We start from the raw sequence: 72,089 nt of genomic DNA, 5'->3' as shown, positions 1-72,089 counted from the left end.
TAGATGACAATACAACATGCAAGTTTGATAGGTTGCGATATCTTGTCAATTTTATAGGCTTCTTCTTTAGCAGAGAATAGTATAATGCTTGCACCTTCATCCCCTACTTTTATATTATGCCTATATCTCCCTACCACATATCATCCATATCAATTACGCGATCATTTATTATCCTACACCATCTGATAGGATATTGCTCTATTGAAGCATACCTCAAATAGTGTTGTCAGCACCTTAAGGGTAGTGACATTCTTATTTGTATTATTTCTTCATGGCTAAATCAACTAGCTTCACATTTAGATGCATCTTTGACATAGCATCTTAGCATCTCCCAGAGACTTGTGATATGTTCACTATTTGACATGTTAACTTTGACATATAGATGTAGTCACTCAAGTAGTCATCATTTGATTGACAATCTTTGATCAAGGTTGAATTCATTTTCCTTTTTAGCCTAACTTTTATTCTCAAAGAGGAATGATGAATTCCAAATTAAGAAGGGAAAATACAGTTGTCTATAGGGTCATTTAAGTTGTACTCATTGTATAGACTTTCATTACATAGTCACTGTGCTCACTCAGTGCCGCATACTACTCTGATTAGTTTAGTCTTTCTTTTTTAGTTTTGGTTGCAACTTGTTCTCATATGCACCAAATGAATCCAATAAAGATCTTGTACATGCAGCCTCTACTTACCTGGTGCATTTTATGAGAAGGTGATAAACATGGTGTAAATTGTAGCATACCATAAGGGCATAGGGTCAAACTGTAACCTTAACCCTAACCCTAAGGGGTTCATATATATGTTATCTTCAATACAAGATAGTGTACTGTGCATAGTGTGCATTTATGTAGCTTGTGCCCTCCATTCTCTCCTCCCGATCTTCCAACCTTCTTTATACTAGTGAGTCCACCCCATTAATGAGAGGAGACCTAAAACACCACAGTGGCTCTGCCTCCACATCTTCTTGGAGAACTTCTACATGTTGTCACGATGCCCACTTCACCTAAATATCATCGATTCAATGTACATTAAGTTCAGCCAATTGCATCAACAAAGCACTTCTTAATCAGTGAAAGAATATTAAAGCAAGTTGATTCCTCTTCACAAATCCCTCATTGTTCCATGTGACCCTCCAAGATTGACACTCTCCTCTAAATAGCACGGCCTAAGAGACACCCACCAAAAAATCCATCCCAGGAAGATAGTAGAGGGAAGTAATGGAGCATTGCAAAAATTTTGGACTCAAAAAGGGGCCATGTAAGGGAGCCCTTGGGCTAGTGACATGGACGAGGTGAAAAAAACTAAGGAAAATATTGGATAGTAGAGGGAAACAGAATATTGGAAATGGCTCGAGTTTTCTAAGGGAGCCCTTGGGCTAGTGACATGGACGAGGTGAAAAAAACTAAGGAAAATATTGGATAGTAGAGGGAAACAGAATATTGGAAATGGCTCGAGTTTTCTATTTTTTTATTCAATGACCCAAAGTTTGATGTAGGCCTCCCATTGGCTGCCTCCACTCTCTCATCACGTTTTTGAACAATAACCAAGCTAAAAGTCCTAGTTTCTCAACCAAACTTGCACCATTTGTCTTGAAATCAAATCCTCCCATCTAACTACCACACTCCTCTCATTATCTCTTATTTCTCTTCCTTCTCGCTCATTTTTTAGTGCCATTTTGAGTTTCTCTTTCTTCAAACCCATTTACAAACTTTTTCCTTTCTTTTGAGTGGGAAGCTTCTCTCCGCTTTCTCCCTATCATGGGATGGATTCTCACATCAAAATCTCATCATTTTCCTTCTCTACCTAAGTTTCCCTCCCATTTTGCATTCACTTGTTCAAAACTTTCAAGATTTATTGAACGAGATTAAACCAGAGTTCTTCTTGCTCTAATTTGGGCACTTCTTGCCCTACTTCTTCTCTCATCAATAATATCTTCTGATCGCAAATCATTTTTAGTTAAAAAGTCAAGCCAATCAATATTCAAGATGAACCATGAATGATGCAAGGTGTTGTTGGCATGAAACTTCATGATGTGGTTTCCTTCACAAAATTTTTAGAAGCATTTGATATCATGTTTTCCTATTTATAATTATGGCTAGCCGACTCAACGTGATTGGACCATGCAATGACTTGTATGGCGATTGGTTCTCTAGAGTAACAACCATGCTATGTGGAAGCTTTTCACATATCAACAAAACCTCTCAATGGTGTGCTTCATGTAGATGGGGGATGGTAATGTCTTCCTTCTTTTCAAGCTGTGCGCAGTCCTAGTAGTGTGGTGAAGACATTTTTTGCTTTGTCTATGTGTCGCCTTTTAGAGACATGTAGTCCTAAAAGATTTTGTTAGTACCCCTATGGGATCTTTAGGCTGACTGAAAAACTTTAGTTAGATAGGTTTGAGCATTGTAATGAGCAAAAAGCTCGATCGGGATGAGCTCCTTTTCTTAGATGAATAACATTGTGTAAGTTTGCTCTTGGTTCATAAACTGATCTTCCAATAGCTTTCGAGAGAGTAAAATAATTTTGGAAGCTTGTTATTTAATGTGTTGTCAGGCAATAGATCAATGCATTGTAGTTGCTTTTATTTCATGTGGAAAGTGGATACGAGAGGAGAGAGAGTGCAATAAAATTGTGATTGAAGCTCTTAATTCCAATTAGAGCCAAATTTTGGTCATGAGGTTAGCATAAGGTGTCAAGCTAGGTTCGAAAGATTTCAATCCATTGTCTTCCCATGTGGACAAATTACTATTGTTAGAGTTTGAGAGTGTAGTGATCTTGAGAGCTTGTGAGATTTAAGCATTGTCGACATCATGACCCGATAGGTTTGTTGATTTTTTAGAAATGGATTTCATGAAGAAAGAAAAGTTTGAAGCCACTCTAGTAAAGTTCAACAATCAAAACTTTTCAAGCTGGTAGTTTTCAACCCAGCTATTGTTCATGCATAAAAATCTATGGAGTGTGGTATTAGGGACCTAAAAGCAGTGGTCACATTAGGAAAAAAGGGAGCTCATTCTATGGCCTTTTGGCCAAAATGAAAAATAGCTCTCAACGAATGGCCATAGAGCCAATGTAACGTGGGGAAATTATAAAAAAATTGAATTGTATCTGGATTTCAGAGCAAGAAAGAATATTTTATTCATGTACAACTATCAATAACAAATAAAACATTTGGTCGAGTTATTGACATGATTCTACTATTTGACAATGTCTCATTCAAAATACATCACCAACTGAAATGTGCTTTCCCCCCAAACTACTCTCCCCTCCCAAATTACTCTTCCCGCTCTCTCTCTCTCTCTCTCTCTCTCTCTCTCTCTCTCTCTCTCTCTCTCTCCCTCTCCCTCTCCCTCCCTCTCTCTCTCTCTCTCTCTCTCTCTCTCTCTCTCTCTCTCTCTCTCCCCTTCTCGGTTGCCTCCTCGTATACATTCCTTCAACCTGTAGATTGGATTTCCTTCTGCAAGTTTTGGGTGGCGATGGCAAACCAAAACTCAAAGTACCTCTAGGAGCAAGGTACAAGAGCAAGCTCTTTTCTTTATCAATCTCTCTCTTTGAATCTAATCTATTCTTGTGCAAAACTGTGTGTTTATCAAAATGTTGTAAACTAGAATATAACTTTTGCAAGTTTTTCAAGGGTACAGGAAACCATTGATAGGACCTCGCTCTTTGAGAAGCTTTCTTTATCAAAATATCGAGGAGCAAGGTACAACAACGAGCTCTTTGTTTTTTCAATCTCTCTTTTTGAGATTTAAGATGTGAAAGTGTTAAGTTGGATAATATTCTTTCAGTTTTTGGTGAACAAGAGTGTATTTATAAAGATGCTGCAGAATGGAAAATAACTTTTGAAAGTTTTTCATGGGGACGACAACACAATGGCTAGTTTTAGTTTTTCAGGAAGCTTTGTTGATCATAATATTGAAGCGCAAGGTACGAGAACGATGCCATTGCTTTATCAATCTCTCTCTTTGATAATATTCTTATAGTTTTGAATAAGAAGATCATACATATACAAGACTAGAGTATAACATGTGCTCTTTGATATGTCCATTGAGTTTTCAGGGGTTTGAGTATAAGTTTGGATACTAGTCTTAATGGCATGCATCGATAATTAGAACCGTTCTTGTGCCAAACGTCGTGTTGATCAGACTATCGAGGATGAAGCTATAGATGTGAGCTCCCTCACTCATCGACCTCTTTCCTCTATATCTTCCATCGATGTTGCTAACAAGGTTACTATGGATGGCTCCTGGCAAAGAATGACTGTATCAAAAGGAAGTTAGGTGCTCATGCAACCAAACAGAAGGAAGAAGCCACGTTCAAGTAATCTCTTTTTGGCATCTTGGAAGGGTAGGGTGAAAGGTTTTAGAACCAAGGAGGGATGAAATCAATAAAGGAAATATTGGTTCAACATGTATACATGCATAGAGAGCTTGTGTTGTGAGAGAATTATCCAACTTATCTTCCACAACATAGGCCAAATTGTAAGTGACTTCATTGAAAATTTATATTTCATAATCAGAGAATTTCCTGAAACTCAATGTCTTTATTTTTATTTTCAGATATATATCCTTCATCTTATGAGTAGTGGCAGCCTACTGAATGCATTTTAGGATTCATGGATGTGTTACATGGGTCCATAGGAGAGTTGCAATATCAAGGTAGATAAGCAGCACAGTTAGCTCAATCAGGAATAGCTCTCCCAGCATGGAATACCATTGATTTGCCAATTCCTTATGGTACTATAATAGAGTCATATAGAGCCACATTGTTTTTAGAAGTACAATGATCCTTATAGCCAGGGATTGAAGTAGAATCAACAAAATAACTATTTGCATGCCAATAACAGTCTTTGTAGATCTATTCAATAAATTTTCTATTAAGATTTGCAAGACGATGCTCACTTATAATGCAAATGGTGTTGAAAGAATTCCTCACTTCTTGGATTATGGTTGGGACATGATAACATCCAACCAAGTATACTGTGAGGTTGTGCACAACTCCATTAAACTTAAGTACATGATTGCCACTCAAAATTTCATATTAACATTTTACTATAAACAGAGTAGAATGATTGGGAACCAATTGGTTCCAATGGATCAAGATTTGAGCTCTTTTGGTCCTGAGAATGAAGCCTTGGATATCACCATTAACGAGAATGACAATTTATTGGGAATTATACCACTCAGACAAAGCTGCACACTCACTCAATTATGGTAGGATATTTAGGTGGAGACAAAGGGTAGTGTTGCAGAAAGATTCTCATTCATTCTAAATAGCAAGAAGGTAAACAAAGAGTCGAATATGACTCAATGTTTTTTATTTATTCTTGAACAAATCATTGATTAACACTACATGTTGACAGGTATTGCAATGAAGGGAAAGGAGAATTCTATCTAGAGATATCCCAAATGGAATTATTGAGATAATTCAAAATTCATGATTACAGGTACAAAATGATTATTTACATAGTATAGAATTATGAGGTAATGGATAAAAATTATACATTATATTGTCAAACAAACTGATGATTCTCAGACAATCAGTGCCATTCAAGCGATGGTGGGTCCTATGATTCTCAAACAATCACTGCTATTCAGGTGATAGTGGATGTACCTATGAAGAAGGTTGACCAAAAAGCTTTTGTTGTGCCTTTTCCTCATCCACCACATTCTCTTCCATGTTCTGATCTCGCCTTCGCTCTAGTAGTTGAACCTTTCTAGGCTCATATTGTTGGAATCTGAGAAGCTCTACAATAGTTTTAGCTCTAAAGTACAACCATAATCAGCATTGTCACTATATTTTTTATCATTTACAAACAACAATGGAGAATCACTTTCTTTGGTATTGTAACAATTTTTCATTAAAAGTTTGTAATAGATACATCCATATTCATGAGTCAACTCTCTCTCTCTCTCTCTCTCTCTCTGGATTACAAACTAGAGTCTCATATATAGATGAATTTCATTAAACGTCATTATGCATTACAAACTTCCAAGAGTACAATGTGACTCAACTCAACTATGAGGCTTTGAAGTTTGTAAAGGATTCTTTAGTCCAAGCTCAGTAAATGGATGAGGAAGGGGCTCACGATCATTAGGTCTAGAATCAGTAAATGGATGGGGAAGGGTCTCACAATCCTCAGGTCTAGGATCAGTAGTTTGAGGGGCTAGATGAGGGGCCTCATGTCCAAGTTCAGTGGATTGTGGAGGCATCTGAGGTTGGGCCTTACGGTCCTTTAGTCCTGTCAAAGGGTCCTCATCCTACTCTAGAGTGAGGTCCTCCATCAATTTTGAGCTCTGTCCCTCATCTAATTTCTTAGAGCTTTCCTCCTCCCTGCTTTTCTCTTGTGGTAATGAGGAGGCATATTGAAGGATATCTACAATCATTCTAGCTCTGAAGTTTAACACAAATTGTGTTAGATATCAATGCTCCACTCTCGTGTAACTACGCGGGAACTAGCTAACTCTACTTGTAAGCCCTCCATATGAGGAGAAGGCATTTGAGTAGCTCGGTTATCTGGTAGGTCCTAGTTTGGACACCAGATGGGGGCCATGTGTAGCCTGATGACTGGATGGCTTTAGATAGAGTTGGCACATTGCCAACTCGGCTACATGTAAGTGCAGAAAGGCATCCCATGACTGACCACACTGAGGGTAGACAAAGCATTTCCTAGGGCATCCCACTCTCAGGTTCCAGGGCCCGTTTGGAGCCCCAGATGATCCCGGATGGCTCGGCTCATGGCAAAAGGATTCGCACACGTACATGGTTTTGATTATCAGGATACTTTTGCTCCCACAGCTCGACTAACCACAATTCGTAGTGTTTTGGCTTTAGCAGCATAGGAAAGTTGGCCTGTGTTTCAGATGGATGTAAAATCCACCTTTTTGAATGGAGATCCCAAGGAGGAGGTATACCTAGAACAACCACCAGGTTTTGTGATCCCCGATTCAGAAGGTAAAGTCTGTAAACTGAAGAAGGCACTTTACGAGCTGAAACAGGCCCCACGAGCATGGTACTAGTGGATTGATGCCTACTTTCTGTAAAACAGGTTCAGGAGGAGCCCATCTGATGCAAATTTGTATATCTACAGAGAAGGAGGTAGTTGTATGATCATGGTCCTTTATGTGAACGACCTTGTCATAACAAGGAAAGAGAAGATCTCACAGACAAAGCATTTGCTAGGAAGAGAGTTTGAAATGACAGACCTCGGACTAATGCATTTCTATTTGGGGATTGAAGTTTGGCAAGAGCCAAAATAGATCTTCATCTCACAGCTAAAGTATGCTGGAGAGATACTGAAGGCATTTGGCATGGCTGAGTGCAAGACAGTTGGCACCCCTATGGAGGTTGATGTGAAGCTCTCAAATGAGGATTCATCACCACTGGTGGATGAAGCGAAGTACAGAAGGCTTGTGGGCAGTTTGATTTACTTGTGCAACATGCAGCCGGACATCAGCTTTGCGACTGGTGTATTAAGCAGGTTTTCCAATAAGCCCCGAGAGAACCATTGGAGGGTAGGGATGCAGGTGTTGAAATACATCAAAGGCACACTTGATTATGGCATCACCTATACCAAGGGCAACATCTTGATCAGATTCTGTGACTCGAATTGGGCAAGAGATGTGGATAGCAGGAGATCAGTGACAGGTTACTGTTTCTCACTTGGATTTGGAGCTGTGTCATGGGTCAGCAAGAAGCAACCTACAGTTGCTCTTTCTTCTACCGAGGCTGAGTACAATCAACATGTTTTGCTTCTTGTGAGGCAGTGTGGTTGAGGAGGATTTTAAGGGACATGGGTGCAGTGCAGAACAAGCCTACACAGTTATCATGTTACAATCAGAGTTGCATGGCAATTGCAAAGAACCCTGTGTTCCACGCTCGCACAAAATACATTGAGATTGAATATCACTTTGTATGCGAGCTCATCATGGATGGAGAGGTCAACCTGGTCTACTGTCCAACTACAGAGAATGCTGCGGACATCTTCATTAAGGCTCTTGGAAGAGACTTGCTGGAGAGGCATCTTCATCGACTTGGCATTGGGCCGAAAAAGTAAGTTCACTTGTAGGTGGACATTGAGGGGGGGTGTTAGATATCAATGCTCCACTCTTGTGTAACTACGCGGGAACTAGCTAACTCTACTTGTAAGCCCCCCATATGAGGAGAAGGCATTTGAGTAGCTTGGTTATCTGGTAGGTCCTAGCTTAGACACCAGATGGGGGCCATGTGTGGCCTGATGGCTAGATGGCTTCAGATAGAGTTGGCACACTGCCAACTAGGCTACATGCAAGTGTGGGAAGGCATCCCATGACTAACTGCACTGAGGGTAGATAGAGCATTTCCTAGGGCAGCCCACTCTTGGGTTGCGGGGCCTGTTTAGAGCCCCAGATAATCCCGGATGGCTCTGGGCCGAACGGACACCATAGGTGAGTTGCTCTATTCTACGCCACGGTTCTAATGTGTGGTCAGTGGCCTATTTCGAGACCGACCTCCAGTCGGCCGTTTTGGGCCGACTAGGTCAGTCTCCCAATCGGGTCTAACCGACTACAACTGGTGGCTATATAAGAGCAAGCCTGTGAAGCCCATATTCATCACTGGCTACAGTAACCCTGATTCCTTAGCAGTCAGCCTCCGTCCTCTTCTATTTCTAGCACGCCATCAAAGCTTCTCACACAGGAGCACACGATTGGGAGGCAGCACCATCTATTGGATCAGTTTTACATTAATCAAATTTTTTATTCTCCATACTATCTGCTTTTCTCTCTCGCATACGAGATCCTGTTATCTGTTGAGCACAAACGTTGTATTGTTTTCTTACAAATTGATCATCATAGCTTTCTTCTGTCATTTGCAGAAACGCAAACAAAACTTTAGTTTCAAGTTCAATGTTAAAATTAATGTTATCTATAAATTTTAAATGCATCAATAATGCTACTTATGGGACCCGGTGTATCCTCTGACAAATAATCCTCCAAAATGTACTTGGTGTTTATAAGGACCCTCCATCCACAAGAGTGGGCATCGCATTATTGTGGTGTCTATGAACCATCCAGTCACTTGTAAGCCTAAAACTATTTTAATTAATTTTAAAAAATTATTGAGAGGGAAAAGGATTTTATGTCTTACGTCCAAGTGTAGTGGTTCAATTGCACCCAACTTGGATGAATTTTTTTCACAGAATGATTGCAAAAGACAGTCTCTTCAAACCACTGCAAGTTGCATATGTGAGTGTGAACAACTTTCTACAAAATAAATAATTTGTCATTTTAAAAAATTACGATACTTATTTCATGCATTGCAAATTCACTTACAGATTGATCTCTTGATGAGTATGTGTAACTGAATTGAAGCAGAAGCATCCTTTTGATGGCATATGTATTATAGCTAAACTCCAATGTCAACTTCATTTGACAAATGCTGTAAAGATTAGCATTTGTGGATTGAAAATAACAATCTAGCTCCTTATGCAATGTTCTTACTAATCACTTACTCTGAATGGTAAGGGATGACAATTAGGGTCATAGATTCGAAATTGCAATATGTGAACCACTTCAGAAGTTGGTCCATCGGCTCCTTGGGATCCCTCATTTTGAAGGAGATAGCTGGGTCCATGATATGTACCATACCTTGAATCTCCTCATGTAACTTTTTTTTGAGTAAGCTGCAAATCAATAAAGGAATTCAAAATAGTGTTCAAAATATAAATCGATATATAAAAAGAAAAACCTACTTGAGTCTTGCAAGGATAATAGTATGGGTAACTTATCTTGCTATGTCTGTGATTACTTTGAGACAAATCTTCTATTAGGGTAAATTCTTTCATTGACTCTACATTTGCAAAACTTATCCTTATAGCAGGTCCCAGTGTATTAAGACAATCAAGAACATGTAGCTCTAGCTTTGCAATATCTAGATTAGTGGACGAGGTACGAAGACGCTTTGTGTCCTTCTGTTTTATCCTTCGCACCTCCTCGAAGGCTATTTTTGCTCTTGTTTTTATTCCATGAGTCACTTGAGTCACTTCCTCTATAGTCACCTCATCTTGTTTTGACATTCGAGCAGGTGGTATAAGCAATTTGTCTCTCATCTTCATGTCTGTCATATCTATAGCCTTCAGGAGTTTGTCATATCTCCATCTAACCATCTTTAAAATGGTGATATCTTTTGCCATGATTGTCACCCTATGGCTGTGGGCTACAAGAAGAAATCTATCTTGAAAAAACTCTATGAAAAAGTCCTCGGAAGGTGGAATGCCCAAATAGCTGTTCTTTGCCACCGGTACCCAAGGCCCACAAAGTTCATATCATCACACACTTGCCTAACAAGCCTTTGAAAAGGAGCCTTGGGAATACACAGTCCCATGGCTTTTTGGGCCTCCATTAAAAAACTGACCTTTTGTGCAAATCTTCTCTTTTTTGCTTGTTTTGAGAAGATGCATTGGCTACACTGACCTTCTATGTAAATCTTCTCTTTTTTGCTTGTTTGAGAAGATGCATTGGCTTTCCTTTTCTTAGATGTGAATCCCGTCATCTAGATGTTGCCAATTTTGCTATGGGTGGACCCCTATCCATCTTCCTAGTAGTAGCCTTTGTCATTGCCATTGTAATTGATGCTAAAATACACTTGAGATCATAATTCCTAAGAGGGATGTTATGTAGTTGAGCAAGATCCAAAATTTTTGTCACGCAGCTAATGCATGTGTGCTCGCTATATTCTAGTGAGGCATGTATGCTCCTACATGGCTAGATATCCTACTATGGCTATGAGTGTGTGGCATTATGTACACTTTTGCGAGGATGGTATGTGTAGCATGTGTGCACCATCCTTGCAATTTTATGTATGTGTGGCATGTGTACCATCTATGGAATGTGTCGCATGTGTGCACCATCCATTAATGATTTATCAATTTGTGTTGCTAAAATACTAGTAAAAGGCATGACAGAACACAATGCAAGCATGGACAGAACACAGTTCTTTATCAAGTTTTATGCAGCCTTCTATCCCCTCTATCCTTTGATGCAACTATTGATGGATAGCATGAGGATAGCATGGAGTAAACTCTACAATCAGTCTAGCATTATTAATTTATCAAAGTCAACATGCTTGGGCCAAATTATGTGCATAATGTGGATTAAGCGGATTATGTGAATCATGTAGATTAAGCGAATTATGTGGATTAAGATGGATTAAGCAGATTAAGTGGATTAAGCGGATTAAGATGGATTAAGTAGGCTAATTGGTTTAAGTGGATTGAGGATAGTGACCGTTGTTCCACGAATCGATCCTTGGACGCAATGTACTTGAGTGGCCAGGGAAGGTTTGAGTGGATTATGTGGATTAAGTGGATTAAGTGGTTTTAAGTGGATTAAGTGTATTAAGCAGTTTAAGTGGATTAAGTGGATTAAGCAGATTAAGTGGATTAAGTAGTTTAAGTGGTTTAAGTGGATTACGTGGACTTTGTCAAGTTAATGTTAAATTGTTGAAATATATTAAGTGGATTAGTGCACATGATAGCTAGATCAACCCTTGCAACTTGAAAATATAAACTTCGATTGCGCATATGTGATTGTTCTTCCCTTTTTCTCGATGTTGCCTTGAAAGTATTTGCAAGTCACAAGGTTGGCTCTAGCTATTATGTGTACCAAATCATCCACAAACTAAATAATTACAACATAACAACATAACTCATAGCCCATAAGCCATTAGCTTGCAAGTACAAAATGAGATGAGATGGATATGAGCATATGCTCTTTTCCATCACTTAACATATTCTCTTATCCATCCCCTCACATGCAAAATACAAACCTACATATGTAGAGCTTCATCCCTGCACTTTCAAGTACAAAATGAGACAAGATGGATACAAGCATATGCACTCTTCCATCGCTTAACATATTCTCCTATCCATCCCCTCACGAGCAACATACCAACCTATATATTTAGAGCTTCATCCCTTCTCTTTCAAGTCCAAAATGAGATGAGATGGATAATAGCATATCGCTCTTCCATCACCTAACATATTCTCCTATCCAGCCCCTCATGTGTAACATACAAAACTCTATATTGCATTTAACATAGGTACGATATCGTCTATCTCTTTAGTTTCATTCTTGTCACTGAGTAGCTCAAGCTCATTTTCTTCTTTGCTGAATTCACCCTCGGCAACTATTTATATGGTCAATCGTTGCCCAACAATTCTCATTACATTGGCTTTGCTTACTGTCCTAACCGCAACATTGAACCCTTTCAAGAATCGTAGATTCCCAAAGCAAAAACCAAATTTGCAGCTCTTGATGGCTTTAAATGATTGCGTCTCTTCGAATGAATAAAATCGTATGCACTCCAATTTCACTCACATGCACCTGATGATGCAGCAACAGAGAGCACACATGTTGCAACATGTTGCAACTCCAATGTCTCTCCACCATATTCCATCCACCAAGTAGGTGCAATCGCCATCTTAATAGCATCAAGATTGCAGCGATCTCCAAAAGAGCCTTCATAATTTGTATACCTCACTAGTTGTTGGTAGGCTAATTTGCGTAGATCTCCCAGAAGCAAGTTCTTACAAACCTCTCGAAAGTTACTTATGACTTCTAGATTCTACAATTGAGCATGCATTTGATATTGTGGATGTATTGCAAATGCGGCTCCATGCAAAGGGGTGTACATTTACTTTTGTCTCTTATCAGCCAAATATACCACTTGTTGCTTTTCCCTAGGTGCAAAGCGTACGAATTCTTTAACCTATCATATTGCTTTGGACATATTCTAATAAACTTTACCCATAACAAAGGCTCCCACAAACAAATTCCATAGACACAAACAAAGACCAAAAGCACTTCTCTCACAAGAGATCTAAAATACTCAACAAAGAGAACCTAGAACTCCCACAAACAAATTTCATAGACACAAATAAAGACCAAAACCAGATTTCTCACAAGAGATCTAAGGAACTCAACAAAGAGAACCTAGAACTTCCACAAACAAATTCCATCTTAGTTCAGACCTTCTATATTGCTTTTGCAATCTTGGAGGGTCTTCCTTCTTTCTTTTCCTTGTTTGATCTCTTATGCTCAACTAGGGAACCAAGCGTGAGATAAGATAAACTAGCAAATTGTGAGCTTAAGTACAGGAAAGGAATCCCATAATCTCCAAATATAGTTTTATTCATACTAACAAGTTATTTGTACGAATCTGTATTCGTATGAACAAAAGTTATTTGTACGAATATTAAAGGATGATGTGTCAATTTATGAAAAAAACATGATATGTCAGCGTTTTTTTACACTATTTTTTTCCCCATTCGAATCATTTGTCCGGATTTCTCGCATTTTTCAAATCACGAATTTGAATTTTTCTACTTAGCATCACATTTAAAATTATGCTTATTGGTTGCGAGTCAATCACTACATGTTTTATTGTGTCTATATGGGGCTATAATATTGCATCCATAAGGGGGCAATGTGATATGGTTTATGGGTTTCTATAGGTAGTTTCTTAGCCTCAAATGGACCAAGCATTCTTGACAAGAATTCGTTCAATCAATATGCACTTTCACATGTTTACTACTTCTTATAGGAGCTTGAAATAAGAGGTAGCATATCCTTCATGGTTGGAGATTTCCAATGACCAAAATAAAATCCCTCCTATATGCATATGATAAGTGACAATGTAAACAGATCAAACATATGGACCAAGAGTTCTTGACAAGAATTCTTTCAATTAATTTGCACTTTCACATGTTTAGTACTTCTTATAGGAGCTTGAAATAAGAGGTAGCATATCCTTCATGGTTGGAGATTTCCAATGACCAAAATAAAATCCCTCCTATATGCATTCGATAAGTGACAATGTAAATAGAGCTCGTAATGGCTTACTAAGCTTCACATATCATGCCCATTTTTGCTTTCTATCGTAGTCTTATGAAACAAGGGCACATTTGGCATGACATACCTTATAGATGTAAGGTACTTGTTCTATTACTGTAAAAAGAAGTCAAGACAATTTTCGCGTAAAGGGCTTAAAATGGTAACCCAATGTTTTCCTTTTATTTTTTGCAAATTGCCACCATATATGTTCTTCATCTCAACTTGCGTGAGATTGTAGAAGGATGTTTAGGAAGAATTTCCCCCTCATCATCAACCCAAATTCATGGGCAACACTACCAAGGGGCTTCCAAAACGCCTGATTCCGATCTCATAGATCTAACCAACACCTCACACCTTTCTTTGTGAGTAATGGTTATAATGTATATAGTGCCAAGCTGAAATTTTCCTACCTACAAAGAACTCGTAGGTGCAACTTCAAGTGAATGCTAAGGGTCTAAACCCTTTAAGATTGGATGTTTCTAATGTCGATGCCTAATCACAAATTACTGCTGTAGGTTTGCTGGGGTGAAAAGTGCTACACATGTAGCAAATGCTACTAGTCACATGAAAGACTGTTGAGTAATCTAATGAATGTTCTCACATCCTTAACTTTTAGACTATTGCTACTACAGGTGTTCCAAGATACAACTGTTCTAGTGAAAAATGTCTTTAGATGTGGGCTAAATGGTTTAGTGCTGCATTTAATGCTCCCACTGCTGTTGCTAGCTTATAGTTATGCTAGTCTATTGGCAAGTATCTTTAACCTATTAACCATGGACAAAGGGGGAAAAAAGCAAGGACACGTGGCAGCTTGGAAGAGAAGAGCTTGCGATGTGTCACAAAGAAGAAGCTCTTGGATGGAGGTTGAGAGAGGGGAGGAGGTAGAAAGACAAGAGGCAACTTTGGGAGGAAGGAGGAGATAGAAGATCAATGGAAAGGACGAGATGGAAGTTCACCTTTGGGAGGGAGGAGGAGATGGAATGTCAATGGAATGGAGGAGATGGAAGTTCACCTTTGGGAGGAAAGAGGAGATGGAAGGTCAATGGAATTAAAGGAGGAGATAAAGCCATGGGTTAAGACTTAGCCAAAATTTCAAAAGCCAATCCAAGTATGCAAGGTTAATTCATTAGCAATTTAAGAACCGATCAACGCATGTGCCAAAAGGATCTCTCTCTCTCTGTCTCTCTCTCTCTCTCTCCAATGCACGGGTTCCAATCCAAGTATGCAAGGATAATTGATTAGCAATTTAAGAACCGATCAATGCATGTGCTAAAAGGAACTCTCTCTCTCTCTCTCTCTCTCTATCCCGTAGCAACGTGGAGGTTGCATGGGTTGCATTCTAGTAAGAAAACAATAAACTTCCTCGTAGGATTGCAAACTCAAAATAGTGTCCCACCCCACATTTGTAACAATACTAAAGAGTTACATTTCTAATGTCCCAATTTGTAAGTCACCTCATCAAAGACCTACTCACGTCCTCCAAAGATCCTCATAGCATCATCGGAACGTTGCGCCCTTCCTGCCACGCAACTTGTCTTACAATTTTTCGACTGGAAACGTTTTTATCTTATCGTTGACAGGTGGTTCAATTCATTGCAGGTTTGGTACTCTACAATTCCACATCGTATGTCGCACACTATGTCGAAATCATACTTGCGAATGTGATTTCCACTCGAGACATACCACGAATCGAGTCTTCAAAAATTTCCCTCCAATTATTCTGTTCATGTGCAACCATCAACGAGACCCGTTAACAGGTTCAGATGAAAATTTAGCTTCGTTCTGTACCTTGACGCACAGTCAGAAATGTGCAAGCGCTTACCAAAGTTAACAATTGCCATTCATCCGTTTCCGGAACTACGTGTACCTCTGCTACTACGAAATCATGAAACACCAGTCAAATACAGAACTCAGAAGAGCTTCATTGCCTGCTTAAGACGTCTGAGATTATTTTCGATCCCCAGACCATTGATCAAATCACATTAATTTCTGAAGCTAGCCCCACTTCATCGGGAACAATTGCGATAGTAGTATCTAGCTCAAATCACGACGGCATGCTTAATGTTACACTGCACGAAGTGAGCACGAAAATCCCCAAAAGTCTAGATCTTTCTATGCAGATCGGAAGAACAAGGAACTCGAGACGAATCATCAACGCCTCCAGAATACAGTAGCAAGGAGGCCATCAGCCGTTCAATCAAAAGCGCACGGACAGAGCAGAGCAACCCACACATGGAGCAATGCATTGAGGACCGACCCACATGGGCACCTCGCTTCCTCACAGTTAGCATGCGAAGAAAGCAATGCTTCGATTTTATTGTCTCTTCAAGACGTAGATATGTCGCGAAGCCACGATTCCGCTGCAAGCTCTCAAAAGAAGCTTGCAAATGGGAGGCTTCGTGTTACTGTTTGCCTCAAGGACTGAACCCTCTGATCATGAAAATTGTCGAGGGCCTCAAAAGAGGCAGTTATCCAACACACCATTAGATCTCAAAGATATAGCGTAAGGGATTTTCCAAAATTTAAAGTGCTTTTTCAAACCCTAACCCTAGACCCTCTTCAGGTGGGTTCAAACCCGCCACACCGCGCAGCTCAGACATGGGATTGGTGAAACCAGATCCCATGGCTAGCATTTTTTTATATCAACGGTGCGGTGCTGTTGCCGATGTTTGGTTGCATTGATATAATGGAAATATACAATGTCTTTCACCATGAGTTGTCTCCGATTTCTTAACATTTATTATCTGATGTGGCATAGTATTATGCGTGGGTAATATTATTTATTAATTTAAATATTTTAAGTGAAAGTGAGTGGTAATTTAATGGATTGCAATGTGGAGATGATTGGTAGATACGCCCCCCTCCCCCCGCCTGCCCCAAGCAAGAGTCATTTGGATCCACACCAATCATAGATCTTCATCCCAAGCCTACACCAATAACTAGCCGTTTCTATACGCAAATGTCCACCTTGTTCAAACGCGCAGGCACGATGGCAGTCCTTCAATCAAAGGTTTGGCTAGTGGACAGTGTGAACCTAGCCTTATGTATTGAGTCCAAATCCTGCATTTTGCAAGGTGAGAACCCTTGCATGCCCCTAAAAAGTCATGCTAATTATTGCTTTAACCCCTATCCCTACATCCAAGACTCCTTGGAGCTTGGAGAGAGGGGTATCACCTTACATACATGTGACAGAGAACCTTAGTGGGGGGTTCTTTTCATTGAGGGACTTATGTGTGATTCACATGCATGAGGGGATTTTAATTCGATCCTAGGCATTAGATTAGCATGCAACCTTACATAAGGTTGCATGCTAATCCAATCCCTAAAAGCTACTTATCCAATTCTATGGATAGAAATTCAGTGTCTAAAACATGTGTGTGTATGGAACAGAGTGACTGTCTCTTGCCAAGTAACTAGTAATGTTTCAACCATATGCTACTTCTCTAGACATTCATAATCAACATACAAGTTGTGAGCACATGGTATCTCAACCTATTGAATGGCATTAATCTTGCCATTTGTTCCATATATGGTAAGGTACTAGATTGAAACATACATTCATTGTAATTTGTACATCGAAAAGTTCAAAGTACAAAAGCGCCATATTAAATCCAAAGTATATGACCATAATAGACCCAAAGCCGCAAAAACTTCATAATTAAACTATATGCAAAACTATTTACAAAACATCTTGGGTAATTTATCCCATAAAACTTCATGGCAAGATGGCGAGCTGAGAAATTTAAGTAGTTCTTGAGAAATTCCCTAAGGGTATTTTCATCTTAGTGGTTAACATAACATACTGATACCTTGATATTGAGGGGGAGAACAACATAGACCCACTTCTATGTCTGTAATGACAAGGACCATGATACACTTTTGTACAACACTGCTTTATGTTGCAACATCACTGGTTATGGGATCAAGGTGTAAATTTGAAAAGGCATCTATATGGTGTTGCATCTCAGTTCAAGATAGTGAGGCCCTTCTACTTTGTTTCTCAGTACTATAGCCATATAGACTTAGAATTTCTTAGGCTCAAGTCATGGGAAAGGGGAGCATGATTGTGTGGGTGTGTAGTGGGGAAGAGGTGCTTGACACATGAGTAAATGAATATGATGGGGAAAATTGCAATGTGTTGGCAATGTGGTAAGGTCAAGGGAGTTTGGGGCACATGCAAGCTACCCATCTACAGATTGAGATGTGATATTTTTGGAGGTTGTGCTAGGGGATGTGGATAGGTCTAATCAATGAGGATGTCGATAGGTCCATGCCTCTTGGTTGATGCATTGCATATGCAGCCTTCAAATAATGATTCTACTAAATTGAGAACAAGATAGTTATGATCTGCAGGAACATTGGAGACTTCTACAACAACAAATCTCACATCAATAAGTGGGCACATGTGATTCATATTCCTTCTAAATGTATCAATGATGATGGGCTAGATGTCAATTTGGACCCAATGTATGAAGGTGGATGCCATGATACTCTAAGTGATGCCCTTAGTATAGGGGATAATTTTGCTATCAATGCCAAGGCAAGAAATAGTGAAGGTGTGGAGTTTTACAATGTCAAATGTGCAGGTGAGGAGAAACTAAAACGTGTACTAAGGGATGGTTGGTTGAATTAATATAAGGCAGGGTTAGTTGTGGTGTCTAGTGGGTACTATAAAAGAAAGGATGACCACCACTACCACTTGCTTGAAGACCATCTTTTCGAGCCCTCAAATTTACGATGAGGTAATGGAAGGAGAGAGATGTTTTTTAAAGCTATCCTATGAGGTCCATGAGGTGATTTACCATAGCATGCCTTTGAAAAGTGAAATATTTTAAGGTTAAATGAAAATAGATAAATTGTACAAGGAAACGGGCCTAGAAAAATTTTAGCAGGACAATAGATCTTAGACCCATAGTTTTTTAAAATCATCACAATGCGACAAGGGAGTTCTAGAAGTGACAGAGGGACCCTAATCACGTTGTGATGCTCTGAAAGACAAAGAAAATAAGAAAGAGCTTCGGAACCACGTTGTGATGATGTGAATGACAAAGCAAATAATACAAACACAATGTTGTTATGATCTAAAAGAAAAACAACCATCCTCAACACTGTCACAAATGGCTCGACACCTTCTTTTATTCTTTCTACAATTTTCTAGAATGCTGATGATTGTACAAGATGTACACATTTACTGCTCGGTATTGTGTACTGCATCTTTTTCCCGAGCCAATTTGCCCATCGTCTACTCTATCAGCAACAACAGTCTCAATTGGCGCACTTCCAACAATCTAGCAAGAACCAAAAAAGAATTGGAAAATCTAGTTTGACAAAACTGCCTTACTTGCTTCACAGAGTGCTCTCTAAATATTGCATGCAAGTATTGATGGCTCTTTATAAAACTAACTATAGCGTTAGCATCTTGTAGCATTGGTTGCACAAATGGCAATTGTCCAATATCTTTCAACAATAAGTTGAGAGTATGAGTATCACATGGCACCCATGTCAGAGTGGGATACTTTAACATGATCATCTCACCCTCAATCTTATAATTCAATGCATTATATGTTACTAACGCATTAACGTTTTCACTATCACCAACTTTATGAATTGCTCTTTTGTATATTTTTAAAATATATGCTGAAGTTTTTTCTTTTAGAGACATATCAATACTCTACAAAAACATTGTTCCCTTGGGAGTAATGCACATTACATTTATCAAGGGTCTAGCTTGCTTGCCAATCCATCCATCAAAAGCAAGAGTGCACCCATATGTAGGAATAAAATCCAATATCTTTTCCTTTAAGCAATCCTCCACAGTCTGTTTAACTCTATCAAGATGATCCCTACGCATTTTCTTATAATCCGGCAAAATAAATCTTGGTCCAGCACATGACTTCAAGGTCTTCTGCACTTGTTGTCAAAGAAAACCATCCTCCATAGGTGATTGTTCTCTCCTTTTTCTCTTCTTTACCTGACTGACAATAGTCACATCAAAACTCACTTGTGACCCACTTGCTAAGTAAATCTAAATCCCCTTCATGTATTGATGCATCCCTCACATTTAAAGGTGCTTCTCCTTCAACGGTCTCATCAACCTCAGCTCTCACATTAGGACTTGGATGATTACTTATCTCAGATTAACCACTTTTTTTACTTTCTCTAAATATGATTTGCATAACGGAAGAACATCAGATGGAGTGCATGAGCAACCTTCAACATCACTGCCAATTCCTAGAAAATGTTGCTTGATGCAAGTAGAACTACCAATTCCTACAAAATGTTGCTTGATGCAAGTAGAACTGCCCGTGAACTTGTGTCCACAATATTTACACTGCACGAAAGCAATCATTTTAGTAATGGGCAAAAGTTTGGTCAATGAAGTATGCATTAAATCAAACATTGACACTAGCAATACCATTCTGTCACTACCATAATCAAATGAATGAGTTGTACTGGGAATATGAGTTTGATCAATTTTCAAAAAAATACTATATACACCATTGAACTAGTTGATATTTCTTTATGGTTTCAATTGTGCACTTGTCCTCAATTGGAATATATGATTTGAAATATAGTGATGTGCCATCATTTTTGCACCACAATCTAGCTTGTCATCTATTTCATGATGATGCAATGCACAAATTTTTAGAAATATTCAATGAGTCAGTGAATTTCTTAATATTGTTTAGAAAGATCCATTGAATCATTGTGTGATGTAAGAGATAAAATGTACGTGATATACCTTCCTCCATGTTGTAAATGATGCCATGACATCTCATGAATCTCATAACTAGAGTGGATTGAGAGCCCTATTATGCTTGCATGGCACGTATGGCTCAACGAGCCATCTTCATTTAGAAATTGTGCCCATGGAATGCTCGCTGCACTACATTCAACCAACTCTTGAACTAGTGTCAATTGAGAAGACAATGAGAGCAGATCAGGGCTACGAGGCATGGAAAGAAGTGGATGTTGAGTACTTGGGAGAGAGAGAGAGAGAGAGTCCCCAGCCTATCCTTTCCTTCAGAAGGTAGAGTCTTTTGTAGGAGAGGGGCCATGCCCCAATCTATTTCTTGTCCCACACACTCACTCCTATGTACCTTGAATGAGGGCTTTAGTAGAATCACAAAGGCTCAACTGTGTTTCCTTTTCCACACACTCACTCCTACATGCCTTGAATGATGGATTCATGAAGGCTCGGCTCAGTTTCCATTGCCATTGTATACTCACACACTCAAGAGTGTCTTGACTTCTATGCTCCTTGGATGTCATCTCATCCCAGTTGACCCTAGCAAGGGTCATCTATGCTCTCATGTGTCACTCTAGATTACTGTCTTTTAAAGTCCATCTATGTTTTCTTTCCTAACCCATCTTAGTGTCTCACATTACTAACCATATTCCTAAAGGTAAGGACCGAATCGTAGACTCTCTCTCTCTCTCTCTCTCTCTCTCTCTCTCTCTCTCTCTCTCATACCTCAAACTTGGCTTCTGTCCATGCCTCTAGGCCCTAATCCACTCTCTTAATTGGCACTGGCAATCAAGGACTAGTTGAACTAGCGCACTGAGCATTCCATTGGGTATGTTTGTGTTGAGCCCATTGTTAAATAGATATGGGACCCTATGCCATTTTTGACTTGCAATCATAATTGGACTTTGATTCTATTCTGAGTATGGGACTCAAATGTGAGGCATCAAGGAGGCATCATTTTTCAAGTGCCTCTTTGACTCACAGAAGATTTCTAGAATTGAATGCATTGCAGCGTCATGAAATAGATAAGTGAGATTGTGCTGCAAAGAGGGTCACATCATGATATTGTAGATTGTACTCCCAGTTGAGAAAAAGTGAAGAAGCTAACAACATGGGATGATGACCTACTTGATGTTCCACTCATGGAAATCAAATTGGAAATCAAAGAGAAAAACACAATTACAGATTTCTTTCTAATATTGTTGTTAGTACTCATTTCTTTGAGTAAATAATAATTTCAAGTTTTTCATTTTTTATTTTTAAATATGTAACTTACTGTGGACGGATACCACTTGGATACTCGTGGGCTATGTCTATTTTCATAAGTAATAGAAAACATATGCAAAACCTTAGTAGGGTAGTTATAGGCAACCACTTTTGAAGTGTGTATGCTAGTAGTTAGAACTTTCATATAGATGAGATAGTTGTTCTCTGTCCTATGTTGCTGATTCAGAAGTTTAGATTTTCCAAATGAGGAAGCATTCTCTGTCCGCAGGACTCTATTTTGTCTAGTTTTCAATATGTTTCCTATATGATGCATTGAGTTTCCAACAGTAATGAAATGGATATCAATCATTGTTACTCATGATCTTTACTTGTCCCAAATTTGGAATTGGAATGCCAGTTTTCAAAAGATCTTATTGTGTTTTCAATGGTAATCTATTTATTTCAATAGGTAGTTTTTTTACAGATAAGTTTCTACCCGTTACACTTGCGATCTTTCAAATAAATTGGGTACTTGGATTGTGAGAGATTTGTGAAAAGTGCGCATGGCTGCTCTGTGCAAGTATTGTGGAGACGATGCGCATGCTATGAAGCATAGGGGGCGCCGCCAAAATCAAAGAAGGAGAGTGTTCAACATCTACAGTAACAAATCCAAGTCTTGCGAGGTGATGTTCAAGCGCTCAAGTCCACTCTTATGGTTTTTAATCCCCCTCCTTTTTTTAAATTAAGCATTTTTTTAATATTTTAATTAAGTTTTATGGCTAATCCATGTGTTGGCATTATACATGTACCTCCCCCTCCCCATTGGGCCTACACTTCTTCTTCACTCAGGCCTCCTTTCTGATTGATTCTTAGTCGCCTTTATTTGATTGGCCTCTCTATCTCCTTCTACTCAACACTAAGGCTAGTCTCCGAGGACTCAGGCTTGCACCGACCTCTCTTTCTCCTTCTACTCACTAAGGCCCGTCTTTTTGGGGACTCAGGCTCCCATCCCTTACCCTCTAACTATATCTTTTCCCCCTCTCTTACCTAACCATACTAGGACCATACTACCACAACACACACACACACACACACAACACAAACCCATCAATCATAGTTACCCTGCCTCACTTAACCCCCACCCCCCCAAAAACCCCCCTCACGTAACCTTAGCTGACCAAGGCATTTTTCACCATCGCCACCCTACTCTCCTCATGCATGTATAGTGCCACCTTGCTCTCCTATGTACTACCCATCATCCCACCTCTCTGGTTGCACATCTACCACCATCGACACCTTGCATAATGGCTTCATGCTCCACCTTTACATCTTTTCCTCTTCTCATGGCCACCATGCCTCCTTTAGCTCCTCATTCTTGAACCTCTTTGTCCACTCTTTCTTTCACCCTCCTCCTCACCTTCGTCCACTGGGTATCCTCAATGTTGCTCACTTAGCCTTTCCCTTTCATTTGTGGCCTTTTTTTAATACAATGTCATCGCTCAGGTGGCTTCTCACTTCTTCTCCATTGTCTGATGTTGTTGCTTAGGTGTCTACACACAAAGAGGAGGAAGCATAAGAAGAAGAAATTGAGCAAAAAGGAGTCAAAGAAATCTAAAAAGAAAAAGAAGAAAACTATCAAGTTAAAGAAATTATCGGAAGAAAAACTGAAGAATTTAGGAGCAACTAAGTCAACATCTTAGTTAAAGTATGGGAGTTGCACAAAAATCACCCGATACAACCCAAATGCTCAAATGGATCCCACATAGCAGGTACCTCACCTACCAACAATAAGAGCCAACTAGGTAGTGGTTGATCCATCGATGACCTTGGGGCGTTCACTACTTTAAAACCCCCTATATCACGTGCGTTCGAAAAAAGGGCTTGTAAGTACCCCTTATACCCCTTTGTATGTGTATTTTCTGTAACTCCATAAGAAAATAAAACCCCTTCTGTTGAACTCATGTGCTATCTTACATATTATGTGGTGAACTCATTGGTGCGGCGACACAAAACATGGCTGAGATTCAATAGAGAAACAACTAGAATCAGCGAGGCAATTAGAATCAGAGAGGAAATTGGAATCTACAAATGGTGTGGGGCCAACAAAATTCTTGAATCAACAAAGATTGCAAATATTGTTTGGAGAATAGCCAACGTGTGATTTCTAGTCCTCTCTTTGTTCTGTGTTTACACCATAGTGTACAATCTGTGCCTTGTCTATGCTGTACCAAGATGTGAACCACCTCAACAGGAACAGCTACCAACATAGACAAATGCGGTGTTGATTGAAGAATGGGGTGGAACAGCAATATGATGGGTAGTTTATGCATGTAACGTAATGACATTTGGTCTGAAGAATGCATCGCCAACATTCCAATTGTGGATACAGAAGGTTTTGAACCGTACCTAACCACCTTCATGTGGGTGTTTTTGGATGACTTTACTGTGTCTGGGAGAAAATCTCAGCATTTAGATCAATTGCATATGTGTTTTGATAAATTACAAAGTGCCAGGTTGAGTTTAAATTTGGCAAAGTGTGCTTTTACAGTTAAGAGAGGAGTATCACTAGGTAACATCATTTCAGAAGAGGGAATGATTGATCCCCGAAACGGAGAAGCCATCCAAAAGGCTAAGATTCTGTGGAATGTCAAGGAATTGCAAAGGTTTGTGGGCCAAGTGAAATGGTTCTTATGTTACTTATCATATGTTTAGCCCCTTACCAAGTTGACAAAGAAAGATGTCCATTCATTTGGGGGGAGGAAAAAGAAAAAGAATTCCGGTTGCTAAAAAGATCTTGGTGGTTGCCCCAGTACTAAGGCCACCAAACTAGAGTTTGGATTTCCATGTGTTTGTGGGAGGTTTGTGGATACGTCAGATATTGCAATTGGCACAATGTTGATGTAGAAATGGCAGAAAGGCTGGTATCACCCGTGGTTTATTTTGCAAGTCAGATGCTCCCTAATGCAGAAAGAAATTGCTCAGTGATGGAATGGGAAGGTCTAGAAATGATCTACTCTTTAGGAAAATTGTGGACTATTTACTAAGAAATAAGATTGTGTTCCATGTGGATCACCAAGCAATGTTGTTCTTGATGAACTAGGTGCAACCAATAGGGAGATTGGCTCGATGGATTCTTCTTTTGCAAGAGTTTGATTATACAATAGTACATACACCAGGAAGCCAACATTTGGTGGCAAATTACTTGAGTAGGTTAGATTATGACCTAGGGGGGTCACTCTTCATAAAACCCTTATAGAACATGCGAGCAAGCATGTATTAAAAATACCCCTATTCTTTAATTTTTTACATTTTTTCATGTAATTGATTAATGGGCCTCTTGCATGTATACATTTTTCCATCTTAAAATTTAGACACCCCTCCATAAACATATTAATTACACTAAGTCCCTATTTTATAAATCCCCTCATGCATGTAAACGGTATATAAGTCCCCCTATTAAAAAAATACCCCTCCATGCACTAACATGTTATGTTACATGTTGAGTAACCCCCCCCGATATTTAGGAGAAGTACCCTCAAAGGGAATTTTGGATTACCTCTACTGGATGCGAATTTGTTTGAGGTAGAACCTATTTGAGGCACATATTGGTATGATCACATGATTCAATTTTTGACAGATGGGGTTTTCCCAAAGAAGATGTTAAATCAAAGAAATCAGATGGCATTGAAGAGTTGAACTTTTACGGCGATTTCCAGCATGTTGTATTATAGAGGAGTGGATCAGGTGTTAAGGCAGTGTGTACCAGAGCATGAACTAAAGGCGGTGCTTATGACAGAGGCACATTAGAGTATATTTGGTGGCCACTTTGTAGGAGACATCATGACATAGAAAATGTTCCAAGCCAGGTTGTGGTGGCCGACTATCATTAAATATGTATATGAGTTTGCAAAGCAGTGCCAGTATTGTCCGAGAAACGACCATCCAATGAATGCAGATAGGATGCCTCTAAATCCAATTCTTCCGTTAGATCCATTCGAAAAATGGGGCATGTACTTTATGGTCCATTTAAGCCGACAGGACAGTACATGGGCAAGTATGTGGTGATGGCCACAGATTACTCAACTGAATTTGACATTCAAGCAAAGGTGCTAAGGGATAATATGGTGGCTAGTACAACAAAGTTCATATATCGAAATATTATTACAAGGTTTGGCTATATGATCAAATTAGTGGCAGATTAAGGGACTCACTTTCTCAATGCAACAATGAAGCAATTGGCAGATGTGCATATGGTAGTTCACAAGATGGCCACAGCATATCATCCACAAGGAAACAGAGAGGCGGAGAGAAGTAACAAGATGATGAAGTGGATCCTGAAGATGATCATATTAGAGAACCAAAAGGATTGGGATACAAAGCTGGACTCAACATTGTGGGCATACAAAGTGGCTTTCACAGTCACCACAAGCGGTTAGTATACGGTTTAGAGGCTATCGTCCCGATGGAGTTTATATCCTCGACTCTACAGATTTTGGTGGAGAAGCTAAGTCCAGATAGTCAGTTCAGTTCCAACAAGAACAATTACTTTGACTAGAGGAGGACCGGATTCAGAGCTAGCATACGGTGCAAGTCATTCAAGAAAGGCGGAAAGCATGGGTGAGCCGGAATATCAAGTTTAAACTTTTTAAGGTGGGTGATTTGGTATTAGTGTATAACTCCAGATTGGAAAGATTTCTAGTTGAGATATTAGGGTCCATACTGGATTGTGGAGGACCTGAAACAGGGAACATTTTGGATGATAGATTTACATGGTAACAAATTCCCAATACCGGTCAACGGATTCCCACGAATCTATTTATAGGTATACGTGAACTAACAACCCAATTGGAGGATTCAAAGTTGGAAGTACTAGTCAAGAAAGTATTCGGATATAATATGGAGGTGGCAATAGCCTGAATTCAGCAAACTAATAGTGTGCATGTGTGGGTCAAGTCAAAGAAATGGTTTAAAATTCACAAATTTGGTTCCTATATTCATTTCAACAACATCTTAGTCCTTCATATCAGTTAACTGTGATTGCCAAGCTATGCTATCCAGAATGCAAGAAAACATGGGGACTTGGAGCACAACTTACATGTAATCTGGGCAAGCAGAACCTGTGGCATACGATCGGGGGTTGGTCGTCTTGATGACATGGTTACTAGGAAAGCTCCTTTGGAAGAAGATGCGTGCAATATCTACTCTAGTTCAAGCTGGATGGAAAAAGAGTAGCCTCGACCATTACTCGATGCTCCCTTTTTCCATGCTTGATTTAAGGGTGGGTATACACAGCCCACTACCTCGAGAGAAGACATGGGCACTTTGTTGTTACACACAGAGCGGACATCATTAGTAAATAGGTTAGTCTAAGGAAGACTTCTTATTGGGGTGAGGCCAAGGTTCAACCCCACAAGGCGAGCTATGGGCAGGGTTGAGGCTGCCCACGTGTATTGGCGCAAATGGCGCTTCGCCATGTGGCAGCCATGCAAGCGCAGGCGCTTGGTGTGTAAAGGCCCTAAAAGCCTACGAAACTAGCTTTGGTTTGAAATTGTGGCTGCCACGTGTCCTACCACCCTTGCTTGCTTTTTTTCTAATATAAGTACTTTGTCTTCTTGAACTAGTCTCTCTCATCTTCTTGTCCTTCGCATCTTCTTGCTGTAATGCTTTCTTGCTTTTTGCACTGGATCTCTCAGACTTGCAGTATGTTGTAACGGATGAAGATGACTAGCTTCGTCCCGTCCCAGTGAGACTTGTTATGTGCTTACCCGGCCAAGCAAAGAGAATAGAGCATCCTCAGACCTCGATGACCTTCAAGGAGCAGCGAAGTTTACTTAACTCTTTTGGATCGCTTCACGCAGAGTAATAAGAGCAGGTTAAGGACCTTAATCTACCGTCGTTTTTCCTTTAGAACTTGTTGGGCTTGAAAGAGGACCGTGGCTTAGCTTCATCATCTTTTGAGCAAGTAAAGAACCTTCAGACGAAAGTCCTTCCAAGAAGATCTGGCAAAACCCGTTGATTTGCTCGAGTGCAATGGAAAGCACTTTTGGAAGGAGATCAATGTTTCAGAAGGATGGACGCATGACAAGCTACTTTGCTACCGGATTCAAACTATCGCCATTTCTAAGTATCACATAAGGGCATTGCCTCTGACTTGATGACGCAGAGCTTGCAACAGTGCGGGGGTGTCTTGTCCACGCACTGGATGGATGAAAGAATTGACGGCTTGTACTCTGAGGGGTCTAATATTTCCATCTTAGAAGCAAATGTGGATTCACCTGCATACCTTTTACCTTGTTCTCCTGGCAGCGATGGCAAGGATATATTCATCCTTTCGTTTCTAGGCGTCGATCGCTTTCTAGAAGGCGTAAAAGAAGATTTGATTGGTGTTGGTGTTGGGACTGAGTCGAAAACTTGGGAAATTTACAACCCCACCATGGGAAAAGATTTAGCAGCATGTGTTAAGGAGTTTGCAGTGGTAGCACAATGCCAGAGAAGGACGTTTAGAAGTCTCCAACTTACATGAAACAGACTCGTGAGAAGGTCCAAAAATCTTTGTGATAGCACTTGGTGAATTCGTTTGGCAGAATTTCTAGTGGTATGTGCTTGTGTTCAGTTGGCCGATTTATCCACAAGACGAGCAACTTTTGTAAGGCACCACTCTTGTGACATTTCCTGGGAGTTCTGGAGCGGCAATATGTGTGATGGCAATACTCGGATACTTCATCAGTATCCACACAGGTGGATCTCGTGGCTGGGATCAGAACATTGGCATCTCTACGAATAATCCAACCTTTGTTGATGCCTATATGAGGCTTGTTCTTCTGAGTTTGCTACTTCTAGCATCTTTAGATTCAACCTTGGATTTATTCTGGTGGATTCTCAGACATGAAGGCATGGCGAATGGATCTCCGTGGTTGGAAGCTGCGAAGAAGCGCTTGCCATGGAGCATATGGTGAGTCTCTTTACTCATTGTGAGTTCATTTCTTATATCTGAGGTACCTTCGTTTGTCTCCAATGCCTCCGCCATCATCTTGGGCTTCTTCTTCCTCTTCCTTGCCTTCCTCAACTCCTCCTTCTACCTGTCCCTCCATTGGCTTCTAGCCCTTCGTCCCCCTCCCACCTTCTAGCCCTTCGTCCCCCTCCAACCTTCAACCTCCACCACCCCCATCTCTCAACTTGCCTCCCTCTCCTTCCATCATTTACAAGTTCCTCAAACATCGATCACTGTGTGTTACTTGAAGTCTTACTTTTTCAACGTCTTAGATTTTTTATTCTTGACAAACTGCAAGCTAGTCAACCGGAGAAAAACATACAGGTCTTACTATGAGAATTGAGTGGTGTTGACGCTTCATTTTTGCAACCCGTCTTTTATTTTTGCTATAGCTATTCTTGATATTGATGTTTGCTCATGTTTATGCAGGTAGTTAATATTTTCTGACCGTTCGTGAGTTGGCCCATGCAAAGACTTTGCTAAGATAGGCGTGTGTTTGTATTGCAGCTGAATGGGATACAAGGGACCTTGCAGGTGCTGTTGAACATGGTGGCTCAGTGCAGCAAGCCGTGTTTTTTTTGTTATGTTGTGGTTCCTTAGGATCTTGTAAAAATTCAACTATTTCCACATAACTTTTAACGAAGGGACCTAGCTGGGCAACATTATAGCAAAGGGACCTAGGGTGTATGCTGGGATACATTATAATTATTTCCACTGAACTTTTAAGGAAGGGACCTAGGGTGTATGGTGGGCAACATTATAGCAAAGGCTAAGATAGGATGCCTCTTAGACCTCAAACATGTTGTCTCTTATTGCAAGAGAGACATATTTTTTATTGCTACTCACCTCACTATGAGTCTATGACCTCAATGCACTTGATTAGTGAGTCATCAATCAGCTCTGACAATGATCCTTGCCTCACTGTTTTGAGACTGTTTGGCCTATGTCTCCGTCAGCTTTTGGTGCAGACCTAATGCACCTAGATCTATTGTCTTTAAGATAGTAACAATAATATATTTTCAGCTCTATATTTAGTCTTTCCTTCCTCTCTTTGAGTTCAAACTTCGTGGAGTTATTTGTGTTGAAGTTATGATTGAGATGTGGACTACTTTACTATAGTTTGTAGTCCACTCTTTAATCATGACACTGATGATATTTGTGGGAATCTCATGGTATCTATTCCCTACCATGCATGCTGGAGTTGTGCTTTATCGTCTCATGGATGACTTATGTGATGAGCTTGGGTATGTTAGTGGACTTTATGTAGGTATATTGTTTTGAGTGTTGAATTGAGAAAAGAGTGCTAATTGAAGCATTTGCCCTATTAAAACATAAATACACAGAAAGGTATGACACCCACGTTTAGTTAGTGATCAAGGTTTAAGTGAGCCATTTTCAAATGTATGACATTTATGTTTTTTAAAAGGGCCCCCTTACATTTATTGATCCCTCCCTATTCTTCCTTTCTCTCATCTCCTCCCTTTCATTATTGTAGGGAGCAAAAAGATGAGAAAGCACTAGGGTATCTAGGAAGAGGTTTAGGGCTAGAATATTTTCATCATTTGGATATCAAAGCCAGTGCAGCAAAGAATTGCAAACTTTGGAGACTCTATTTGGAGTGCGCATGAAACACTCCAAATCTACCTTGAAGCAAGATCTATTGTACTTAAAGATGGACGAGTCTGAAAAGTCTTTCTTTCTTAACCATATGCAAGCGCTCCTTTGACAGTTAGGTGATCTTGGATCTCGAGTTGAAGATGAAGACAAGAAGGCTATTCTATTGAGAAGCTTACCTCCTGACCAGTTCGATGAAATTGTACACATACTACATCTCGAGGGATTTTTTAGATTGTTTCAACATGCCACTTAGTGAAGAGAAGCGCAATCCTTTCACCTGGCTTAATGGGAAAGCATATGATGCTAGTGATCAAACGAAAAACCAAGGTCGAGATACATGAAGTACAGTTAGTATGGCAAATAAGGACACATCGAAAGATTTTGTTACATCAAGCAGTGTGACGAGATTTTAAGACAAGACAAAGGCAAAGAGAAAGCAATAATGACGGATGGTAAAGAAGAAACAACCATGATGGTTGAGGAGGATCACTTCAAAGATCAGGATTAGGCTTTCTAAATCATGGGAGGGCAGTATCGATTACTTACTTTTGAGCTCTTTGTGAGCAATCGTTGGACTGATGAGTTCTTCATGGACATTGATACCTACGTGTGCTCTTTGTGAGTATAGGCTTAGTGCTCTTTGTGAGCATGAAGTTTTCGTTTGATCTTGAGATCTCCCATTTTGGGTGTGGGAGGGTTTGTTAGCTAGTCATCCTCATGGTGATTAAGGCTAGAGAGGGGTCTTGATATTGCCATCTCATTGGTTGTGAAGTGTATAGAAGTAGTGTGATTGGTCTATTCACATGAGCTATGCATGGAGGACTATGTGGACTACGTTGCATGGCTTTGGCTAGTTAATAAGACATCGTGGTGTATCGACCTTGCTCCTGCTCCCTCCAAAAGGTGGTTTGAGGGTCGACTCTCGCAAGCTGAGGGAGATGGTGTGTCTCTTGGCTTCTATGTAGGGTCGAGGGGCTGGATAGCATGTTGAGGTCATGATCTTGTGAGGCATCAAGCTCTTGGCAATGCTGGTAACTATAACCTTGTAGAGGTCAATTGTGTGTCGTTATAGTTGAGTCTTGTGCCTTTGTGACTTATTTGAAGTATTGTAATGAGCAACAAGCCCCATAGGAATGAGCTCTCTGTTGGTGAATAGTTGAGTCGTCTTTTAGTGGAATTTGTTGAGTCATTTGATAACTCTATCTCTCTACTATTTGGAGTGATAATCATTTGGTTATTTTAGTTGCAGTCATCATTTTCTATAAGGCAATAGCCTTCAATTTTCCTTCTAGCATGCGTTGGACTTTTCCACAAATCTCCCTCTTCCACATTAGTTTTCAACATCTAACTTCTACATCAAGTAGGCTCGAGCACCAAGCAACCAAGGAATTGTAGAGAGGGAATATTTCACCCAAATCACTAGCATTGCTACATTCAAGCACTGGGTTAATGGGTTAAGAGAGGTGAGAGGAAAATATCAACAACAACAACTGACCATCCCAAGTCTATAGTCATCAATTTCCTTGGCCAAGTTTTGATAGCTCTAAGAACCTTCTTTTAAAAGTTCTCTATTGACCATTTGATTGGGTCTTCAAATATTTTATTCATTTATTGGGTTTGATCTATCCCCAATTCATCCCTATCTTGTATGGCTCTTTCTACCCTTTTTTACCATGTCTAAAAAAAGCCAATAGCAGTTTGACTTCTTTGCTCTGTGTGGGCTTTGCTAGCAAATCACCTAAGTTGATTAATAGGTTAGATTTGGGGCTTTAAACCTTCAATCAGCTGGTAAGGAGAAATGTATAGTGAATTTGTTAGATGTTTAACAAGAAGAAAAACTTGAAGATTGACATCCTCAAAGTTATCAACACTTGGGTCTACTCATTTGCGGCTCATTCTCCTCATTACTAATGGGATTATTTCCCTTTCTTTTGGAATTCCTAGTGGCCTTAGGACAACATGAGCATGAGGATTCCCTTTCTTTTGGAATTCCTAGTGGCCTTAGGACAACATGAGCATCGACAGGAAGAACGACCTATAGATATCATCAAAGATCTCATCACTTGGGTGTACCCATTTGTGTCTCATTCCCTCACTAACCAGATCCTTTCCCTTCTTTTGGAATCCCTAGTGGCCTTAGGTTGTCTTGGTCCCTATCTTGTTGATTATAATGCACGGAGGCAAAATCCATGCAAGGTCCTTGTCTTCTCCCTAGGAATCCATGGTTGAATCTCATTATTGCAACTTTAGTGTGACATTAAATTCAATGATCTCTAGCTCAAAAGGAATGAGTTGGCAACTAGATAATCTACAGCTTGATGTTGTTTGTCCCCTGAGGGGCTACCACCTATGGTAATCAAAGTGATAGTTTGATGCAAATGTCTCATGATATTTGTACCTCATTTGATTGATTGGATTTAGTTAAAAGGACATATAATTTACTTGAATTTGGCTTGAAAATAATGCTTTCAAGCCATCAAGACACTTTCAATAGCACATGAGAACCAAATTTTGTAATTGTGCTCTCTTAATCCCTTATGGGCTCAGCAACACTCCATCTTTTGATCTGCTCTGCAATTCCCCCAAAAGAATGTACATGAGAACCAAATAGTCTTAACGTACTCTCTTAAGTCATTCTAGTATTAAGAGCATTCTAGTATTTAACATTGTCTGTAGACTGCAATTTCCATGGTAGGTTGTGCATGAAAACTATATTGTATATTGTACTTTCTTCATTCATTCTAGTCTCAAAACTAAGCTATTGCTTTGAAATGGTTTGCAATTTCCCTAGCACAATCACATGAGAATCAAATATGTTACTTGCACTCTCTTAAGTCATTCTAGCCTCAAGAGCACTCTAGTCTTTGGATGTGCTTTGCAATTTCCCTAAAAAATCCTGTTATTGCATTCCCTCCATTCATTAAATTAGCCTAAAAAATACTCTATTCTTTCGACATGATTTATAGTTCCCTTGTTAGTTCAATGCTCATGAGAAGAAAATTATGGGATTAAAATTTCACGTTTTCTAATGACTTGTGTATCTGTCTCTTTATTATTTTATAAGGTCTGTACACTTTAATGGCATCCCAAATATTAGTTATAAAATATATTTGTAGACTGCAACTATGAAAATGTTAAAAAGTGTCATCTTTTGATATATTAAGTAGTAATTTTCACATTTGTGAAAGTTTTCTAAAGCATTGTGGAATTTTTTCCAATTGTATTATTAATATTATATAGATATACCTTTGATAAAAACATCTATGGTGAACACATCTATATTTTTGTTACTATGAAATACAACATAGTGTGTAGTTAGTTAGTCATTCTCTTGTTCACTCACTCTCTCTCCCCCTAATCCTCCAATATTTTAGAATTAGCTAATAGATATATATCACGAGCATCTCACACTCTTATACCATCAAGCATAAATAAGTGGAGCAAATCAAAGACTAGGTAAAGGTCTGTATTTGCTGCCTCGTTGGGTACTGGCTCCTCGCTCATAAATGGAAGCTAGTAATTTTGGGGTTTGGGTGAAGACAAGCACCCAAAGAAAAAGCTACAATGAAGATTCAGGATCAATCAAGGAGGGATAAAGATGGAGCAATAAAAAAGATGGTGGTCAAACTCTGTAATAGTAGAATTGAGAGAAGGAAACACTTACAAAAGCTAAAAATGGCAATCGGTGTTGTGAGAAATGAATATTTAGGCTCAACAACATATGCACGCTTCATCCTTTAACATTTGCATTACTTATTTGAAGAAATTCTTGAATATCTAGAGACTAATCAAGTTGCCAAACTTTCTCTTGAAAACTTAACAAATATGTAGCTCTATTCCATTTGTTGGTGATTCCTTTCAATAGAACATAAGAGGAAATCTCACAACTAGAATAGAATGAGAGACAAACTAAAACTACTTACTAAGCAATGAAAAATGATGCTCATGTAAAGATAAAGGAGAGCATAGTAGAATAGATTTGACACTAAAAGATGCTTTTTCAATGAGCAAAATGCCGTTACATAGAGTATGATACTCCTAAGATATTTGCATGGTTGTTACCCAGTCCATCACTGTCAGGTGGGTATATTCCATGTACATCATTGCTTAGATTAGAAATTATGATTCATCAACCATGAGTTACATTTGATCCTCACTGCAATTCACTCAACTTAGCAAATTATGGCTTTTCTATGAGTTTGGCCACATCATCTACATCCTACAAAGCTAAAGTCTTTAAGTTTCTCCAGCAAAGGTCATGAGCATTATAAAACATAACCTTTTAGAATCTAGTTGAACAAGAACTGATCAATCTTTTACCATAAACCATGTTGCATTTCTTGTTGTGTAAGGTCGCCCCAAGCTCATTATTGTGAGTCACTTGCATTTCTTTGTTGCGAATTGCTTAATAAAGCCTTTAGATCTATTCCAAGCCATCAAGTTTCCTTGTTTAGCCATTAGGCCATGAAATTGTCATTTGATGGTAAGCAAAGAAGGAAGCATATTTATGACATTTAAAATTTGGATGCATAGAATATAAGTAAGAAAGAACATAAAATTTCCCCCACAAAGAAATAACACACACATTTTGTCTAGGAGGTCTTTGCTTTGGTTATCTCGTGTGGCCGAGGTTAAGGGAAGAGGTATGGTTACAAAGACACTCTCTACATTGCTCTTTTTTATCTCGGGACTTAGTCACAAATGTGCATTTACTTATGCTACTATGGAATTTGGAGGACAACATACGTATTTTTTCTAATTAGATAAGTTGACGTTATGGGAACCTAACCAACTCTCTTTTCTACATGTTCTTGACCACAACACAACACTAGGGAATAGAAAGATGACAATAGTGGATGCGAGATAGGAACACGACTACAATAACGAGTCTTGTGGTTGTAGTCTAGTATCTTACAATCACAATTATGAAGATATTCATGTTACCAAAGAGAGAACTTATGAGCTCATGTGAGCAATGCCTTGTTCATGTATTTGGTGGGCTTCAAAATGGACATTGTTACCTCAGCAATAAAAGCAATACCATTGCCATTTATGTGAGGATTGCGCCCCAATGGACCTCATGTCATCTCTCATATTCACAATTTTATTTATTCTTTGTGAGACAAAAAGAAACTATTAAGCATAAGGGTTGATCGTCAATAAATAAATGCAAGGAGATAGAAATCTATGAACTAATGCAACTATTAATAGAACTGCATGCACATAACCTACATAGACTCATAAAAATGCTATCCAAAGAAAGTATGTGAAACACAACTGAATCATTTTAAATGGGTGGTCATCCGAAAGAGCCAATGGCTTGCTTCCCCTTTCGTGCTAAATGAATCCAGTAAATGGGCTATTCAGAATTTAAACGTCATGTTCTGGCAGGCAATGCATATGTAAAGGCTTTGCCCATGACAACCCGTTTAAAGTGCCCGCTCCTTTTGGGCAGCTTCTGGTGGTCTATAAAGACCCTTAGTAAGCAAATACGAGTGCGCAAAATATTTGTGGACATCCAAATCTAGGGGCAGAGAAGTTGTGTCATATGGCTTCTACATTGGATCGATGTGAGATGCTTCTAAGAGGGCCTCCCCGCACTCATGCTAAAGCTGAAACTCTAGCAGGGAGATGCTAAGCCAGCATAGCGAAAAAGCACGCTCCCATGAAAGCTTTGGGATTCGAGCTTGTGAGTGATGAGGACCTGACAAGGTTGTTGCAGGTTGTTTCAGCCAATCGGAAAGAAGCTTAAAGTCTGTGCACTAATCGCAAGTTGTTTGTTATAGGTTGGTTCAGCCAATTGGAAAGAAGCTCAAAGTGTGTGGGCTAATCGCAGGGCTTGGGCATTGGAATGCTGGGCTAGAATTGGCAAAATCCACAAAGCTAGGCCAGCGGGTTAAATGCAAGGGAAAATGCTGGGGGCATCTTGGAGCCATGGGGACGCAAATCCTCCAAGGCACTGGGGCTGAACCAACGCCACTGCCGTGGCGCTCACATGGCCACCGTCAAGCCTATAGCAGTCAACGCATTTTGATAGAAACAAGGCCACAGCTCATCGCAGCCAGTAGCTAGACTACTTAAGTCTGCTGGGAGATCGCCTCTTTGCGCTATGTGGGCGATCTGTGCTGTCTGGTTCGCTACAGCTTCCCTGCACTGCTATAAATCCATGCGTTTTTCTCTTTATAGTATGCTGAACGGATGCTCCCCTACTCCTGTAGTTCCCTCTTCTTGGTTACGGTCTTGGGTATGGGCCCACAGCCTAGGCTGCCGCTCTGCTCCCATTCCTTTGGTGAATGCGCAGCCAGAAATGCAGTCCAGAAGAGGTTGCCTCAGCTGAATTTGGTTAACGAAATTCCTGCCAATACCGTGGAACGTTTAAATGAGCTTTCAGTGTTTGAGACAAACAGTTTGATGCATATCTATGTGAAGAGAGGGAACTTGGTAAATGCTCGCCATGTGTTTGACCACATGCCTATGCGTGATGTGGTGTCATGGAACACTATGATCCTGGGCTATGCAAAGAACGATGAGGGTGCACGGGCTTTGGAGTTGTATACATGGATGTGGCAGGAAGATGTTCAACCGAGTAATCGAACCTTTGTTGGTGCATTGAAGGCTTGCAGTAACCTTGAAGAGAAACAAGTTGATGGGAAATGTGTGAAAACTGGATGCTTGGAGAAAGGTAGAGCCATCCACTCTCACGTATTAAAGACTGGATTTGAGTCAGATACATTCGTGGCGACAACCTTGGTGGATATGTACGCTAAAAGTGGGATCATGGAGGATGCACAGCGTACCTTTGACGGATTGCCTCACCGTGATGTGGTCACGTGGACCACTATGATAGTGGGCTATGCCAAACAAGAGGGAGGTGCGCAGGCCCTCGAGTCCTATGCACGGATGCACCTTGAAAATGTCCAACCAAATGATCTAACCTTTGTTGGCGCATTGAAGGCTTGCAGTAGTCTGGCAGCACTGGAAGAGGTGAAGCAAGTTGATGGGAAATATATCAAAATAGGATGCTTAGAGAAAGGTAGAGCCATTCACTCCAAAGTAGTGACGAGTGGCTTTGAGTCAGACGCATTTGTGGCAACTACCTTGGTGGATGTGTATGTGAAATGTGGAAGCCTAGAGGATGCACGTTGTGTATTTGATGAATTGGGTTATCGTGATGCAGTTTCCTGGAATGCAATGATCCTGGGGTATGCTGAGCACGAACAAAGTGAGGAGGCTTTTAGTCTCTATGCACAAATGCAACAGCAAGGTCTGTCACCAGATAGCTTTACCTTCATTGCCATCTTGAAAGCATGTGGCAACACACGAGCTTTAGAAACTGCCAAGGAAATACATTCTCACATTAATAGGGTCGGTATTGTAACTAGCGTAATTGTTGTAACCAGCCTTATTGACATCTATGCTAAATGTGGGAGCATGGTTCATGCAAAACAATTGTTTGAAGACTTTCCCACAAAGGATGTTGTAAGATGGAATGCATTAATGGCAGGATATGCCCGCCAGGGAAAAAGTGAACCTGTGTTTGGTTTATTTGAGAGAATGAGGCAGGAGCAAGTGCAGCCAGACGATGTCACATTTCTTAGTGTTCTCACTGTGTGCAGTCATGTGGGTTTGGTGGATGTTGGTCAGAAGTACTTTCAGGCTATGGCGAAACAGTATGACATTTTCCCCACTATTGAGCACTGTACTTGCATGGTTGACCTTCTGGGCCGCGCAGGCCAAGTAAACGAAGCGCTGGTGATGGTGGAGAAGATGCCTTTCCAACCTAATGCTGTTATATGGGCAACTGTGTTAGGTGCTTGCAGAAGGTGGAAGAATGTAGAGCTTGGAAGGGAGGCCTTTGACAATGTGGTGAGATTAGATGAAAAGCTTCCTGCAGCGTATGTATTAATGGCAAACATATATGCAGATGCTCATATGCACGAGGACTGTGATCAGATCCTTGGAATGAGAAAGGAAGCCCAAGCATGGGAGAAGCCAGAAGAGACTCAACGGGCTTACCTGAGTGGGATTAGTGGATTCGTTTGTGGTGGGTGGTAAGAGACATTGCAGAGAACGATATTTATACAAAGCTGAAAGGTTGTCAATCTTTTGAAATGGAAGGGAAGCATAGTGTCCAATATGGGCAGAGTGTTGAAGATGATAAGGATTTCATTGGCATGCTGAGGAACTGGCTGTCGCTTGTGCTCTAATCGGTCCACTCCAAGGTTCCATAATATGATGAAAAGGTTTTCACACTGTGTTGGGATGCTGTGGATTTCGCTATCTTTAGTGCTCTTATCAGGTTCAGCCAGACAGTCCCATATAATGATGAAAAGAACTTTACACTTTCTTGGGATGCCGAGAAGCTTGCAATCACTTCAGTTCCATCTGAGGCACCCTATATTATGAGAAGGATTTTGTGCTGCGTTAGTATGCTGAGGAGCTGGCTATTGCTTTTACAGCTAATAAGGTCTACCCCAGAGGATCCCATATGTGCTGTATAAATTTTTAGGGGGTGATGATTGCCACAAAGATAGTACAGCAAAGTATGATTTGCAGAGATGCAGATTGAATTTGTAAAAATGCAAAGACAGTTGGACTACGGACTACACAGCATATAAAGCAATCTTCCTTTTCTGTTGGGGTGTACCAAGCTGAGAGAGATCCACAGGGCTGGTAATTTTGTTGCAAGACAAGGTCCTTTGATGCCGGCTTGTATGTGTCTAAATTCAGTCGAACTGATTCTGGAGAGCTAGCGGTTAGTATCTATTTGGTTTGAATGCCAGAGTCATATATGTTAACTTTACAACAGGTCTCGGCTTCCATAGACCAGTGAAAGGAAATTCTTCCTTTCCACTAGAATTGCAGATGGTTGTCTTACACAAACTTGGAACAGTTCAGTGCAAGATAGCTGCTGTTAGAAGCACTTCTTTTTGGTATGGTGAGTCCCTTCACCTCCGGAGTGCGGACAGAAACTCAGTACAAAGACTTTGTATAAATGGATGCTCAAGTATGTGTGTGTGGATTTGTATGTGTGAGAGCATATTTTATACTATGGTCTGAAACCACTGTTGGGCGCTGATGACATCAGTGGGTCATAGTAGCTAGTCCCTACTATGCGTGATGGGGTTGATGGTGTTCAATCTTATGAGTGACTATCGTGAGATTGAAACTGCACTATGTTGTGTTTTTAGAGGATAAGTTTGGGAATATTCCTGGATTCATCGAGGTATATGCTTCTACCGTATTAGCGGACATGCAAATTTCACTTTGTGAAGTTTTCGTCCAAGTTGCGGCCTGCTGGTATTGCGATAATTATTTCTATCTTAAACGGTGTGTTGCCATATCAGCTAGATTTAGATGCTCGTTTGGGAGAGACTAAAATGAAATCGTTTAGACCTCACAACCAGTCGTAGCTTGAATGAAGAGATTTTGGACTACTTTTTTATTAGCCTTCTCCTTTAGTGCTAGCCTTCGTCATGGCTGAGTCTGCCCTTCACCTTTAGAGTGCCGACAGAAACTCAGTACAAAGACTTTGTATAGATGGATGCTCAAGTATGTGTGGGTGTCTGGATTTGTATGTGTGAGAGCATATTTTTATACTATGGTCTATACCCACGGTTGGGCGTTGATACGTCAATGGGGATGTCATAATAGCTAGTCCCTACTATGCGTGATGGAGTAAATGGTTTTCAATCTTATGAGTGACTATCGTGAGATTGAAACTATACTATGTTGTGTTTTTAGAGGATGAGTTTGGGAATGTTCCTAGATTCATCTAGGTATATGCTTTTGCCTATTAGTGGACATGCAAATTTCACTTTGTGAAGTTTTCGTCCAAGTTGTGGCTTGCTGGTAATTCTTTCTATCTTAAATGGTGCGTTGCCCTATCAGCTAGATTTAGATGCTCATTTGGGAGAGACTAAAATGAAATCGTTTAGACTTCACAAGGAGTTGTAGCTTGAATGAAGAGATGTTGGACTACTTTTTGTCATTCTCCTTTAGTGGTCGCCTTTGTGATGGTTGAGTCTGCCCTTCACCTCCGGAGTGCCGAGAGAAACTCGGTACAAAGACTTTGTATAAATGGATGCTAAAGTATGTGTGGGTGTGTGGATTTGTATGTGTGAGAGCATATTTTTATACTATGGTCTACACCCACTGTTGGGCGCTGTTGACGTTAGTGGAGATGTCATAGTAGCTAGTCCCTACTATGTGTGATGGAGTTTATGGTTTTCAATCTTATGAGTGACTATCGTGAGATTGAAACTGCACTATGTTATGTTTTTAGAGGATGAGTTTGGGAATGTTTCTGGATTCATCTAGGTATATGCTTCTGCCGTACTAGCGGACATGCAAATTTCACTTTGAAGTTTTCGTCCAAGTTGCGGCCTACTAGTATTGTGATAATTCTTTCTATCTTAAATGGTGCGTTGCTCAATCAGCTAGATTAGATGCTCGTTTGGGAGAGACTAAAATGAAATCGTTTAGACTTCACAAGCAGTTGTAGCTTGAATGAAGAGATTTTGGATTACTTTTTGATTAGCCTTGTCCTTTAGTGCTAGCCTTCGTCATGGCTGAGTCTGCCCTTCACCTCCGGAGTGCCGACAGAAACTTAGTACAAAGACTTTGTATAAATGGATGCTCAAGTATGTGTGGGTGTGTGGATTTGTATGTGTGAGCATATTTTTATACTATGGTCTACACCCACTGTTGGGCGTTGATGACATTAGTGGGGATGTCATAGTAGCTAGTCCCTACTATGCGTGATGGAGTTTATGGTTTTCAATCTTATGAGTGACTATCGTGAGATTGAAACTGCTCTATGTTGTGTTTTGAGAGGATGAGTTTGGGAATGTTTCTGGATTCATCTAGGTATATGAAGATGATACACACCTGAGCTGATTCACTAGACTTGATTATCACGGGCGATGGCATATCGTTATTCCTCCCAGCCTTATCCTTGCTGAAGCGTTCGAGCTGACAGAGAGTTCCAAATCAAACATACGTGAAAATCCATCTCTTCTCTCTCTAGCTTCAACAAGCCCCATCTCCCTAGATGGATCTAGATGCCACATGTCATCATCACAGGGCCTTCCTAATGCAACATTTCACCCCTCTCTTGGGATGCATTAAATCCTTTGCCCCTAGGCACATTCCTTGCATTAGGCCCTTAGCCTTAGATCCACCTAGTCTGGTGCTATCAACCCTCACCTAGGACCTTGACATTAATTCCCTCCCGATCATTTACATGAAGCGCTAACAAATATATTACAAAAATAGATCCTTTAAGGGAAATGTTGACTGATTCTTCCGAGGTCATGCTACCTCGGCTAGAGCGTAACAGAAGAGCTTTATATAAATAGATGCTTGTGTGTGTGTGCGCGCGCATGCGGGCACAAAAAAAAAGTGTGTTCACCCAAAAAAGTCTGTGTGTGTTTGGAAATGTGTTCATGTGAGAGCATATGTTTAGACATTGGTCTACACCCACATTGGGTGTAGATGATGTCATAGTGTTATGAATGAAGTGTTTCCAATGCACGCTTATAAGTGTGACGACACAGAAAATGACACAATAATGATCCTCTAATGTGAAAAGAGCGCCCTCATGCGAGAATTTGTTTCTATTTGACGTAGATTCAAGGTGGGAAAGAAAGAAAGAAAGAAAGAAAGAAAGTTTATTAAAGTCTTCGGAAGACCGATGGGTCTATGAGACTGTGAAAAACCTGATACAATGAGCTGTGGTAGTGGAGCTACTAAACGAGCATCCACACCAATGCAGAATGCAAAAAATGCAAAATGGCAGTACTAAGTCATGAGTACAACATAGTCATGTCGATAGTCGACTATATATCAATCTTAGCATCATCGTCATCATCAACATCATTATGAATGCAATGTGGGAGAGAAAATGCAAGTTGATATACAAAAAGTGTTACCCCGTCATTAATGTCCCTTGAGATCATCTGCCCATTCGAATCTACTTTTAGCCTAAGATTCTTGGACCTACCATTTCATGCACCCAATGCCCCCCGTTCCTTTCATACACTCCTGAGGACCCACTTGACTACTCACTATATTGACTAGTCCCCTTGCTATTGGGTGGAGCATGCCCTAGTAGAACCATTATTTATGACACACATTACTTAACTGACACACCATGTGCCAGACGCCAAACTGCTTTGGTAAATCTGCAGTTGAGGAAGAGGTGGGCTACATCTTTAGGAGCTCTGAGGTTGGCACCCTGTCCACATAGCCTTGTGTGAAATAAGCCACATTAAACAGCACTGATTCTCTGGTAAGTTTTTATCCTAGACTCTTCTAAAGCTCAGCTTCCAGGCCTTACTAACTAGCATCTCTCATTACCCATTTTCTATTTACGCAATCAAAAATCCAAGGGCATACGGGGCATATGACTGAGGGGGAAAGGATGTGGGGAAGATCTGGAGCAGCAGTTTGGGCTGCATGAGGTGCAGCAACAGCAAGCAATAAGGCCCACTGGCAGGGCCTGTTATAGGCTGCCCAGGTGGGTCGGCCAGCAGACAACCAGGCTGATAGGCCCAGTCTGTGGCAACCAACCAGCAAGTCGGCCAGAGGTGGGGGCAGAGAGCTTCCTATATGAACCCCTCTTCCCCCACATTTTCTTCATCCAGTTTTTGCTGAAGCCTTCACCTCAGGTAGTGCGAATAAGGGAGGAGAGTTGCAGTTTTCAAGAGAGGACTCAGTGGAGGTTTATCCTAGCCCTTGCTGGATGTTTTGTAGTGCTCACCATTGAGCCACTGATTGGTGGATGAATATATTCTGAGTTCTCTCGTTTCCCTTTGCTATTCTATGTTTTGTGTTTTCCGAGTGAGGTTAGCATCATTGTGATCAAAGGCGAGGAGGCTACTTGGAGCTGAAGATTATCCGAGTGATTCTTTCCTCCATTTCCAACATGGTATCAGAGCAAGGTTTCCAGCTCTAGGTTTCCTACATCGAAGGAAGGAGTCCCTCCGCACAGTCGGAGGGTTTTCTAAATCCAGCCTTGGCGGAACCAAGGGGAAGTGTAAGGATTCCAAAGGCAAAGTAGAAGATGCAGAGAAGAAGACAAAAGCAAGTGCTTCTACTGCGAGATTGTCTCAAGAAGAAGGCAGATCTGAAGCGGAAGCCGGAGTCCAAGAAGATGAAGTCCGACTTAGCAAACATTACTACCGGTGAGTTCTTCCTTGTGTCACATGCACCCTACACTTGGGTGCAAGGTGACAACTGGCTTCATCGACAAAGTGCAAATAGTTCCTATTATAGGATATTTTGTCGTATGCCGTGACCCGATTGTGAGTGCTTGTCTAGGGACAGTCAGGGGCACGAGCTACGTAGGTCAGTCTCTCAAGAGCATGTGTTGGACTCACGCAACACCTAACAATGGGCAACTATCTATTCTAGTAAATGTATCAAGAGCACATCCATTACATATAGAGAGGTTGGACAACAACTCGGCTTCTAGCTAACTAGGATAAAAACAGTTCAAGATTGATGTAGAAGATGTGGAGCCACGTCATGTAGTCATGATAGAGGCCACAGGTGACAAATGACCAACTAATACAACCAATGTGCTTCATTGGAAGGTAAGTTTCTAGATTGTTAAGGATGTGTTTGAGGAAGATGTTGACTGCAATTGGGTAGTCTAGCTTCAACAAGGAGAAATTCCTTACGGATAGCTATACCATTGCTGTACATGACTAGGAAAAAGGCAGAGGCACTTACAAAAGTTCTCCAATTCGGCAAATATAGGTTCTTAAGTTATGGAAAAAAATCACAATTGGCTGCCTTGGACATGGCTCTTGAGTCATTTGGATAGGTCCTATCTACATGTCAGATTCGGCCACCTCTCGTGTAAGACTATTTATTGCCTTGAGCAATAATAACATGGATGGTTCTCTTACGTTGCATATCCAACAATGCAATAGAGAGCTTGAATATTTGAAGGAACTTGACTATACAAGAATATAAAATTTAGCAGAGTCTGTGTGGAGAGGTGTCCATGATAACTGAGATTGACAATCTTTGTTCTACAAAAGCAGCCATGTTTGCCTTGCTATGAGATAATATTCCATAAGAGAATCACATCCAATAAGTTCACGAATATCAGAATTGGATGTAACTCTCTTATGGAATATGAGATTTACATCCAAAAGCATCCACACTTGGCGGCTTGCTATGAGATAATATTTCGTAAGACAATAATATTCCATAAGAGAAGTTAAATCTTTTGATTTAAAAAAGGTGATTTAAATCGATTTAATCGATCTTTAAAATAAAAATCATTTAATAAAAATCATTTATTAAAATCGGCCAATCAAGGTCTTTTTCCCCCTTTGTGATTGGTAGATCAGTTATCGGTGTAGAAGCTTTGAAGAATTATCCCAGTATATCTGCTGGCTATCTCTAGACTCGAGCCCGCGTGCTCCACCTGGAGCTTCTGTAGACTTTCCGTCCAGATCACAACACCTCGCTGCCCTGAGAGACAGCCAAGGTTCTATATATAGCAATCTCGGCTAAAAATAGCCAAATCTCTATATATAGCAATCTCGGCTAAAAATAGCCATCCAGTCCTATGCTATCCTGTAACCCACGTTAACCTGCTATCCAACCCTAGGTACACCATGCACATGACATACTCCCCTTCCTCTAAGAACTCACTCTTGAGTTCACTAGAAAGCCCGAAAACTCTCTGTGAAGATGAGTCAATGATACTGTGACTATCAATTAGAGTGTGCTATACTTTCCATGAGATTCAAATCAAAGAGAATCTAAGGCCAAAGACATAATCTTTGATAACCAACCCAAGGAAAGTAAATCTCTCAATCTAAACAAGGTTACGTATCATCGAGTATTCTCTTCGAGAAATCAAGTAACGCCTGAATCCACAGAGTTAGTTCCGTTGACATATCCGTACACAAGCATGGTAAAATCCGTACCTGAAGGTAAATGATTCTATCAACCTTATCTATTGAGGATCCTTGAACTCAAAATCTTAGGTTGAGATCGAGGAATCATTGTTCGAACAACCCCATCAATTGAACCCCTCGAGGCCAATTTTTGGGTTGCAATTTCTATCAACCCTAATTCTTGAATTACTTAGTATTCAGAAAATCCCTCAACGGAATACCCTTGTAATTCAAATTCTTGGGTTGAAATACATGACAGACTTTCCATCGCAGAACAATTAGGTATCCATTCATAACTCATGATGGAAGAATCTTCATGGCAGTATCAATGGGCAAAATCCTGACCAAAGATATGGTCCCCTTGATGTATCCTCGAAATGCCCCTACATGAGGATAATCAGTAAAAATTCAGTTGGCTATATCCAGTCAATGGTACTATTCTAGACATGTATATAGTCAACCATTATAGGAATAACATCCTATATGATCCAAAGACTACGGAAATATAAAATCCGAAATCTCTTAAAACAAGATCCACTACCGAATATCCTGTATAAACTTGTGCACAACAAAACCGCTCCAATCACAGGATCATCCAGTTCTTAAGACGTCTTATCTAGGAACATCAAGTTCCAAACAAGGCACTAATAGACCATCATCAGAAGAGATGTGGTAACCCTCCCCTAGATTGAGTCTAGACTATGGAGCTCCAGGGTTGAACCCAAAAAATACATGGCTTCTCTAAGGGTAAAGAATCTTAGTCAGCCCTCGTAAAAAATCTAATCAGGTTGCCCCCAATTCAATTCAGCCTACTTGTACTTCACCCTAGAGGTCCTTGGGTATTATTTCACGCTGGAGTATACCACCACATCAAAGAATCTTAAATGTAACATACCTTAGTGTCCCATACCACCAAAGTATACTGCAAATAAAAAACTCGGTGGACAATATGAGTGAATCAGGTAGCCAATCCCTCTTCAACTCAGATGATCCCAGATTGAGTCAAGGTGGTAAATCCGTTCTCAATCCTTTTCTTAATGTGATTATATCACCCCCTTGTGTTACAATACCCCAACCAATAGGTCAAAGAAGAAACCAGTAGGTAGCATCCCTAACAACTCTTGAATCCCGACTATCCACGACCTCGGGCTAAAAGAGTGAGAATCAGAATGACCCCGCCTTTGGACATGATTCAAAGAAGATATCCATCAAGACTCATCTTGGTCTAATCAATAAGAACCTTCATATGTCCAAACAGTGACTCGAAGAAACACCATAACTCACAATCACATCGAGATCAAAACTTCAAATAGAAACCAAATAGGAATCTACGCACCAAGATTCGAGAAATGGAAATCCAATTGTCTTAGTTAAGTCCAGTTTAAGATGTAACAAAGTCTCAAGCATCCTCAATGTACTATATATATAAAAAACTGCAAGATATATGGAACAAAAGTACACGTTATATAATTTGAAAAAACCAATCAAATTATAAATGCCACTTAGTTACAAATCAAATCCAAATTAACCAAAACCTGGTCAATTTAATAACAAGACAATTTAGAACATAATTCATACAAAATTGGGGAGCTTCTTGAACCAAGAATGGTTCAAAAGATCCAGTTGAGCAAAAAATAATTAGGTGTCGGTCAAAACTGAGGATTGCAACTTCTTCATCACTTCTCAATAACTCGGAAGCGGTATAAAGACTCTAAAACAAGCTATCTACATTTAGAATAGCATGAGCCTTCTTCAATATATTTTTGGTACTGAGGGGTTTTATAGTACTGAAGAGCTGCCCAGAGTTCATCCATCAAGGAATCCATCTCTCGTAGCAGGTGATGAGGTCTACGAGGAATAACCTCCAATGTAGCCTCATCCTCCATCTCAATAAAACAGTAATCCAACGTAGGTGTCTCATTACTTTGATGTCCTTCCATGGATGGAAAATATCTTGCACGGGAGAGGGACTAGAAGAAAAGCAACTGCGTCCAAACACGTGCTCTTCTCAAGAGAGAATCTGGTGCTGTGTGGAATCAAGGAAGAAGGCGAGTAGAGGACAGCAAGAAAGATGGCGGAATCTGATAGGCTGATCTCAGACGGAAAGAGGGTGGGAAATTTGCCTTCATGCGCTGAAGTGCTGAAGTGAGAAAGAGAGAGAAATCCCGGGTATATAAATAGCCAGGAAGGGCCATCAAAAGCTAGGCGAATTTAGGGTGGGTGCTTGATTTAGAGCAAGTGCTTTCCTTGCTAGAGAAAAACAAAAAAGCAACCTACTTTTTGTAAAAAACCAAAAAACAGTCTCGCTTTTATTAGATCTGGTCCCGCTTTTCTCCAGCCAGCCAAAAATAGCCAAAACGCGCTAAAATCAGGCCATACGCTCCTTCCCAAAGCCAAGCGCCTGCCCCAATCATATCGCCCCTATCTCTGATGCCCGAATTTCCTAGGCAAGCCGTTTTCTAGGCTTATCAACGCTCTCTCTTTCCTCCTACTTCTCAATTGCAGCAAATCTAGGTCTCTAGGGTAGGAATCTCATCCTTGAACCTAGAGTGAATTCTTTCCCTAACCAGCCCACTCTCACGCATCCCCACACAGCCAATCACATCAACAACCCAAGTGTGGGAAGTTATAGGTTAGAAACGATCCATCCTCATATCTCTTGCTGAAAGCATCAAGTCTTCTCTGTGAGTAGGAAAGGGAGAGAGAGCAGAGTGTGAGAGCAGGAGAGCAAGAGAGTAGGAGAGTGAGAGCTGAAAGCAATAGTTGCAATAGAAGAGTGTAATACAATTGAAGAGTGGAATAGGTTTTGTCTAAGTCACAAAACCTTATCCTTCACTAACCGTAGTTAGTGAACTAACTGTGGTTAGGGGGAAAAACCTCTAAAAAGAGGAAAAAGTGCCCCTAACCTACTTATTACATTACATTGGTCACTGCTGAATTATAACAATAATTCTAACACCCCCCTGCAGTGCCAATGTCATGTACAAGGAAATGATTAATCACCAAAAGGAGATAAGTTCAAGGCACTGCGAAATGCCTCAAACTTTTCACGTGGAAGTGCTTTGGTGAAAATGTCTACAACATTGTCATGTGTTGACACATAGATCATACTGATCTCTCCTGCATGCAACTTCTCTCTGACGTAGTGATAGTGAACCTCAATGGGCTTCGTGCGAGCATGAAACACAGGATTCTTTGCCACTGCAATAGCACTCTGACTATGAGTGAGAATTGGAGAAGGACCCTCCAATGAAAGATGAAGATTAACAAATAAACGACGCAGCCAAACACATTCAACTGTCGCTGTGAAAGCTGCCCTGTACTCAGCTTCACATGAGGAGGTAGCCACTGTAGACTGTTTCTTGCTTAACCAAGAAATACAAGCTTTGCCCAAAAAGAAACAATTGCCACTTGTGGACTGCCTAGTGTCATAGTCTCAAGCCCAATCTGAGTCACTATAGGCATGCATCTGCATGTCATCCCCCCTGGGAAACATCAAGCCAAAAGACTTTGTACCTTGCAAGTGACGGAAGATGCGTTTTACAGCCTGCCAATGCATAGTCTTTGGGCTGTGCATATATCTGCTCACCTGAGAAACTGCAAACTGAATATCAAGTCGTGTATTGCAGAGATAAATGAGGCATCCAACAGCCTGACTGTAGAGTGTGACATCAATTGATTCACCTGCATCAAGCTTCAGCCCCGGCTCCATGGGAGTAGCTATGGGCTTACAATCCTGCATGTTGAATCTGTCCAAGAGTTTCTGCACATACTTGGATTGAGAAATAACCATGCCACTTTTCTCTTGACTGAACTGGATCCCCAAATAAAAGTGTAGCAGCCCCAAATCTGACATGTCAAAAGTGGTCTGCAATTCAGCTTTAAAATCTGCAATATTATCCTCATTTGACCCTGAGCAGTAAGTCATCTACATAAAGAATGATGACTAAAATTCCCCCCCATCCTTCTTGATGTAGAGGGTGCTTTCAGTTGGACTATTGTGTAGCCCCTTGCTGGTCAGAAAGGCATGAATTTTGGCATACCATGCATGTGGGGCTTGTTTCAGCCCATACAAAGCTTTATTCAGCTTGCATACTTAATGTGCATTTCCTGAAATTTCAAAGCCCGAGGTTGTTTGACATAAACCTCTTCCAACAAGTCTCCATTAAGGAAAGCTGTTTTAATGTCCAACTGATGAACATTCCATTCAAAATTTGCAGCCATGGCTATAACTGACCGGATGGTTGTTATTCTGAATGTAGGAGCAAAAGTCTCCTCATAGTTTATGTCCTTTTTCTGAGCATATCCTTTTGCAACCAGCCTTGCCTTGTACCGATCAATGGACCCATCTGGCTTCCTTTTGACTTTGAAAACCCACCGTGTACCTATGGCATGTTTACCTGGTGGCAAATTGACAACTTCCCATGTCTGATTTTTTTGAATGGACTGCAATTCATCGTGCATGGCATTTATCCAATGCACATTATCCTGTGCTTCTTCAAATGTCTCAAGCTCCTCCTCATCAAGAAGAGTACCTGCATAAGCTGATTCAACTGAAAGAGCTCCCTCCATGTGCCTTACTGCACTACGAGTTCTGCCAGGTAATGGAGCATCAATTTTACTCTCCTTGAGAGTTTGTAACAGCCAATTTGGAACTGTTTTTGCTGCATGTATATCTGCAATTTCTTGCTGAACAACCTCTTCCACTGCTTGTGGAGGTGGTGAGACATCCTGTGGCTGAATCGGAGCATGTGGAGGTATCTGTAAATTGTGATTTGCATCAGATATATCAGCAGGGTAACCCAAGGCAATGGGTAGTAATCCCTCAAAGACATCATCGGAAGAAGTAGGCATATCAAATTCAGCTTGAGTGTGAGCTGAATTTTCTGAAAATATAACATCTCTACTGACAATAATCTTGCGTGTGACAGGATTGTAGAGACGGTAGCCCTTGCTCTCTGCACTGTACCCAACAAAAATGCATTTGATTGCCTTATCAGACAACTTATGCCGAAACTCAACAGGCACATGAGCATATGCAAGGCATCCAAAAACACGAAAATGATCCACAGAAGGCTTTCTCCCTTGCCAAACTTCATAGGGAGTCTTGGTCTTCAAAGCTTTTGTGGGAGCCCGATTCAACACATAATTGGCACACATGAGACCTTCAAGCCAAAATTTGTGAGGCAATCTTTTGCTTTTTAGCATGCATCTATCCATCTCCATAAGAGTACGATTTTTCCTCTCAGCTTTGCCATTTTGCTAAGGGGTTAGCCTCACTGTAAGCTGATGTGCAATGCCCTTGTCTTTTAAAAATGCATCAAAATCTGCAGACAAATACTCCCCTCCTCTATCTGTGCGTAATGTCTGTATCTTGAGTCCTGATTCATTCTCAACCATGGCTGCAAAGTGTTTGAAAACCATAAACACTTCTGATTTGCGTTTCAGGCCATAAACCCAAGTGTAGTTGGAGTAGTCATCTATAAAAGTGACAAAGTAAAGATGACCACCCAATGATGGAGTCCTCATGGGACCACAGACATCACTATGAATAAGCTGTAATTTTCGAACAGCTTTTACTGATCCATCCTTCTTGAAAGGAAATCTGTGCATTTTACCAAGAATGCACCCTTCACAGGGATGTGGAGGAGGTGTTTCAAGAGGAGGCAATGCATCAACCATAGCATGTTTTTGAAGTGTCATCAAGCTGCCATAATGCATGTGTCCATATCTGGCATGCCATAACTCCGCATTCTGCATAGCAACAGTAGGAGTGGAAATTGCAAGAGCATGTGCTGATCTTTTCTCATACATGTCAAGCTGAAAAAGACCACGCAACAAAGTGCCAGACAGTCTCAAGGCATAGTCATGCTCTCTATCATGGACTGCACACTTATCATCTTCAAAAATGACTTGAAATCCAGCTCTGTTAAGAGTGGACACTGAAAGTAGATTTTTTGTGATACGAGGCACATACAAGACATCAGAAATTCTGAATGTTGAGCCATCAATGGCTGTAAGTTCAACTTCTCCTGTACCACGAACTGAATAGGAGGAGTTGTTGGCACATGTGACCTTTTTACCAACGGGAGGTGGATGCAGGGAAAAGACACTTCTTGGAAGTGATATGCTCTGAGGCACCGCTATCAAAATACCATGTATTTTGTGTCTCATTGACACTGAAAGCTGATGCATCCTTGGAAGAATCATAACTGTATGTCAGAAAAGCATAAGAGTCATCATTACAAGTGGCTGTAATATCCGGAGCAGCCAACTGAGAGTCTGAAATGCAAGACAAGAAGGCATAGTCGTGCTTCACAAAGTTGGCTGTAGCTTGCTCATTGTCAGATGCATGAGGAGCTGAATCTGAAACAGCCATACCGGAGCTGTTTTACTTTTCTTTTGCAAGCCTCTTCTTGCATTCTCCAATGTAGTGACATGGCTTTTTGCAGTAATGACATATTCCCTTCTTCTTGGCTTACCTGCATCACCCTTAGCCTTTTGAGAAGGCTGTCCTGAACCACTGGAAGATTGATTTGCTGATGTCTTTGCTTGTCCCTCTCCTTTAGGCTTGAATTTTGAAAGCATGGCATGTTCACTTGCTCGTGAAGCCATGTTTTTCTTGGTCTGCTCTTCCTGCAACAGAAGTCCTATCAACTCGTGAAAATTGAGAGGATTTGTGCCCCCCCTCAATGACACATTCAGCAAGGTATGAAAGCTGAGATAAGACTCAGGAAGAGAATTCAGAGTAGTGGTAATCATCTTTGAATCAGGAATGATTTTGCTGGGCCATGTCTGAGAAAGAAAATAGAGCAAATGCAAATCTGAATTCCCTTGCTGGGAATGGAGTGCACAATTCCCAAAAAAATACAGCCAAACACTGGCTGAAAATGCAACTCAAATCTTTGTAATGTCTCTATCAGAAATCTGCCAGAGCATCCAATCTCTCCCAAAACCTACCAAAAGTGCTTCAAAACACTTACAGAAAGGCAGCGTGAACTGAAACCTGCAAAATTGCTCTCCCAACACAAAAGCCCCAATTTGTGGCTTGAAATTGCAACCAGAAAGGGGCAAATGGTCTAAGAGCCCCAAATGTTGCACAAATTGCTTTCTGCCTGCAAAATCCCAAAATTTCACTGCAAAATTGCAGTGTAATTGCAAAAGCCCCAATTTTCTGCAAGAAATTACACCTGAAAGGCACAAATGAACTAAAAGCCCCAAAATTTTTGCAATTCTCTGTAGCAAATGCAAAGTCTGTCCCCAAATACGGAATGCCCTAAATTCTTGCAAGATCTTAGCCAAACAATGGCTATCTGCAAACAATGCCTGCCAAAAAACCAACTACTAGAGTACCTGCTAGAATATAACCTGCACAGAAATGCGGATGCCAACGAAAAGTACAAGAGCTTGCAAAATGTACGGATATCCATACTGTGTACGTATTTGCAGCAACCTGTACGGATGGTAGCTGTACGGAGTACGGACCCAGCGCAATCAGGTACGGACGCCTGTGTACGGATATACGGCACAGTGCACGACAACAGTACGATGCAGTACAACACATGTACGGGCTGTATGGAATCAGTACGGCGAGTGTACGAAATGTATGGAATCTGTACGGCGAAGGTACGGTTGTACAAAACAGTCCATACGAGTACTGACGGCGAGCTGTACGGGCTGGTGCGACGGTACGGAATGTTGGTGGGCTGTTCGATGATACGGATACCGTACGGAATATATGGGAGCAGACATAGCTGTACGGACAGCGAGAGCTCCGTTAGCTTGTACGGTTGTACGGACGGAAGCTGCATGGTACGGCACAGGAGCTGGTACGGCTTGTACGGAGGATCGTACGGACGACGGGCTTGTACGGACGGGCAACGAGCTGTTGAGCTTGGAGCAGGGAGCTTTCGGGCAAGGAGCAGGGAGCAGGGTCAACCTACTCTGATACCAAATGTGAGTAGGAAAGAGAGAGAGAGCAGAGTGTGAGAGCAGGAGAGCAAGAGAGTAGGAGAGTGAGAGCTGAAAGCAATAGTTGCAATAGAAGAGTGTAGTACAACTGAAGAGTGGGATAGGTTTTGTCTAAGTGACAAAACCTTATCCTTCACTAACCATAGTTAGTGAACTAACTGTGGTTAGGGGGAAAAACCTCTAAAAAGAGGGAAAAGTGCCCCTAACCTACTTATTACATTACATTGGTCACTGCTGAATTATAACAATAATTCTAACATTCTCATCGCCTACCCTTCTCAGGGAATCACGGTTTCCAAACACGTAGCAACCGAGAGAGAGCACACAGCCTATGGACTTCTTTTTCTTCCACAACTCTCCCAATCATGAGCGCACATCATCAGCCAACGATTCAGCCCATACATGAGCGGAAATTCAGATTTGCAAGAGCAATCTCGAAAAGCGTACCTGGAAGACATCTTTTCTGCATACCTCGCGTTGAATTCAATCGTGATAGGACGGCTCTGATACCAGATGACACGACCCCGCAGGATCTGACCCTATCACTGACCTAGAATCTCGTCCTCGATACAACCAGAATCATAGCGCAGGTGCCTCGATCCTCACGACCACTCCCGAGCACGTGGGCTACAGCTCGACTCATGCTTGCATGGGCCCGTATCTAACCCAGGCGTCCCATACCATCTGAGCCCGTCCATAGGACCTTCGATACACCACCTATGATCCACCATGTAGATGGCCAGAGTCCTGGCCTGGGTCCGTGCTCAACTGATCTACACAATATCATTGGCCCTTCCTCTATATAGAAGGAAACCCGCTATAGATAGCACAATGCTATGAATAACTCCCTCCATATAAAGCGAGCACTATATATGAATCAATCTCTATATATAGCAATCTCGGCTAAAAATAGTCAAATCTCTATATATAGCAATCTCGGCTAAAAATAGCCATCCAGCCCTATGCTATCCTGTAACCCACGTTAACCTGCTATCCAACCCTAGGTACACCATGCACATGACAGAGGTTGTACCCAGTTTGCTGTTGCTTTCGTGGTGTGATTGTGTTCTTCTTCTCCAATTGATTAAGTGGTGAATTTGTATGGAAGAGAATTACCTTTAAGGTTTCAATGGTTGAGTAATAAATTCCTTAACAGATTTGTCTTTGGGACAACCATGGTGTTGGCCATCTCTTGGGCCCCACATGGGTCCTTATGTAGAGGTTGAGAGCAGCCAATTTATGGCCCATTTGAAGGGGCACATGGGGCTGCTTATTGCCCACATATGGGCAGGCAAAGGTGGTCCCACTGGCTGGACTAGTCTGCCAGTAGGGAAGCATGCCAATAGGTGCCTTCTACAGGTAGGCATAACAAAGAAGTGGAGAGACCAGTTGGCCTGATCTGGTCTAGTCTGCTAGTCCTGGTTAGCTAGTAGGGCAGGCTAGTAGAGTACATTGTGAGCCTTGATTGTGTAGCACTTCAGTCAATATGAATGGAACTTGAACTTTTGTTTAATATTCTTTACTTTTCATGTCCCCTGATTTTATACTCGAATTTTAAAAGGATTTTCCTGAACACTTGGACATAATTTTGATTTGTTTTGTTTATACTACTCTGTAAATTGATGAATATGCTCTTGTATGGTTGAGAAATAAAGCCATACTTACTCATTCCGTATTCTATAATAGGTCCCTAGTATTTGACGTGTGGCATGCATGCCTTTAACATGCACGTTATTGTTGGTGGAGGAAATACAGCAGGTTATGCTGCCCGGGCAAGGGTAGAGCATGGACTTGAGTCTGAGAGCCTTTGCATAGTATGTAAACAAGTCTTTGCTGCTTGTTTTACATGGAATAGTTTGCATTTTTTATCCAGTCATGGTCATAACCTTGATTAGAGACTGATAATTGAATATCAATATGCTGAAGTTTGTAGGTGTCTTTGATGAATATTGTCTTTAGTTTCTTATGGTTGCTCTCTGTGACTTGCAGGCTAGAACTAATAGAAGCCATGGAAGAATTGGAATGGGGACCATTTAAGAAGAATCAGAATTTTAATTCATCTGAATCAGTTCAGGATGGTTGCTTGCAATTCTCACATCCAAAAGATGGAAGTCCATTTTGTGAGGCATGTGGTTGCCACATGAGTTTCCATGAATAGCAAACAAGTCTTGATAGTCATCTACAACCTGAAGAAGGCTCAAAGCTCATAGAGTCTACACTCACAGGCTCTACTTTGGATGTACATAATTCTTATTCCAAGAAAAGATACAGCTCATCTTTGAACGTTGAAGTTGATGACAAAAGCACACTTTTCAAAATTAGAAGTCCAAAGAAAGCTAAAGGAGACGTGGGAGATGTGGAGGTTAAAGAATGTGAGCCAAATGATGTTGCCGAGAGGGACATGATAAGTGATATTAAGATTCCCTCGAAGCTACAAAAGGCCTTTGAAGCCTTTCAAAAGGAACGAGAGATGTTACAGCTTAGACTTGATTGCATTAATGGTGAATGGCAAGTGTGGTGATTGGTGTCCAATCTGCTCAACTCATTTGAGAGTTGATAGGTGTGGCTCCTTGTTACACAATGTACAGAAGCATTTTGTTTCTCCAAAGCATGCAGCAAATGCTATGAAGCACGAGCTCAAAAGGAAGCAGAGGAGAAAAAACAAAGGACACTTTTTATAAGAGACCAACAGGTCAAACAATTCCCTTTAATTACTATGCAAGACTGTGACTCATGGAAGTGTCATATATGCAAGGAGGATGGAAAGTTTGGGCCTGGAAATCCCATATTATTGCATGTTAAGGAGAGCAAAGTGCATTCAAATGCAACCAAGTTAAGGAGCAAGCAGTCTAGTCTTCGCCAGCCTACAATACACTCTATGTTTGCCGGTGGATCATCTACAATGAGGTACACTTCCTTGCTGGATACCCCTAGAAAAGAACTTGAAGAGTATGTTTGTCATGGATTTTATAAGGATGTAGTGAAAACTGGCTTATCACTTTATGATCTTCGAACTCTCAAGAAGGACTTGCATGATGGAGAGGAGTGGTACTCTGAAGTGTATTATGAACGTGAAATCAGATTAGATGGTGAGACTGTACATATTAATGGTAGCTTTGGTCACAAAAAGTGCATGGATATCAATTGTAGTATGTGTCCTAAGATTCCTTTGTATCGGGACTTTCAACGAAGAGTTCAAAGGGAGGCAGCTGCAACACATAAGAGAGGTGAAAGAGCAGGTCAAGTTGGCTCTAAATATATGCAACACCATGAGCTTCTCAAGTCCTTGCAATTGGCAACAGACAAGTATAAGAATGTGAGACAGCTTAGCATTGAGCAATCCTTTAAGATTGCATGCCTATCTTTAAAGGCATATTCACTACAACAAAGCTTGGTTGATGCATTGAGAGGGAGCAATTCCTGAAGTTGCACATCTTTTTAAAAGAGCTTATGAGGAGAATGGTTTAAAATATAATAAAACACTACTCAACATTCTCATGAACATAGGTAAAAATCTGAATGCAAAAGGTACAAAAGGGAATCACCATAGCAAAGAGTCTGGACACTTTTATGAAGTATTGATGGAGTTTGGGGCCCCTTTGGTTCAGAAGTTTGTGGCTGCTAACTTGCTTGGACCGTGTGTGGAGACAATCAAGGAGTGGTATAGAAAACATGCTTTCTTCTACAAGGGGCATCTTGATGAGGGTGTTTTCTTATTTAAAAGGGAGGTGTTGCAGAAATTCAAGAGTGTTTTAAAGTCGGATGGGCCTCTCCCTTTTGAATGCTCGGAGGATGAGACAAAGTGTATGAGTTTAGTTACATGGAATCGAAGAGAGGACACATTGGTAGGATTTTGTGGTAAGAAAGCTGAAGATTCAAATCTACACACATGTGAGTGGAACCACTCCATATCAGCATGCTCATTTGATAGCATTACAAATGTCTTTGGCAGCCATGAAGTTGGTGGATATGTCCGTCTTCTCTTATGTAATCCACTTGTGGCAAGGGTTCCTCGACTAGCTATTGCTTTATTACCAACTTGTAACTGCTTTAAGGCTGATGAGGTGGAAAGACAATGGCAATGGGTTGATGATGGGTGTACAAAGCATTGTGGAGCACTTTTGGGTCCAATGACATCAAAAGCATCCAATGGTGATAGCCGCCGAAGGAAGCCTATGCTTGCAGCTCTCTACTATACAAAGAGGTACGTATGGATTACAGTACCCTTCTTTCATATTCAAAGCTGAATTGAGAAATGGTTTTCCATGTCTTATGGATCAGGATAGTATTCATTGTGCAAAGAAGATGAGAAACATGTTATTATTGCCATCGAGACATATATATTAATCACTTACGATTGGTGATGAAACATTTTCCTAAAGTGGACCATGGGCTTTTACATGAAGATGTCGATCCTAAAGATAAGCAGAACTGGCCGGCAGCTTAACGTGTTGCAATGCTTCGTGTGAGTTCTTGTTTAAGAAAAATTTGTGATGGCTTTATTTCATCCACCTCTGGAGATTATGTGAAGGAAGATGCTTTGGGTACACTTGCACATTTGGATGTGTTGGCTTCTTTATTGATGCATTTTTTGGGATTGGAACTCTTCAAGCTAGAATTGCACACGCTTCTTTTTTTGTACACATGCTATATCATGGGAGAGCATACATCCTTTTTGCTCATGGACAATCCTTAAAGGAGAATTGGCTGACTAGAGAATGTCATACAGATTTTTTGATAGCAAGCCACTTTGTTGTGAATTGCATTCTTTTTTTCCACACTCGCCATGCTTATTAAAGCGGGCAGGATCAGATTGTAATGAGGATTACTTTTCTCTCATGGGCAGTGCAATTGTTAATAAACATACATATTGCTTTGGTGAAGCTTTGGAAGATGCATCACACTTGACTAGAATTCAGCAGTTGAAAGTACTAGAGGATGCTCCTCAATTCCTAAGTCAAGAAGGCACAATCTTTTTTGGAAACGTGCAAGTTTTTACTCGCGATGCTCCAAACATGCAAGACTATAAAATAGTGAATCAGGAGTCCAGTTTAGAGACGTGGAATGAAGGGTTGAAAAGATCTCAAGAGTATTGTCGAAGGCTAGGAATGCAAGAGGTTTTGTGGAATAAAGGGAAATGGGAGTCACCTTGGGTTGGGAATGCAGAAGATGAAAATGTTTACCTAGATCAAATGAAGAAATCATGGTGGGTGAAGATGACAGTTTGGAAAACAATAGCTTGTTCAATGTTAAAGGTAATAATATGAACATACTATCGTAGAGTACTTTACAAAAAAAATTCTAATTATAATGAGTATGAGAACCTTGAGCTACTTTGAAAATATTTTTCTTGATTCTGAAAATGATATAGTACGAGGGCAGCATACATTTGAATCTAAAATATATGTTTCATTGCTGATTACAGGTGAGCAGGTTATTCAAGAGACTCTTGACCCTTGCCAACAAGATGTTGAAGGTTATGCTGTTGTCTAAGAGATAAAGTTCAACTCTAATTTTGATTATAATGAGAAAACAGAATACATTGAGCTACTTCGTGAATATTTTCCTTGATTTTGAAAATGATTTTAGTAGGAGGACAACATACATTTGAGTACTAAAATATTTGTTTCAATGTTGTCATTATACGTGAGCAGGTTATACGGGAGAGTCTTCTTGATCTTTGCCAACAAGATATTGAAGGTGCTTTTGTTCAAGAGCAAGATAAAGCAAAAAGTATGATAAAAGATTCTTGTATTTTGAGCATGGTTGAAGTTTCTCAGGTTGGTCTTGTTTATAAGATGTGTTTGATTTCTGAATTAAACCAAGGTGGTGGAAAACTTCCATGGGATAGGTTGCACAAGGTCCAAGTTAGGCATGTTCATGACAACAAAGTTGAAGATGAAGCTAGTCCATTGGGCTTGTTTGACAATGTGGCTGTGTTTTATGAGGAGATCAGCAAGAAAAAACTAAGTGGGCAACAAATGGTATTCAAGTGGTATATTGCCAAGATCCACAAGATTTGGAGAGTAAATGAGAAGGGATCAAAAGAGGAAATTTTCACAATGTGGCATTAGCACATCCTAGGGATAATGTCATTCATGTCTTGTTGGAATTTTACAAAGAAGAGAAAAGAAATCACTTTCGACATGGGGAGGTGCAAGAGGGTCATGAAATTGTGAGTTTGGAATCCATCATCCAAACGATAAACGTGTCTTATTCCCAGAATGATCATACATATGTTCTGTCTCTTGATGATAAGCGAGTCCTAGACAACTGTGTAAGTGATGAAAGAATATGCTCTGTATGAGTTTGAATTGCCATTGTAACCTTACTTTGCTACTTTAGAAATGTAAAATCTGGTGCTATTGCAGCAGCAGAGAACACATATTGAATTTGGAGTTATGCTCAATAAAAGTACTTGGATTTTTTGCGCTTTTTGAATTTGCATTATTGTAAGTAGATTTGTCACCTCTCTTTTTCCCTTGAAATGCTCTTTTTCTTTTATGTGGTTTTGTCTAATCCTTTGAATCATAAGAGAGTGTCCTCCAACCAAAGAGGAAGATCAACATTTTTTCTTTCTTTTGATTTTGTAAAATGACATCGTTCTAATGAGCATCATGGGATGAGGAAATTTGAAGTTGAAGGCTTCAATGAGGCTTTGAGGAGGGCTTATTTAAATATAAAATATTTGATGTGACCATATCATACTCTAAATCCTTGATTCTTCTTATATCCAACCTTTCTCTTCCTCACTCTTCATCTCCAATTTCTATTTATAAATACATACTAAAATTTGCATGAATCGAGATGACCAAGTTGGTTTTGGATTTGAACATTGTAATAGGTACGCTATTATTAACCTTAATCACTTCAAAAATAAACATCATCAAATTAAGAAAATAGTATTATTGAATATTATTTTTAGTTCAAAATTGTAGTTGATATTTTCTTATAGTACGGGTCAAGACACATGTTTGAACTTACATGCCCTCTATGCATATGAGCCTTGCATATTTTTCATAGGCCTTTGTCGTACTTCCCTTGTAATACGAGCATATTTTTATAGAACCTTGTCCCCACCTCCCTTTAATTTCATACCGAGGATATGTAGCATGTATTTTAGGAGTTGGCACCTCAGGCTCCCGTGTGGACTAACTTTTGTACTAATTCACTCATAACTTTCACTTGTGACCTCTGATTGACGATCCATTTGCATCGGCACATTCCCACTCTCAAGGGGGACAATCCTAGGAGCATTTTCTAGCATGGCATTCACTAAATTACTAACACATCTCTAACTCCCATAATGCACACAAATCAACTTTTGGACCAAAGAAGGATGCAATCAATCAAACACTTGGCCAGTGTGCATGCAATTACGATCCAGACAGCATCTACAACAACCCTCCTCACCAAATCCACCTCCTCCAATTAATTGAAACCCTTGTTCTCATCCAATCTGCAACATGGCGGATTGTCGTCGTGATGATGATGACCTTGAATTGGACAACGATGGCAATAACTTCTTCAACCTCCCAAACTTTAACAATAATGGAAGAAGACCTCTGGGAAAGCTTGAACTTCCTAAATACAATGACCGACGTGATCCAAAGAGGTTCCTTCAACTCTTGGATGCCGCATGTAGAGTAGGAGGTGGTCAATCTAACGAGACCAAAGCTGCCTGGTTCCCTATGGCATTGATGATGGCACTTAGATCTTCTGTTCGAGGAACACACCACATGGGACCTCCTTTCAAGGCAATTCAAGTGGCGATTCCAAACAAAACACCTTCAAGATGACCTGGCTCTCCAACTAGGCAAGTTTGAACAAGGCCGTCAAGAAGAAGTCTGCACATATCTAGGCCGAATGAAGTGCCTAATTACCAAATGCGAACCACTACCAAATGACAAATATCTGATGGCCTGGATCATTGTAGGCCGAAGAAAGAAGATCCACAAAGATATGAAAAAAATTAGTAGCTATGAGACATTTAGTGCTGCTCATGCGGCAACAATCAACATTGAGGATGGAATGACCACTAGCAATTCAGCCTCCTAAACTTGAATGGGACCCAAAAGTTCTTGAAGGAGCTTGCACAACATTGATGAACCATTACTTGGGAATACTTTGTTAGTGGAAAAGTTACCCCACAACACCCAATGTAAAATTAAAACCGCATGTGAGAATGAAGAGCGATCTTGACACTATAGCAAAAGAAATGCCCCAAGGTACTAAACAAATTAGAGGTGGACATCTGTGAAGTACCATATTACTTGAAGAATTATACAAGTGGCAGTGCCCCCATAGCAATGCCAAGACCACTACGGGAATTAGAAGTACAAGAAAGTGGTAGCATTAGTGAGATTCTAGTATATGAGGGCCCAACAAAAACTAGAACAACCAACCTTGCCCTTGAAGAGGAGGAAGAAATATTAGTGTTCATTGGGAAATAACTGACCCAAGAAGAAGGAAAAAAACTCAAGGCCCTCCTAATGGAATACAAGAACTGCCTAGCATGGTCATACAAAGCATTGTGGAAGAAGGCAAACCAAGCAAAGGGGATCTCTATGACCAATTGAAAGACTGCTTTGATCATACCAAGAAGTTGATGGTAAACTTGAGAAAGATTAGAAAATGTGATAATGAGGGAATAAACATGCTTGTCCTACTCTACTGAGTCATAAAGTATGTTGGTGGCTGTTTTTTCAACCATCGATCTGGTTGCTATAAAAACTACATTGAAAACCTATGCATTCAAGAATACTCATTGTGGTTGGACTAAATCGGCCTAATGTTAGTTGCAACTAGCTTGGTGGATTGCAATTAGGACAATGTTTTGCAACAACCAGCTTGACAGTTGCAGCCAACATGGTGGTTGAAACTAGCCTGGCAGTTATAATTAGCCTAGGGGCACCAAACAACATGGTGGTTGTTATTTCAACCACTGATGTGGTTTCTTACAAAATCTCTCTCTCTCTCTCTCTCTCTCTCTCTCTCTCATAGATAACAATGCTAAAAAGTCTTAAGAGGTGCCCAAAAAATTTCCAATAGTTTCTAAAAAGTTCTAAAGAGCTCTAAAGGGTGCCCAAAAAGTGTTCAAAAGTACTCAAAATGTGCTAAAAAGTGCTAGTAAAGTATTATAAGAGTGCTCAAAAGTGCTTAGAGAGTGGTAAGGGAGATAAAGAGTGATTTAAGTGAATCCCACTCAAGAATTCACTACAATGAATAAAGAACCTCTAGAATCCCATATGCATTAGGTTTGACTATACCATATTGAATCACTCTAAGCATGATCTTATCACCATCAAGAAAAGCCAAGGAGTGCTAAACTATGCTAAAAAGTGCTTAAATAGTGCTAAAAATTGCTCAAACGGGCTAAAAAATGATGCTAGAAAACAATTAGAAAGTGTCAATAAGTATAAACAAGTGCCAAAAAAGAACATAATGTGCCAAAAAGTGCTACAAAAGGCTCACACCGTGCTTATTAATGTCTAGGAAAAGTATTGAAGAGTCCTAGGAAGAAGAGTGTAAAGAAGTTCCTACAAGTGCTAAGGAGTTTAAACTAGCTAAAAGTGTTGGAAACTTGTGAAACACTTTTACAAAGTGCCATAAGAGTGCTAAAAAGACCTAAAGAGTGAAGATAAAGTCAATGAATAAGTTCTCAAAGTGCTAAAAAGGCTTCTTGAAAGTGTTAAAAACTATAGAAGAGATGCTTACACGGTGCTAAAAAATGCTATAATAGTGCTTTAAAATAGATTCAAGATAGCAAAAGTAAAATGAAAAATTGGTAACATGAACATGTTCAATTAAGTGATAACTTTGTGGTACATTTGAGTAATAAAGCATGATAAAACTTTGCGTATGTGATGGAGGGATTGACAGGGCACCCCAACACCATCTGCTTTGCAGAATTGGTGATAGTTTGTGTGAAGCCATGATCTATTACTTCATCCTTTCTAAAACATAGGCTCACAAAATATATTAGATGGTCATAGTGCACACACAAGAGCATGCACATACCCACCACCAAGGATAGGCCGCATGGAACACAGGCCCTGCTAATCCTAATAATGTCCATGTTGGATGTGTGCGCATGGGAGGTGAGGGAACTATAGGGAACTATGAGGATGAAAATAGAACATACACAAATGCACAGCGGTAGCCAGCATTCTCTTCTACTTCTTCATGTAAATTTTCATTCTCTTCTTGCAAAACCAAGAGGCAAATCATGTTAGTAAAAAGGTTTACATCTGGAAACTTTTAGGATTGAATAGATAGACAAACATCTCAATCAAGATGTAAGGATGCCAATGCTGATGAGGAGTGTGAATTACTATTTATAATAGAGTGTTTTATTTAAGAATGTTATTTCTTTGTCTAACTTGCAACATATAGGCTCTTCCATTGAGTATACGCTCTTCAAAAGATCGTTTAGTGTTGTTTCTAAACTTTCCAATTGCTTTTGTAGAACATGGACAACATGTCACACCCCTTCAAATTGATAGCAAGTTTCTTTTCTTTGAATCCTTGATTTTTACATTCAACATAGCTCTTGCCACATCCAACATCATTGCTGCCTTATTTAGCTGCACTCCACCCTCTAAACTTTGTAAATCATATTGTCGCCACAATGTTTAATGCACGTTTTTCCTACCTCCAACAATCCATCTTCTTGCGGATCTTACCTTGTCTCCCTATGGTTCTCATGAGAGTCTCTACAAACTCTATCCTTGCCACTATGCAATGCTTCTCGGAAGAACTCTACGCCATTTGCATTAATTCTCCAATGTGAAAGCACGTGCAAAAGCAATGGAGACTTTATTTTTGGGAGGGTGAACACTAGTACACCAACTAGTCTAGCAATAGTAGCTTCTTATAGCAATTTGGCCTCAAAGTCCTTAAGAGAACCTTGCCCAAAGCAGGGTTTTGTGAATCCAAAGAGCCACACCATTTTAAGAATGTCTTTGTCTAACCAATAGTGAGGTCTTTGCCTTAACAAACTCAGCCCATCATCAGATTGATAGAATCGAGCCTACTGAGGCAACTCTATGTTTAATGTGGGCCTACAAGATGTGCTTGAAATGCAATGTATTGAATCAATGAATCAAACATAGACAAGAAGTCTGTTACTTCATAGCAACAACGCAGTAAGATTTTTTTACTTCATATGTTCCATGTAGAGAGAGAGAGAGAGAGAGAAGATTTTTTTTATTTAAATGGAAATGCGACAAATAGAGAGAGAGAGAGAGAGAGAGAGAGAGAGAGAGAGAGAGAGAGAGAGAGAGAGAGAGAGAGAGCACCATTTTTGAACACACTCGCCAAAAGATGCTCGCCAAAAAAATGCACCCTCCTCTCTAATCCAGAAGAACCAACGAATGAGCCCTTGTAGCAACAAGGTAATCCTTGAGTCCAAGCATCTATAGGGTACTTTTACTTTTCCCTCTACATGGCTACGAACTGCGAATGGAGTCCAACCTCCCATCTAAAAACACATCGAAATCATTAATACCAGAGGTCTGCTACTTGACAGTGAAGGAGATGGTACTTTGCCCTACATATGTGACACCTAGATTTCTAACATTGCCTCTGTGAGGCCCTCCTTTGCATACAAAGCATCCAAAATCCTGATACTATCAAAGCAACCTCTCAAGAAAGGCTCATAAACCACCAATACCATTGGAAAGTGATCCAAGGTGGAAAATCTTGGTGAAATGCGTTTAGAGCCACCACTATCTAATGCCCTATAATCAACATAAAGTGTGATTATCATTGTATGGATAAAGCCCCCCCCCTCCTCGCCTGCCCGTCTCTGTCCATCGCTAGATGCCAAAATCAATCTCGAGTGATTTCATTATGGAATCATGTAGGGAAGAGGAGGGAGGAAGAGAGGGGAAGAGAGAACACTATGACCTCTGGTTGGAGAAATTGGAGGGTTGGAAAAGATAAAAAGAAAGCTCAATGCAAGGTGGTAGAGCACAAATACATATAGTTGTTAATGTGCCATTTCTTTATTTTTGAAATTGTTAAATACACCATTTTTTGATGTGTACCATTTGTACATAGGAGTGGTATCTATACGTTTGTGTGTGCACATGGCTAATTTTCATTTATAGATATGTATATATATAGATATAGATGTATATACATATATAAAAATATATACTTTCATATACATTCATGTATACACATACATATGCATGTAGCACATGGCGCGCGCGCGCGCACACACCCACACCCACACACGCACGCACTGTGTGTGTGTGTGTGTGTGTGTGTCTTGAGAGAGAGAGAGAGAGAGAGAGAGAGAGAGAGAGAGAGAGAGAGAGAGAGATTTCCCAAGGAAAGGCACTCCTAGAGCTTCACTAGGATTTGAATAGAAAATTCACTAAAAATTATGCACATGTCGAGATGCTTCCCCGCTTACATAGAAAAATCAAAATTTGAATAAATTATCTCATCCATCCCCAGGATGATTTTGATTAACTTATGTCAGTATGGCACCCCCTACCCTATGAAAAGTTAGTCTCCCTCCCTCTACCATCACTTCCTAGGCAAGTGTCTACTCTCCTCTCCTTTATCTAGCCCCTTCCTTTCCTCCTTACATCTTGCACCCCTCTCCCCCCCTTAGCTCTCGCCCTCCCTCTTAGCTCTAGCCAACCCCTCCCTATCGACCTACCCCTTCCCCTCACCCAATGCTCCCCCATCCTCCCTAGCCCCTTGACTATGTGCGCCTCTCCCTCTCCTCCCCCTTCCTTCTTAGCTCTCCCTTCCCCTTGCCCTTCTCAACCTCCCTTTTTTCTTGCTCTTTTCCCTTGCCCTTCTCAAGCTCCCTTTTTTCTTGCTCTTTTCCCTTGCCCTTGCCCCTATCAGTGCCCTTCCTTCCTTTCAGTTCCCTTCCTTCCCCTCACCCCCCTCTCCCTTCTCCATCTCAACCCTCCCTTCCCATTGCGCATCCCTTCCCTTTCCTCTCTTGTTGCCCTTCTCCCTTGCCTTTCTCCCTCCTTGCCCTCTCTTTTCCCACCCTAAAGAGCATTCAATTATTTAGATTGATAAGAAGTAGGACCTAATAGAAAGGGGGCCGCAACGTGTCGTAGACAGATCATGCTACTCGTGGAAGTTAAACATTAAACTCAGAGCGCGCCTGTCTCACACTCGTCTTATTAAACATGCGGAACATCATAGACATGAGATCGAAATTCAAAGCTAACGAGTAGAAAGATACTCCAAAGAAGACAAATCTCTTATGGATGACACCAGCGTGCCTTAAAATGAGAACAAGCTGCTCATTTGTTAGGCTCGCGTACATGAGAACCTAATCTAATCACGACCCCATCTAAATCGCGCACGTATCCCACCTTCTGTCCCCATTCTTTGGGCTCCGGTGCAGCCACAGCCTGCGCTCCGTTTTGCACAGCATGCTGCCCAAAATTCAGAGGAATAAGCTAACAAGCATCCACACGACAAGCTGCGCAAATTTTCATATATAGATCAGCTGATCGACCGTCGCAGTTTACCTTGAATGCGGCGTCCACGTCGTCGTAGCTGAAGCTCAATTCCACATTCGGCCGATGACCCTCTTGGCTTGGAGTCTGCACGCCCCCTGTGATGTCCGTCTCACGCTGCTCCAGCGGCGTGAAGGCAATGGTTGTAGTTCCAGATTCTAACTCTCCCCACCTACGATTGAGGCTCAAATAAGAAATTAATTCGTTTGCGTACGAGTAGAGAGTCAAGACCGCCCAAAGAGGCGAGAAAGAAACGCGCATTGCAAAAGGAGAGAAAGAGAACTTTCGAAAGGTGCCCCATACCTCCTACTATGGTCCAGGCGACGGATGCTGAAGCCGAATGTCTTGGAGTAGAATTCCAGAGATTTGGCAACATCTCGAACGTACAGTACAGTGTAGGCGTATGTTGGGCTGCCAGCCTTGGCTAACAACGGCTCCATAAACAATAATTAGGCTTGCTGGCACCACCCTCTGCTGTGTCGTAACCTCGTAACGCAAAGCTGCGCAGAAAATAATTCTGTGGATATTGAACTATCTAGCAACCGGTCTGTCTATCTGCAGAAAATCCTAGTGCTATACTAAGTTGTTCGTCTACCAACAGCCACCTTCCATGTAGCTTCAGAGCCGCTGCAAGGAGTTTAAACTGCACAATCAGTCTCAAACGTGCAAGGCTCTCAGTGCACATAGATGATGTTTTCTGTAAGGACAAATGCTCGTCCATACTGTAGCCATTTGGCACACTATTGCTTCCTCCACAACCACTTGGCAACTTACTTGGCAACTTAGGGACACGTATACAACCACTTGGCAACTTTGTCGAGATTTATCCTGAACTGAGTATGGCTTTAGGCCTATCCTTCAAGAAGATTTGCGTGACAAGAATTGCATTCTTTCTATCTTGGAAATTACATGTCATCAAATTTTTGTTGGTGTCCATGGAGTAACAAATTTGGCGGGAGCAATGGCAACCATGGCCTACAAGCATTACATTGATTCGCCCCAACGACCTTAGCAATTGGGTGAATGCACAGGGAATCCTTTACAAAGTCTTCTTCTCTCCGACCTTTCATTAGTAGGGGACAACCATATAGCCCATATAACTCAAATTTCATGGAAATTTTGGCAATGAAGAATTCACAGGATCAAGTCAGCCACATCATCGGCTCGGCAGAAACTTGGGCTATGGAGATTACTCTTGTGCAAATACTCCACTCCGTATCGAGTCACCAAATGGAAGCAAGTTTCGCCAATATGCTTTCCTTGTTGTGCAGCAGTCGAGTGTCATTTTCACCTTTTTTGGGCCTGCCCAATCACTTGCTCACTGTGAGGAGTCTTTTTGCATGGTTCGCGTGAGCGCATATCTACACTCCCCGACGATGGAAATTCTCACTCTTTGGAGATCACAATGTCATGATTGAGCCACAATACAATGTACGGCAACATGTCTGTGCCAGTGCTATTCAAGTTATATGCCGACAGTGGAATGCTTTCGTGTTTAGGCATTAGAAGCTCTCTAGTGAATTTGTCGATTCATCTAGGTTGGAAGTATTAGACTTGCTAGAATATTTTGCCTGTTCCTATAGTGCAATTAAGTGCGCTTTGCCGGCCTTGCAGGCTGCATTGTAATTAACCTTTTCCTTTTTATAAAATTTTCTTTTCACGTGCGGGAAAAAATGTTTTTGGTGCCGCCTTCTAGGAAGAGCTCTATTAACATTTCTGCAAAAAAGTGTCCTCCAATCGATTTTGGACACTCATCCCTTCATTAGCTCTCTCTCTCTCTCTCTCTCTCTCTCTCTCTGTCTCTCTCTCTCTCTCTCCCCCCCACCCCCTGCCCCACATCATTTATCAATCTACTCCAGAAAAGTGAGAAAAGGCAACATTGTTGAGCACATCATGTGCTCCCTTGTTCCCATCACTTTTGTACTTGGAGGGAAATTCACAATAGGAGGCACGGGGTGCAGAGAGCACTGCCCCCAAGAAGGAGAAGTTTGAATATGTCAACCTTCAAGGGACCCTTGTCAATGTTGTAGGTGGATGCAGGAGGAGGATAGTAGTCTAGAAATTGATTCTCACCTGAGCTGGACGATTCTAGGTCGTGATTGGGTTTGCTCATGGTTAGGTTAAGGGTTAGTTCAGATCTCGGGGGTTTCACCTCACAAAATTTTAGTGTACCACGTACATTCAAAAGGAGGGGTATTTTAATTCAATTTTTTGAAAAAAATTAATAGAATTAAAATAACAGGAGGGATTTTTTCATTCAACTTTAGAAAAAAATCACTTAGTTCATAAGTAAAGAGGGGTGTTTTTATTGGGAAGAAAATTTTAGTTGAGGGGTTTTTTTAATACCCCTTGAATGCACGTGATACACCCCCCCCCCCCGAGGTTTAGATTAGGATTAGGGTTAAGTAAGGTTAAGGTTATGTTAGCTTGTGTTACTTAGTTAGATGGGTTAAGTTAAGTTAGACTAGGTTTATAGAAGGTTAATAAGGTATGCTTTTCCTCAAGCAACGTGTTCTCAATTAATGTGAATTAATATGATTTTCCAATTGAATTTCTTTTGTAGCACGTTGTGAATTTTGTATGACAAAAACAAAACATGGTGGCTTTTATTTTTAGCCAATCCGAGTCTTAGTAATTTATGAACTTTAGAAGTAAGTAAAGTTGGTAGTATGTAAGGATGAATGAGTTATATGGATTAGATACGTGCAAAGAAAATGGTGAGTTGTGTTGATGTTATTCCGTTGCTCAAGGATATAATGATGTAGGAATTTCTTGAGTCAAATTTTCCACTCCATCTAAGGTTGTGCATACTTCAACCTTCCTCCACAGATCTTCATACAATGGTGCATTCTTAATTTCTTATATAGCTTGTGTGGAGATCTTGTTGTGGAGCCGTGCTAATTGCCGATTTGATCTCCATCCATCTTCTACTTCTATCCACAAGGAGCACATGCATCATTTCTTTGACGTGTAAGATCTATTGTTTCTTGTCTGCATTTGCTAGTAGCTTTTGTGGTAGGTGCGAGGAATGTTGTATGCTTCTAATCGAATCACTCATGAGGCCTATGTTGCATTGTTTTGATGTGTTGTAATTGGTGTCCAATTTGATGAATCTCCATCTTGTCTATGTAAATCCATATAGAAACAATGAGACACAAAGTAGTTTACTTTATTCCAAGAGTGGTTACATATATAGGCAACTGCCTCCATGTAGGTAGATCCCAGATCCACAATCATCTCCCTGATTATCTCAATCAATCACCTCCTATGATCACTCACTCATCACACCAACCTGACACACCTAACTAGGACCTTCTAGCACACCTATACTCACACACTTCTTGCATAGGACTCCAATCCCATAGGCACACACACACTCCAAATATTTACAATAGGTAGCTCTGGTAGTGGAGAAGGCTTGGCTCAAAGGAATTACGAGGCAAGTGATTGTAGTGAGTAGCATTGTAGAAGTGGCGCAGAATAGACAGAGAGGCGGTGCGCAAATATGGCGACGCGATTCATCAATCCCTCTAGTCAGATAGGTTGCCCATATGAGAGGAAGGTCTGGCTGAAATGGTTTCTCAAACCATTGCGTGGATGGAGAGAACTACACTTCCCAAGTTCAAGGTAGAAGAAGGAAGCATTTGAGAAGAAGATGGAATCTATTGAGAATCTACTTGGAATCTCATTCTAGGCACTTAGATTCTAACCATGCTCTAATACCATGTGTAAATCCATATAGAAACAATGAGACACAAAGTAGTTTACTTTATTCCAAGAGTGGTTACATATATAGGCAACTGCCTCCATGTAGGTAGATCCTAGATCCACAATCATCTCCCTGATTATCTCAATCAATCACCTCCTATGATCACTCACTCATCACACCAACCTGACACACCTAACTAGAACATTCTAGCACACCTATACTCACACACTTCTTGCATAGGACTCCAATCGCATAGGCACACACACACACACATCAAGTTGCCCCTTTAGCCTATATCATCTCCTGTCACAAAGTTCAAAGGAAATTGGTTAAGTAATTTTGTGATATTTGGGGAATTATGAATTTCAATTTACTTTGATAATAGAGACAACATTGCATGTATCTTACTTGCCGTTATTTAAGGACTCTATTTCCACTAGGGTTTATCGTATGGTACCACATGAGTGTAAGGGAGGGGGGTTATATAAGGGAAGGAAGGTACATTTTATAAGGTAAGGTCCCATAAATAGGGGGTGGATAAGGGAAATTTTCATATATTCATTGCACGCAGGTGACATCTCCTTATTACTACTAGTGAATCCCCCGTGGCTATGAGAGGTTGGTCCCTTTCTCGTCAAATATGATGAAGATTTTCTAGTGTCATCAAACTTAGCTAGTAAAGAGATTCAGTTTGATTGGGGAATGCAACTAGAGTTTAAAGGAAGTTGAAATGCAAAAGAAAGCACATTTCCTTGACTAAGTATTGAAGTAAATTCTTTTTTTAGCATACTTGAAGAGATCGAGCATTGATGTATCCAACATTAAGAAGAAGTTAGCCACCTAACTTTTCTCTATACTTACCTAGTGTTGAGGTGTATGCAAGCTTTAGACTATTGAGCTATTGAGCTACTTTTGGCTGCCCTGGGAATGGATCATTAAGCACACGGAGTTGGAGTATCTCTTGTTCTTGAGCATCCAATTCTGCTTTGGCATTCACAAGTGTCTCCCTTGATGCTATGCATTCCTTCTTTAGTGCTTGAATTTGATTTTTACCTCCTTTGGAGATTCTTTGAGGCTATTCTACAACTCATTGTTTATGTCTATTGTGGCATGGAGCTGATCTTCTTTAAGTAGTATGCTTGCACTCAAGTCTAGAAATATCTAAAACGGTCCCAATGCTACAGTTAGGAAAGACAGTAGTGATGTTTTTTCCTTAGACTCCATCAAACTGTGGAAAAATGGAAGTGATACTTTTATTCTTCCTGAATAATGTGAACAGGTACATACGTCTTTTTTTAAAAACATTTGAAACCTGCATATGTCCATTTCAATGCATAAATCAAAATAAATTATGCATTTTAATCTTGAACATAGGCAATCTTTGATTTAGATCATTCTGATCCAAGATGAAGGTATGTGGTCCAAGTTGCTCCTCAAAGTAAACCAACTTTTGAAGATAGGGATGTGGATATGGAGATGCCAATGGACCAAGTTGATCCCAATGGATCTACAAAAGAAGACAAAGATCACAATATGGACCAAGAAGAAGGTGG

At 40.5% G+C, this 72,089-nt stretch overlaps 2 protein-coding genes and 1 long non-coding RNA gene across 4 annotated transcripts; 2 read left to right on the top strand and 1 right to left on the bottom strand.

Annotated features, from left to right (window-relative positions):
- The first annotated feature begins 28,022 nt into the window (after window positions 1–28,022).
- LOC147898383 (uncharacterized) lies at window positions 28,023–29,543 on the top strand. Of its 2 annotated transcripts, none has more exons than XR_015541610.1 (2): window positions 28,023–28,777; window positions 29,324–29,543. It is a non-coding gene; the product is annotated as an uncharacterized LOC147898383 (long non-coding RNA). The 2 variants fall into 2 exon arrangements; XR_015541609.1 differs by having other exon boundaries at window positions 29,246–29,543.
- Window positions 29,544–36,679: 7,136 nt separating this feature from the next.
- Window positions 36,680–38,488, top strand: LOC147898382 (pentatricopeptide repeat-containing protein At1g11290, chloroplastic-like). Its single transcript, XM_087379153.1, has one exon. The coding sequence runs from the start codon at window positions 36,680–36,682 to the stop codon at window positions 38,486–38,488; it is 1,809 nt and encodes a 602-aa protein (XP_087235279.1).
- Window positions 38,489–66,608: 28,120 nt separating this feature from the next.
- On the bottom strand, window positions 66,609–67,267 carry DSI-1VOC (dessication-induced 1VOC superfamily protein). Its single transcript, XM_087379152.1, has 3 exons — window positions 67,131–67,267; window positions 66,840–66,999; window positions 66,609–66,743 (listed from the first exon to the last, which is right to left on the bottom strand). Exons 1-3 carry the CDS (start codon window positions 67,265–67,267, stop codon window positions 66,609–66,611), a joined length of 432 nt encoding a protein of 143 aa, XP_087235278.1.
- Window positions 67,268–72,089: the final 4,822 nt, after the last annotated feature.

This window comes from Dipteris shenzhenensis, chromosome 9, assembly GCF_047967505.1.
Source record: "Dipteris shenzhenensis isolate YYH24624 ecotype China chromosome 9, Dip_SZ_1.0, whole genome shotgun sequence".
Lineage (NCBI taxonomy): Eukaryota > Viridiplantae > Streptophyta > Polypodiopsida > Gleicheniales > Dipteridaceae > Dipteris > Dipteris shenzhenensis.
Note: the sequence above shows the minus strand (reverse complement) of the source record. Positions and strands in the feature narration are given on the sequence as shown.

Coding starts and splice junctions, on each gene's coding strand:
- LOC147898382 (XM_087379153.1), top strand. CDS start 36,680: ATGGGCCCACAGCCTAGGCTGCCGCTCTGCTCCCATTCCTTTGGTGAA.
- DSI-1VOC (XM_087379152.1), bottom strand. CDS start 67,267: ATGGAGCCGTTGTTAGCCAAGGCTGGCAGCCCAACATACGCCTACACT. Junction 67,000..67,130: donor CGCCTGGACCATAGTAGGAG/GTATGGGGCACC, acceptor CCTCAATCGTAG/GTGGGGAGAGTTAGAATCTG. Junction 66,744..66,839: donor ACGTGGACGCCGCATTCAAG/GTAAACTGCGAC, acceptor AATTTTGGGCAG/CATGCTGTGCAAAACGGAGC.